The following is a 72,089-nucleotide window of genomic DNA, read 5'->3' as shown; positions in this document are numbered from 1 at the left end:
TTCTGTATTCTCCCTTCCACCCTGCTTTTTTCCTGTGCGTCTATAGACACGTACAGGGAACCTTATGTGCGTGCGTGTGGATGTGTGCGGGTACGTGCATATATAGATGTATGTGCATGCATGCGAGGATATGCGCATATAGATGCATTTTGCCCTTATAGCTTTTTCACACTTTTTATGTATTTTGCTTTTAACCCTGTTTTCTTCTTGAGCATGTGCATATTTTGACGTGTGTATGGACCTTTTTTGCGCGCGTGCGTATGGGTGCGAGCGTGTTGTGCACGCGCCTGTGTGTGTGGGTGTGTATGCGGGTATACCCGTGTATTTTATTAGCTGTCCCAATTAGAATCAGGTCAAAGTTGAGGAAAAATTTCTTAAAAAAAAAAATAGCTGTCACTGATGTTTCAAACTTTCACAACTTCAACAACTGCATAAGCTATACTGACCAATTTTTACTCCCAAAGATGATGCAGTGGTACAAAATAGGAATACAATACTTGCGTTGTAATGGTTGACAACTGGTAGGGAGAAAATAAGAAATCGGAAATTACTCGTTTTGCCTCAGTTACTAATTATGCCCACTTTTATATAGTAATTTCAAGTGTTTGAGAGAACGACGAAGGAAAATATATATAAAAAAAAGGTTCGATTTCATGAAAAACATTTCAACCATGTATACAATATTCTAAAGCAGAAAAAATGCTTTTAACTACTGAGAGATGCAGTTTGATAATTAAACTAAATTAAAAATTTTAATTTTGGAACTTATTCTTTACTTTCATGATTCATAAAAAATGACCAGTTTTCAATGCCTCACAGAAATAACTAAGTTGAGAAGTAGCGCGCACGTGTGTGTGTGTGTGTACTTATGACTGAAAGTAGAAAAGCCAAGGTTATTGCTTAGTCATGCGTTGAAAGAAGGAATTTGACCTAGAGACAATAACTTCTTTCTTCAATCTCTTTATCTTTATATACATTCATATTTTCACACACACACACACACACACAAAAACAAATACACACACAGACACACACACACACAAAACACACACACAACAAACACACTCACACACAGCGATATATATACACACACATGCAGACATCGATATACACATCTATCATTTTATCCTGACCACTAGCTAACACACCTTCTCTCTCTTCACTTGTTTATTGTCTCTCCCCCTCACACTCTTATTTTTCTCTTCTTGTTTTTGATTTGACCTTACAAATATATTCCCAATTTTTAAGTCACTCCAAAAAAAAAAAAAACCCTCGATCAAATAACACCGTTTACAAGACTCTATGCTTGGAACGATCAAATATAAACACCATTGGAACTCACACAAGGCACAGGAAACTTATATATATACACCATTCTGTTTAAATAATGGAACTGCAAATGCAATATTCTTACGTATCTCAATTCAATTTTCATTCCTTCACATCCCTCCGTATTTCATATCTTCTCTACAATAATTATTACTTCAACATTTTCTTGCACCGTCTCTGATGAAGGGATATATAAAATATCCCGGAAACAGTTGTAAGACCTTCTCTTTATAAATGTTCTGAAAACTATTCACAGCCTTTGATTTTTTATTGCATTCTGTTAATTATGTATGTATGTCATCATCATCATCGTTTAACGTCCGCTTTCCATGCTAGCATGGGTTGGACAATTTGATTGAAGACTGGTGAACCAGATGGTTGCACCAGGCTCCAATCTGATCTGACAGAGTTTCTACAGCACGAGGACCAGTCAGGCGGTACTGGCAATGGCCACGCTCAAATGGTGCTTTTTACGTGCCACCTGCACAGGAGTCAGTCCAGCGGCACTTGCAATGACCTCGCTCGAATGTTTTGTTCATGTGCCAAGGTGACGCTGGTAACGATCACGCTCCAATGGTGCTTTCTACGTGCCACCGGCATGGAAGCCAGACAGCTGCTCTGGCAATGATCCCGCTTGGATGGTGCTGTTAGCGCTCCACTGGCACGAGTGCCAGTCATTGAATTTGGTTCAATTTCGATTTCGATTTCACTTGCCCCAACAGGTCTTCGCAAGCAGAATTTAGTGTCGAATGAAGGAAGGTTGGCATAAGTGCCAGTCGTTGAATTTGGTTCGATTTCAATTTCACTTGCCTCAGGAGGTCTTCGCAAGCAGAGTTTAGTGTCCAAAGAAGGAAAGGTTTGCATAAGTGGGCTGGCTACACTCCTGGTAAAGACCACGGGTTATGGTCTCACTTGTTTTGCCGGGTCGTCTCATGAACAGCATATTTCCAAAGGTCTCGTCACTAGTCATTGCCTCGGTGAGGCCTAAAGTTCGAAGGTCGTGCATCACCACCTCATCCCAGGTCTTCCTGGGTCTACCTCTTTCACAGGTTCCCTCAACTGCTAGGGTGTGGCACTTTTTTACACAGCTATCCTCATCCATTCTCGCTAAATGACCATACCAGCGCAATCGTCTGTCTTGCACACCACAACTGATGTTTCTTAGGTCCAACTTTTCTCTCAAAGTACTTACACTCTGTTGAGTATGCACACTGACATTACACATCCATCGGAGCATACTGGCTTCATTCCTTGTGAGCTTACGCATGTCCTCAGCAGTCACGGTCCATGTTTCACTGCCATGTAGCATGGCTGTTCGTACACATGCGTCATACAGGCTGCCTTTTACTCTGAGTGAGAGGCCCTTTGTCACCAGCAGAGGTAAGAGCTCTGTGAACTTTGCCCAGACTATTCTCATTCTAGCAGCTACACTTTCAGCGCACCCTTCCCTACTACTGACTTGGTCACCTTGGTAATGGAAGCTATCAACTACTTCTCGTTTTTCTCCCTGGAATGTGGCAGAGGTTGTTCTTTGCACATCTTCAGTGTTTATTGCTCCTGAGCATCTGCCACATCCAAAAACTATCTTGCTAGTTAGCCTTCCTTTGATATTGCTGCACCTCTTATGTGTCCATAGCTTACACTGGGTACATCTTATAAAGTTTCTACCTACGCCTTTTCTACAGATCGAGCAGGGCCATCTACCTGAAGGGGTTTGTGGTTTGTCTACCTTCCTATTTATTAGGACTGTGGTTTTAACTAGGTTGACTCTAAGGCCTTTCGATTCTAGTCCTTGCTTCCACACCTGAAACTTCTCCTCTAGTTCTGATAGTGACTCAGCAATTAGAGCAAGGTCATCAGCATAGAGGAGCTCCCAGGGGAATCCGTCTTGAATTCTTGTGTTATTGCATGGAGAACTATGATAAATAGGAGGGAGCTGAAGACTGAAACTTGGGGGACTTCTACCTCTACCTGGAATTCTTCACTGTACTCGTTGCCAACCCTCAGCTTACTGACAGCGTCCCTTTACATGGCTCGCACAGCTCTCACTAACCATTCATCTATCTCTAGTTTCCTCATTGACCACCAGATAAGGGATCGGGGGACCAACGTTTTCTTTGAAACATATGTTGGAAGTATAAAGATTCGAGTAACACCTGCATTTAACTCCATTTATATACAGGGGTTGGACAAAATAATGGAAACACCTAGCATCATGATTTTGAAATATCTATAAAACCACCAAAAGCTAGTTTATTTTTATGTTTTTTGATTTATTATTAGTGTTGCTTAAAATGTTTTGCTAAAATTTCTGTTTCTTTTCAGATATCATCAGAAAAAGGTAATTAAAATTCGTTAAAACGACAGATCTATCGGACTTTCAAAGAGGCCAAATTGTTGGTGCTCGTATAGCAGGCATTAGCATAACGAAAACAGTCGAAATGTTTGGTGTATCAAGAAGTACTGTCTCAAAAGTAATGACAGCCTTCAAGAAAGAGGGAAAAACCTCCTCATCAAAACAAAACTCTGGAAGAAAACCAAAACTTTCATATTGGGACCGTTGGATTCTTACGCGAATTGTCAGAAAAGATCACGAAAGTACAGCTCCCAAAATTACTGCAGAGCTTAATGACCACCCCGAAAACCCAGTTTCCACAAAAAACTGTTTGCCAGAAGCAGCACAAAGCCGGATTTCACGGGAGGGCTGCAATGAGAAAACCACTACTTTCAAAAACAAACATTGCAAAGCATTTAGAGTGGAGTAAAAACTTACAGAATTGGTCCCTAGAGCAGTGGAAGAATGTTATTTTCTCGGACGAGTCATCCTTTACCTATACGTGTGGAGACAGCTAAAAGAAGCATTTGACCCAGACTGCTTTCTTCCAACAGTTAAACATGGAGGAGGATCTGTGATGATCTGGGGTGGGGGCTATATTTTGGAAATCCACTGGCTTCATGGCAGAATTAATAGTCAAGACTATGTAAGCATTTTATCTGATCAAAAGCAATTTTTCTGGATGATAATGCACCAATTCACATAACTAACGTTGTTTCTGAATGGCACGAGGAACATTCTAGAGAAGTTGAACATCTTATCTGGTCACCACAGTTCCCAGATGTCAATACTGTTGAACATTTATGGTGCATTTTAGAAAAACAAGTAAGGAGTCGATATCCTCCACCATCATCACTACAAGAACTGGAGACTGATTTAGCTGAAGAATGGACAAAAATTCCTTTGGAAATATTTCAAACTCTGTACCTCGTAGAAATCTGTATATGTGTGTGTGTGTGTGTGTGTGTGTGTGTGTGTGTGTGTGTGTGTGTGTATGTGCATACTATATTGCTAACATTTACCAATGGTTTTTTTCATTGTGTACCATCTTCTATCATTAATAAAACCATTGGCATTTTTGTTGATATGAGTAGTCTAGTTTAAAAAGAAAATATACTGTACTTATATAAAAACGAAAAAGCTCTTCGATAAGCCCATGCAATGTGGGCCCATTGAACAGCGTTTCCTTTTTAGATAGGAATAAACTCATAAAAGGAGATGTGTCAGACAAACAGCAACTTTAAATTCTCCATTATCTTCCAAATTTCTACTTTGTGTTAAGAATTTTTTTCTCTTTTATTCTTTGACAGAAATGTACCTTAAAATATACGCCTCAATCATGTTCTGTACCATGCTGTTTCTATACTGGATATTTAATGGTGAGTTTCTTTCTTAGCTATAACAATGGATAATTGAAGTTCATTGAAAGTTAAATCCAACATTTATTTATTTAGTTAGTTATTTGTTTATTTACAACTTTGAGTGAGCAATTATCAAAATACCATGTGAATTGGTCGAATAGAACTTGATATATTGGAATGATATTAAGACTGCATACTGTCCCACAATAAAATCAACTCCAACGTTATCTATATTTTTACATAAGTGTATAACAATATTTATATAATTATGTAGTGGCTTGCCAATAGTGAATTGTGGCGGACTAGAAGCAAAGTTGTTTCTTGGTACATTAATCACAGAAAAGCTTGGCTTTGCATGAGAGCCGGGAAATATAATCTGTTATTATTTGTGATGTGTTTATGACTAAGGATTGGCTGGCTATTTATCTATTGGTGAGGATAATGTGTTCAAGGTTCATGCATAGAGAAGTGCATTGAAAATGAAGTAACTCTTTTAAACACTGGTCGAACAATGACCAGAAATCCTATTTTCATCAACCTTCTCTGAAATCTTCTCAAACCTCTGCACTGATTCTGGCATGCTTTCTCTTTTATAACCCATCAATACTAGGGAATAACAAGAACAGGATACAAGATTATATAATATGAGGTGATATTTCTGCAAACTGTTTTGTTGCTATTCTGGGCATATCACCAAATCTAAGTGTTGCCTGAGCCTTCTTACTAAAGAGGTAAAGTTTGCTACAACTGAATACTAGTGAAACATTACAAGCTTTGAATTTGAAATTGTTTTGTGAGTCATGCTGCTAGACGAAATTTTCAACAATTCTTAATGTATATACTTTACTTTTGCTTTCCAGATGCTTTTCATTCACCAAATGATCATTCTTTGACTTATTTTAATGAAAGAAGAGAAGCCTTAAAAAATACGGAGATCATTCTTAGATCACAACCGAAAGGATCGAAAGTCAATAAACATTACTATGAAAACCCGCAGCCATATGTATATAACTTTAAAAATCTCATCAATGAACCAGTTCTTTGCAGTCAATATGAAAAAGTATTTCTTCTTTAAATTGTTCGTACAATTTACAGCCATTTGGATCGACGAAAAGTACTTAGAGAAATTTTCCAGAATATTCCATATGATTCTTTCTCAAAAGACATTATTGTCAAACATGTTTTTCTTTTTGCCAAAACAAATAACTCTACAATCGAATCGCTCATTCGTGAGGAGAGTAAAATATACAGAGACATTATCCAGGATGATTTCCCTGAATCTTATGGTAATGTCTACTTAAAGACACTTATGGCATGGAAGTGGAGTTTGGAGTTTTGTGCCAATGTGGAATATGTTATGGTATTAAATGATGAACTTTTTGTTGACCAGTTCAAACTTGTGTCATTTCTTCATTATGATTTGTCTCAAGTTGATTATGATAATCATTTTGCACTTTGTTATTGTCTTGGCGGCAAAAAGTCTGAGCATAATAAATACAAAAGATTCCGTGATCTTGGTCAGAAAATGTTGTACCAAGGGAAGTACTATCCTAAATTTTGTCATGGTGTTGGGTACGTAGCACATATTAGTGTAATCCGCAAACTCTATCTGGCATCATTGCAAAACAAAATGCTTATGCCTGATGATGTTTGGAATGGTGTATTGGCAGAAAAGTTAGGCATTGCCCTAAATTGTCGAAATGAGCTATTTCATGTAACCAGATCTTATCGTTCCCTTTTGAAGACATATCTGCAATCCCCGCTCCTTGTGTCAATATGTGACCAGTTTAGACCTATGCCAACAGCGCCCTGTATGCGGCAAATGTATGACTCAATTTACAAACTGAGAAGTGATAGTAAAGTCCGTTATAGGTTTGAATAACATAAAGAACAAACGGTCTTATCAAGAGATTCTGACGTTTAATTAGGGTCTATTTATTACCAGTATTGTTATGAACGGTATTATTATTATTATTATTATTATTATTATTATTATTATTATTATTTTATGTTTGACTTTTGCTTTGCATTTGTACAAGTTGGATCCAAGTCTCACCCAGAGACCTCAAGAGACAACAAGCTAGAAGTCATGTAGGTGTTATGCCTAGGGTACCATATATTTGGATTTGTACATAGTGTTGTTCTAGAGAATGTTTAAGAAACCATAAGAAAATTATGTGTTTGTTTTAAAATTTGAGATCACATAGACAGTATTTTACGTAGGATATGGGCAGTTCCCATGAGCACTATCTTTTGAACTTCAGCCATTTTGGAGTTTCCTGGTATCTGAGCTAGGTAGTAATCAGCCCATTTCGCTGTCATTCCCAAGGGACCTATGACAATAGGTATTGTTTTAGTCTTCAGGTTCCACATTTTGCTAATTTCTATTTCAAGATCTTTATATTTGCTCAGTTTTTGGTAGGTCTTGACAGATACGTTTATATTGATTGGGACAGTCATATCAATGAGGAGGCATGATTTTTGTCTGAAGTCTTTCAGTATGATGTCTGGCCTATTTGCATCAATCTTTCTGTCAGTTTGAATGGTGAAGTTCCAGAAGAGTGCGATGTGATCATTTTCAAGTACTGGGGGTGGTTTGTGTTCCCACCAGTTTTTATCATGGGGCAAGTCCAGGTTTTTGCTTATTACCCAGTGAATATATTGTGCAGCTCTATCATGCCTGTTGAGATACTCTGTAGGCACAAGCAGACTGCACATGGAGACAACATGATCGATGGTCTCATTTTGTTGTTGGCATATACAACATAATGGGGAGCTGCCGTTCTTTAATATGTTGGCTTGGTAGTTCTTTGTAGGTAGGCATTGATCTTGGGCTAGGGTTAGGGTTATTATTATTATTATTATTATTATTATTATTATTATTATATGAAAACTCACAGCTTATTTTGCTGGGTATGATGGAAAGTGTCACCTGTCCACACCCAGCAGACTAAGGTGACACTTGTTTACTTGTCATGCTTCAAGAACTCTGCGAAGATTTCTTGCAGTTCCGAGCAATGCTGATTTTTGTAGGTGTTCTACCTTCAAACTTGCACCGATCTTTTTCAGCCACGTCGGTAGTTGAGTGCTGATACTTCCACGTGCACCAATTACTATTATGTCTACTCTCTTCATTAACCACAACCTTCGTATTTCCCACTTTAAATCATCGTAGCTGTTTATTTTTTCTTCTTTTTTCACATTGGTCTTATTGTTACCAGGACATGCTATGTCGATCATCATACATGTTCTTTCTTTTTTATTCCCCACAACAATGTCCAGTTTCCAATATCTGATCAGGTGATCACACTGGATCACTGCATCCCACAGGATTTTGCAATTCTCCTTTTCGGTAACTTCTTCTGGAGTTTGCTTATACGATGTCTTTGCTCTCTGTAGACCGTGATTTCTACGGAGATCCCAATGGATCATTCTTGCCATATTGTCATGGCGTCTTTTGGATTCGCATTGTGCCATACCGTTTCACCCCTCTCACTACACATTCTGTATTTGTCACTATTGGTAGTGTTGTCTATTCTGCACTTCACATAATTGGTCCTTAGCGCTTGTTCCTGAGCTGCGCATATGAGTGCTTCTGTCTTTATCTTCAGGTCGCTCCTCATCCATAGCTACCGGTCCTCTGTATCTGCCTTGGTGTTCACATCTCTTGCAAACTGACCATACATTTTCTTTTCCTTCCATGCTTTTTCTCTTTTTTTTTTTTGCTCATTTCTTGTTTAAATTTTTCTTTAGTTGCACAATTTTCAGTTTTGATTGAGACACACCCAGCGTCCTAGGGCGAGTGAAGGATAAGAGATGTTACAGTATGACTGAAAGCTTGGGGTCGGGAAGTGGCAGGGGCAGTAGCGAAATATCTTCCCATAATATAACACAGACATTTAAATTGATAGGGTTTTTCTAAGGATGTGGGTAGTACTTATCAGCACAATCTTTTGGATTTCTCTGAGACATGGTTCTCCTGGGATATTATCTAGATGTTTCTGACATCCCTTTCTTATCATACCAAGGGCACCCACAGTAACAGGAACAGTTCTCCCTTTAAGATGCCACATCTTTTGTATTTCAATTTCCAGATCTTTATTTTGTCAAATTCCTTTACTGATATATTTTTATCAGTGGGAACACTTACATCTATTAGTCTACAAGTATTTTCTTTCCTGTCTTTAATAAATATGTCTGGTCGATTAGCAAGGATCGTTCTGTCGATGTTGATTGGAAAATCCCAGAAGATAGTAACATTCTTACCTTCAACGACTAACTCAGGATGATGTTCATACCAGTAAGCAGGAGTGCTGATTTTGTAGTGTTTACATGTTTCCCAAATTACTACTACTACTACTACTACTACTATTACTACTACTACTATCATTGTCCATCATCATTGTTGTTGTTGTTGCTGATGGTGAGAATGGGGAGTGGCACACATTGCCCCTGAAAAAGAAAAGAAACAAAAGGAGCAAAGAGATAATTGAAAAGGTGGGGAGGTGCAAAGAAGCGGATCTTCCCAACAACAGCAGCAACATGCACACACAACAATCAACAACACCTTCACCCGCACTACCACCTCAAACACCAACACACACAGACCCCCACCAGCACTACAAACATCACAGCCATAAACACAAACCTGGTCACATATCTGAAAGACAACACAGACAGCACAATGGCAGACTTTATCCCAACATACAACACACCACCACCACACATACTAATTTTCAAAATCGCACAACACAATTACAGCATTATTAAAACAAAATTTTCAAAAGATGTTGGGTCGCTTCAAAAATCTTTCTCCAAAAAAATATTTAAAACCTTGTGGAAATACCCACACCAAAGCACAAGGGAGCCACTCTACCAGACAGCAGTGTTAAGTAGAGCTTTTCTCCTTCGTAAAAAAACTTTTGACATGTCTGTGCTCAGAATTGGTAGCATAAATGTCAAGGGCCTTGGGTCAACTTGGAAAAGTATTAAACAACCGGAGGTCTTTCAATGTGGATGTAGCAGCTATTAGTGAAACCAGGCTTTCCGACCCGCGGGACCTCACAGCCCTTTTTGGCGGATACGAAATTTTTCTATCACCGTGTCGGCCGAGAATGGATGGGGGTGGTACTGCAGTGCTTTTCTGGAAAGGCTTGGATCTGAAAATAAAGGCAATCTTCCTGAATCCAGAAAGTAAGTTGGTGGTCTTGGATGTGAACAGCAGTGACGGTGGTGCCTTCAGACTGGTGGCTGCCTATGCTCCGACAGGGGCAGAGGGGTCGGATTATTTTAAGCGTCTGGAGGTTTTCCTGGGAACGTCTCACACTTTAGTGCTTGTAGGAGATTGGAACGCTGTCTTAGACAAACGTTTCGATTGTGTGGGAATGAGAGCATCTGATAGGAGGGGTGCAACAACCTCATCAACCTGCTCAGACGCTTTCAACTATCTGACACATACCGACTAGATAACCCGAATGTGCCAATGTGGACTTGGACAAATCGCATCGGGTTATCTAGATCGTATCTAGATAGAATTTTCTGTAGGCCAGAAGATAAGGACAGCATAGGGTGTCCACAATTTCACATAGCCGGCTACACAGAACACAAATTCGTGATCTGTACAGTCGATTTAGATTGGTTTCATAGAAAGGATCCCGGTTACTGGAAGCTAAACGCATTGTTACCAGTGTGCAAAGCTTAACGAGACTGGATTAGCAAATTAGTTAAGCAGACGTTGACAGGGGCAATCGTCAACAACAACTGGTTGTTTGCTCTTAAGAGGGCAATTAGAGTAGAATCAATTAGGTTTATTAAGGCTTTAGCTGTAGAAAAATATAAAATAGAGGGAGATTTAGTTAGAAAGCCAGACGAAGAGCTAGACAAGCATCGCAACCGACGTGTTGGCAGCGAGGTTGGCCCTCGATCAACACTTTGATGCCAAACACGAAGGCTGCACTGTCAGAGCTAAAGCACGTTCAGTAAGCGGGGAGGCAGACTAAAGCCACTCGATGGGCCTGAGTGGCGGAGGCTGAAAGTAGCAACATAGCCAGCATTCGGTCTTTGGTGGACCATAACGAGCGTGACGTGTTCGAACTGAAGCAGATGTGTGCAGCCTTTCAGCAGCACTTTGCTTGACTGTTTGGGGCGAGCAGAAGGATGGATAATGGGGCAGACTTCGGTGTGTACCTGGACGGCCTGCTGCGATTCTCAGCGAACGAGGTGGAGTGCAGCGAAAGACCAATAACAGCCTGGGAAGTACAGGAAGCAATGAAAAGCTGCACGAGAGGCAGATCGCCAGGTTTGGATGATCTGCTCCATAAACTTTACATTTCAATGCTAGACTTGCTTGCGGGCCTTTTAGCAGACGTCTACTGCAACTGGCAACAAAACGGGAGAAAGGACCCAAACAAGAGTAATGCGATTGGTAGTAGTTCCACTCCAGCGTTTTATAGAGGAAAAGTGCGACGACGTTCTCGGGGGAACTCTAAGCGTCAATGATGATCAACTAACAAGTCTGTTTGAGAGAACTTTTGGGCCGGGGCCTATGGGTGACTTCCAGAAATTCCTCGCCTGGCAGTGTTATCGAGGGGTGCTGCCCATTCGAGATAAACTTTACAGGCACGGAAGTGTCGTCAACCAGGCCTGCCCGAGGTGTGCTCAGAGCGATGAAACCATTCTGCACGCACTCGTCCAGTGCCCGAGCATTGCTGACCTGTGGGTTTATGTCGAACAGCTGCTGTCACATGTAGGAAGGATCCGACTATCAGCTGAACCTATAGAGAAGATTGCTCCTCCTCTAGGAGGGGAAGGCAATTTTCATTTGTCTGGTGGCTGTAGCGAAAGAAGTAGGATGGTGGGCCCATTTGAAATGGCTAAAGTCAGACACTTTCCTCTTTGGCCAAGATCTCATCAACTTTTTCAAGTTCTACTTGAAAAGGAAAGTGAAGGTAGAGAAGGAAGTGCCTTCTAATAAATTTGTTGAAAGGTGGGTGGATGTCAGAAAAATGGCCAGTATGGATGGACCAATTCTGAGAATACACCTGTAAGAAACAAGAAAGTATAAAAGGAGAAGGACTCTTGTCCTGTTGATCAGGTACCCGTGCTTTTATGGGTTTTTCCATGAGTAACCTTTAAAGTGCCTCCCCTATTGGGAGTTTTTTTTTTACTTGTTACATTGTTTTTTTTATTGTTATCAGATGTTTACACGAATGTGTTTTTTTGTTTTTTCTGCAAAGCCCTTTGTATATCGTCTTGTGTTGTCCTTTAAGGTTTTGATTTATATTAGCCCTTGTAGCTAGTAAAAATTTTTTTAATAATAATAATAATAATAATAATAGTAGTAGTAGTAGTAGTAGTAGTAGTAACAACAACAACAACAACAATAACAATAATAATAATAATAATAATAATAATAATAATAATAATAATAATAATGATGATGATGTGACAAGCTGGCAGACTCGTTAGCGCACTGGACGAAATGCTTAGCGGTATTTCACCTGTCGCTACGTTCTGAGTTCAAATTCCGCCGAGGTCGAATTTGCCTTTCATCCTTTCGGGGTCGATAAAATAAGTACCAGTTGAACACAGGGATTGATGTAATCGACTTATCCCCTCCCCCAAAACTGCTACCCTTGTGACAAAATTAGAAATCATCATCATTATTATTATTATCACCATGACCATCATCACCGTTGTTATTAAGGCGGCTAGCTGGCAGAATCGTTAGCACGCCAGGTGAAATGTGGCAAGACTGCCTTTTGTACCCACCACCTAAAAAAAACATCCCACTATTTTTTTTTTGCTTTAGTTTCAGCTCAGAGCTGCGGCCAGGCTGATGCACCGCCGTTAGTGTGTGACGCTTACAGAACCTAGGTTTCCCAAGCGGTCACCCATCTAAGTACTCACTAGGCTCGACGTTGCTTAACTTCGGTGATCGGACGAGAACCGGTGCTCTCAACGTGATATTCTACACAAACCCCTGTTTTCGACTGCAAAAATTTGTTATATTGAATGACTTTCATAAAATACTGAAGGCATTGTCTGAATGGTGTATGTTCTTAAATTCCTCTTCATATTTAAGGAGTTAAATTTCGCAATTTTGGATTCTCACCTCCTTACCTTCCTTACCTTCAAATTAATGACAAATGATCCAAAGAGTAAGAGGAATTTATAATAGTTGATATATCATCATTATCAGCAATTTATATATATACTCTATGAACTATAAGCACGAAATGTAGTTGAAGACGTCATCCTTAATATGAATATTATCTTTTTTATCATTTTCTTTTATTATTGTGAATTGAAAATGTTGGAGCCTGTTGGTGGTTTCAGGAGGTTGCGTGTGGCGTAACAGTATGAATATGAACAATTGTTACCTTGTGATCGTGTGGGATGTACAAACATATGATGTGATGAACTAATAAAGCCTATGAACTTCCGTCCATATGTCATTATTATTATTTCATACATACATACATTTTTGTATTTGGTTTGCAAGATTCTTTATGTGAATTCCTTTGTTGAAGCATATTCTGTTGACTGGGGAGAGTCATTCTGTTTTAATGCCTTACTAATTAATACACTCACCGGTTCGATTTCCACTCATTTACTTATTCATTTTTACTAAAATTTCCGTTGCTTCTTGTAACCTTTTCAATAGTCATTGACTCTGTCTATTATTGGAGCTGCGTTCTTGTAGCGTACTTCTCTCTTTCTGTTATATATACATGGATGCGGACGTAGTGGATAACAGCTAACTTTCAGCCGCACTTTTGGACCCCGTTGTGTCCACCACTCTGATTGGTAGGTATTGGCGCAGTTTATCTCCTGTTCTATTGCGCGCCAAGATGCAACCCAACCAATTGCAGCCTTCAGATAAGGTCGCGAGAGACAGTCTTTTCTGAACCCCAGTTTGTGCCGACAGTATGTTATAAATAGCTAGCTTTTCACCGTCACAGTTCTGTCAGTCCTTTCGGCTCCAGACCTTCTGAGGTCTAGCCGCTGACCACAGATACACAGCCAGTTCCAGCGACGACACAGCAGCACATGGAGACTCGTCAACACTTCGTCCAGCATTCAGGACCTCCAGCTTCTTATCATCTACACAAACTTCTCTGCGTACACACCACCAACAGCACCTGCACAGGTTCTATCACCACACTGTTTGTGAATTGCTTCACCATGGTTAACAGCGAATACATTCTGCGAGACCTCCTGTACCAAGTAACTGGCAGCAACATTGAAACCACAACTTCTTACACATGTGCCTCTCCTCGGTTCTGCATTGCTGCCACAACTTCTTGTTACAGCACCTCAACCACTGTGTACCTTGGATACGAACTGGTATTCCCCATCCTTGTGTCTGAACTTTCTTCTAACGTCCTTATAGACTCTTTTCTACGCTCTGTATTTCTCGCACACACGTTTGTATACACATACACTTTGTTTACATGACGGCCTGTCTATTATTGTGTTTATATGTCGCACTCACAAACACAGACACAGAAGTTGACATATCAATAAAACCTTCTCTTAAACCTTCTACTCCGGTTATGTCTCTCTTTTCCTTTTGGCACTCATACTCATTTATCCTCTTTTCATATTTTCTATTTGTATCGAACGTGCGATGTGCTAAAGGAGCCATTCCTCGTCACCTCACCTGGTTGCATGGTCCTTACATTCTTTTAGTTTGTTTGTTTGTTTGTGCGCATGTGTATGCACATATGTATGTATGCCTGTATGTAGCTAAAAATAGGCTCTGACACATCCTAGACTGGTATAACAGAACCACTGACAAACATAATGAGGGGGAGACCCACCAACTCAGTTCATCTGTTGCCAAAGGCCTACAAAAACTGAAACAGCAAATAGGAACAGGGAATTAGTGTGCCTCCTCCAGGATAGGCAGCCCACAGAACTAAATCCAGACCATGCAACAACACATCAGTAGCATGAGAGAAGTTGCATTACAGGAACATGAGTGGACAAACTTCTCAAAGCACACATGGGAATTGGTGCAACATACTGCAACCCAGGAAACGGGCTGTACAAAATTTCCAACCATTCAACAACGATGTTCCTACTCTATACGAGTTACGTAAGGACCATGAGCCCTACGTAAACCTTGTTATGGGGCTCCCAACCCGGCCTGTCTGCGAAACGAATATCTCCAGCAATTACAGGCTATCCTACTTCTACTAACAGGTGTTACAACCACTTATTGAAATGTCCCCGGATGTCTGTGTGAGCACAGAGGATCTCCTCAGTAGAATCAGTAGTTGCAACCACTCCAACGACTTCACAGGTTGTGTAGTGGGTAGTATGGATGTAGTTTCACTCTACCCATCTATGGATAAAGATTTTGCTGTGGGAAAAATGCATTTAGATTATCTGTGAGAGTGAGGTAGAGTTCTGCGAAGTCAACACGAGGGAACTGGGCCTCCTCCTTAAACTAAGCTATGACTGTAACTACCTAGACAATTATGACCTTAGTAGATTCTACCCCACCGGGTCACAGAGGATAACACCACCTACCAACACCTTAGCAGTGAAGAAAAGTACCACAGAGTGCTGGAGTGGCTGGACCATACCCACCCAGGACGCCGAGAACAACAGTCAGGTGAAAAGAATGATTGCATATGCAATAGGGGCTAGCATAAGAACTACATAGTAAAATTTAACAAGAAACTATACATGCAGGTTCAAGGTGCAGCCATTGATGTCGGTGTGGCTAGTCTCTTCATAACCTGGTGGGACAGAAAACTTAAACAATCCTTGGCTGAACAATCCACAACTGTTTTGTTTTACTGTAGGTATGTAGATGACATTAATATTCTAGCTACGACAAATTCTAGTATTTTACAAACGAAGGCAAAATTGGTTAAGACAATCAACTTACGTACATGTGGATTTACGTGGACTAGTTTTTGCATTGACATTAACATGCCTTAGCTTCTTCAGATTTCTTAGCAGCACAGATTTCAGGAGGAACAGGTTAACGATCACTTCTATGGTGATACATGCTGAAGAAGGTTTGGCATATAAACGCCAATGCAGAAACTAGTCCACGTAAATCCACATACACGTAAGTTGATTGTCTTAACCAATTTTGCCTTCGTTTGATTTCTGTAGTAATTATCAGTGTATTTTTGGCGATTTAATAACGAGTTTTGATTGTTATTTCAAGCAGGTAGACATACTTAGTATGTCCTTTGATTAGTTGTGTATATATATATATATATATATATATATATATATATATATATATATATCAGGAGAATTCACAAAAAAAAACAAAAGACGAAGACAGGTGCTGTAGACAACAAACAGATGTATTAGTATAACGCTCGGGAAGTGAAAAAGTCTTTAATGTTTCGAGCCTACGCTCTTCAACATTATAAAAAAATCACATAGTTTCTCCTTTAAGCTAATGAGAAATGAAAATATTTTATCACAAATTCCTCATTACTGTGATTTCTGTGTTATGCAGCATTATTTAATGAATGCTTTTCTAGACAACTGATCTCCAGTGTGAACCACTTTGGATTTTAAATGAATTCTTTCAATGAGTTTTACTAGCCAAAGTTTTTTCATTGGCATATGCCATTGTCTAAACAAATTCTTTGTGTATTAGAACACTTTGATTTAAATTTCATCTTCATTGATCCTCTCTTTACTATGAATATTTTTTATGGTTCTTCAATTCAATATTACACTGAAAATATTTACCATAAATATCATATTTCTCTCTTGTGTGAGTTAGTGTATGCTTTGTTAAATTACATTTTAAAGAAAATGTTTAGAACAAATATCACAATGGTATGATTTCTTTTCTGTATGAACCAAGATGTGTATTTCTAAGGCAATATTAGACAACAATTCTTTACAACAGATTTCACAATGGTATGGATGTTTGTCTTCATGTGTCAGTTTGTGACTTCTGAAGTTCCAACTTAATGAGAATGCTTCATCACAAATTTCAATGGTATGATTTTATTCCTATATGAACGAGTATGTGTGTCTTTAAGTGACCAGTCCATGAAAAGGCTTTACTACAAATCTCACATTGGCATGGTTTTTCACTTGTGTGGATCATTTCATGTCTCTTTTAGGTGACCACTCAGTAAGAAACCTTCTTCACAAATCCCACATTGATATGGCTTTTCATATGTATGTGATAATTTATACTTCAGTAAATTGCATTTCATTAACAATGTCTTACCATAAATCTTACATTGGAAATGTTTTCCACCAGTGTGAATCATTTTATGTCTTCTTAAACTACAACTACCAGAGACTACCACACATCTCACAATTGTATGATCTTTTACTTTTACAAGCCAGTTCTTCTTTAATATTTTGGTGTATACAGAGGTGCAACATTTTACAATTTTTCTTTGTTATTTACATTGGCATTACATCCAATAGAGTTGACTGTAGGTATGATTGCTTTAAATTCTACAGCTTTTTAAAAATTTCCTTTCCCAAGTAAAAAACAGTTCCTGAAATTAAACAAAACCAATGTTAGAATGGAATTAACAATATGATGTTTAGAAACATAATCAGAGATATTATTTTCAAACGTTCAATAATAATATAATTGCATTTCAGTAAGTTAAATTTTAAAAAGTCATCTGAATGCAACAGAGAGTCATAATCTTTCATATTAATTTACTTAAGAACTAGTTTCAGCAGAAGTGAAAGTACAATGGTAATAATATCTGTGTTCAACTGATAGAGATCAAGTGGATGAGAGCTATAACAAAGGCTCTGTTGTTAATATGATACAGTCAAAGAGATTTTTACATTGCACAAAAATCATCTTCATTTCTGATATATACTCACTATAAAAAGATATTTGCAACAGTTAACTAACTTCCTTCAGTTGGAACTCAAAACCATACCATTCAGTATAATAGCATAATTTTCATTTATAAAAGCAATTTTACTATTATTTCTAGGATGTGAGATAGAATGGATTATCATTATTAATTTTTTTTTAAACTTTGCAGTTGTGCTTCAGAAATTTAGTGTCAGTTACATGCATTCAAGTTTTGCAATAATACAGAGCTACCATAACCCCCTTACATAATATATTCTTAGCTCCCTAAATTGGTGAATTTTTTTACATAACCAACAATGTGCTCAATATCACAGAATTTTTGTAAAATGCCAAAGATAATAAAATATACTGCCTGTCCTACAATATATATTATGAAAATAACAGAATAATAATTATTTTATCCAGTATAACTAAAATAAGGTGACAAGAACGTAAACAAAAATGGTAAACAAATAAAAAAAAAACATGTAAAGATGAAAGTTTTTGAAAAACTGAAAGCTTCTTTGTAAGGTGGACTTTTTTTTCTCTTGCATGATACAAGGGTGTGAACTGCAATACTGGGTGATAGCGAGACATAGGTTGCTAATACCAGAAAAAAATGAAATAAGAATGCCCTACTGGATGTATAATGTTAGTGAGCTAAAAGATAAACTGGATACAAGAGGAATCAGATGGAGTGTGCAAGAAATAAAGCTGCACTGGTATGGGCATGTGATGTACATGAAGGACGACAGCTAAATAAAAAGTGCAAAACAATCAAAGTAGATGGAAACTGTGGAAGGCGGAAACCTAGGAATACATGGGACAAAGTGGTGTAAACTGGCTTCAGGGTGCTGAACCTAACACACAAGATAAAAAAATGACTACAATGATTTATGACACATAGCAAAATGAATGTTGAACTGGTAGTAGTACTGGAAGCTAGGATACATAAGATATCTACTGTTTGTATCCGATTCACCCCATCATTATCTTTCTGTGCTGTCAGTTATCAACTCCTCTTCTCAAAGCTATTTATTTTTCTCAGCCATCATTCTCTTATCATCACTCATTTCTACTCACTTGACCTCTCTCTCACCAGCAAATGTAGTCACCATTACAGTCTCTCTTTCATTACTTCCTACCATTGCTGTCTCTTTTTTCTATTACTCCCTCTTTTACCATCCTCTCACCTCAAAAAAACCATTTCTCCTATCATATTCTTACCCCAATTACTGTTTCTCTCAAATTCATCTTCTGTAATTGTTCTTTCTTCTTACCCTCTTATGTTGCCTTGAGCGAACAGAAGTAAATCTATGTTAAAGAGTTTTTGGTCTTGTAGAGTACAAAGTAATCTCATAAGTGCACTGGCCAAGTCTCAATGACTTCTTTAGCATTTATACAAGGTGTTCGAGCTAAATTTGACAGTTTGCATTAAAAAAAGAAAGGAAACAAAATAACCCATTCAAAAATAAAAATATTAAAAAAAATCAAACTCATTACGGCTGAGAGATAATAATTTACGCAAAGTAGCTGCCATCAGCGTCCACCACAACCTCAATATACCTTGGAACTGGAACATGCATACTTCATTGTGTCCCTAGGAAGATCTTCAAACCCTTTCTTGATTTTAGCCACTGATTTGGTCTCGGTGGTGCAGGCAGAGTGTATGCTGTCTTTTTCAACCACGCTTCATACATAGTATCCATGGGATTACAATCAGGGGAGTTAGGGGCCAGAAATTGAGGCTGGTGAAGTTACAGAAATTCTCTGACAATCACTTCTGACTATTTCTGGAGGTATGGCAAAGAATAGAATCCTGCTGCCACACATATGGCTTTCCAGTCAAGACTTGACCACAGTCTCCAGCAGCTTAACAAAGCCATCTGAATTGAGCTTAAGGCCTGATCACAGATGGATGGCAGACATCTGAAGTGGTGACTTAAATTTGAAAGAATGTTTTTTTATGGATGGTTTGTGTTAATTACACATACTCATTTACTACATTATATATATATATCATCATCAGTTAACATTCGTTTAAATGATGATGATGATTATGATTATATATATATATATATTTTTTTAAGTTTCAGCTTAGAGCTGCGGCCATGCTGAGGTTTCAAAGAGAAAACACATGGTATAATTAAGGGAAAAGTAAAAAGAAAAAATGCACATTGGATATAAAAAATACAGGCTTTTTATGAAAAGTAAGGATATATATATATATATATATCATCATCATCATCATTTAACGTCCGCTTTACATGCTAGTATGGGTTGGACGATTTGACTGAGGATTGGTGAACCAGATGGCTGCAACAGGCTCCAATCTGATTTGGCAGAGTTTCTACAGCTGGATGCCCTTCCTAACGCCAACCACTCTGAGAGTGTAGTGGGTACTTTTACGTACCACCGGCACGAAGGCCAGTCAGGCAGTACTGGCAACGGCCACGCTCAAAATGGTGTATTTTACATGTCACCTGCACAGGAGTCAGTCCAGCGGCACTGGCAACAATCTCGCTCGAATGTCTTTACATGTTCCAGGAAGGCGATGCTGAGCACAGGTGCCATCACGATTTCGCTTTCACTTGCCCCAACAGGTCTTCGCAGAGATTCAAAGTTTATTTTTTATATCCAATGTGCATTTTCTCTTTTTACTTTTCCCCTACATACATATACATATACACACACACACACATATATATACATACATATATGGGAGAATATACAAAAAATAACAACAGACGAGGACAGGTGGTGTAAATAACAAAAGTATATATTAGTATGACGCTCGGGAATACGGAAAGTCTTTGACGTTTCGAGCTACGCTCTTCAACAGCAAGAATACGGAGACAAGGAGAAAAACACGGAGAAAAAAAAATTGAATAGTGTTCAGTCAACGGTCAATCATAATAATGGCCGATCATAACAATGACTGACCGGAAGTTAGAAATTCTTATTTCAGGAGAGCTAAGAAAGGGGGAGATAACAAACGGTGATCGGGAACGAGGGGCTGTGTGTGGGAGGTAGACTGCTGGTGATCTTGACGTATGTAGTGTGAAAATGGGGGAAGGGAGAAAGGGAGAAAGTAGTTGGTCAGTTGTAGTGTGTGCGTGGTGTGATGCGAGGGTATTGGTGTGGTGTGTGTGGTGTGATGCAAGGGTATTGGTGTGGTGTGATGTGAGGGTGTTGGGAGGTGGGGAAGGCATGGGTGGAGTGTGGGGTAGAGGTAGGGGTATGTGGGTAGGGTGGGGTATGTGGGTAGGGGTGGGTGGTGGGTGTAAGGAATTGGATGGGGTGGAGTGGGAAGGTAGAGTAGGAGTGTGTTGGGGTGTGGTGGGATGAGCTTATGAGGGGGTGTTGACGAGGAGGGAGAAGGGGAAGGTGGATGTAAGAGAGGGGGAAGATGGGTATGGGAGGGGAGAGGAAGAGAGGAGAGAGGGTGGGTATAAGAGAGGGAAGGGGGATTGAGAGAGGGGGAAGGTGGGTATGGGGGGAGAAAGAGGGGAAGGTGGGTATGGGGGGAGAAAGAGAGGAAGAGAAAGAGAGGAAGAGAAAGAGAGGAAGAGAAAGAGAGTGAGAGAGAGGGAAGAGGGGTATGGGGGGGAAGAAGAAAGGAAGAGAAAGAGAGTGAGAGAGAGGGGAAGAGAGTGAGAGAGTAAGGGTGAGAGAGTAAGAGAGTAAGAGTGTAGAGAGTAGGAGAGTAAGAGTGTAGAGAGTAAGAGTGAGAGAGAGGGGGGAGTACGGGAGAAGAGAGTGAGAGAGAGTAAGAGAGAGGAGAGAAAGAGTAGGGGTGAAGAGAAGTGGGAGTGGAGAGAAGTATGAAGAGAGGTACAAAGAAGTAGGAGTCGGAGCAGGAGGTGGGGGAGGGGAGAGATGGGTGGTAGGAGGGAGGGTCGGGGAGAGAGACAGGAGGAGGGGGTTAGATGAAGAGTGGAGGGGGGTTGAGCCCATGTGGCGCAAAGGAGCGAAGATAGAAGATTAATCCCTGTTCATGGCGCAAACGGGAGTCCGGATGGCCCCTGTGCATGGACAATCCAAACACAGACAGGTGTTGCCGCAAGGAGTGGCCGGCAGAACGGAAGTGGCGTGACACCGGGGTGTCATTGCCGACGTTGATATCTCGGAGGTGTTCCGCGAATCGGTCGGCCAGGCGCCGCCCCGTTTGTCCGATGTACAGGGATTGGCAGAGAGAGCAGGAGAGGCAATATATGATGTTGGTAGACGTGCAGGTGAAGGAGTCGGTGATGCGATAGGGTCGGTGATGGGTGCTGGTGAGGAGGGTGGTGTTGGAGAGGTAAGGGCAAGTGCGGCAGCGTGGACGGGAGCAGGGGAAAGAGCCAGGTTGGGAGGTTGGGTTGAGGAAGAAGCTGTGGACCAAGAGGTCCCGTAGGTTGTGGGCTCGTTTGAAGGAGGGGAGGGGTCGATTAGGGAAGATGTGGGAGGTGGAGGGGTCGGACTGGAGGCGCCGAAAAGCTCGGAGAATGGAGCGTTGGAGGGGTAGGGTGGTGGGATGGTAGGTGAGGGGAAAAGGGAGGCGGGAAACGGCAGGGCGGGTTCGGGGGGAGAGAGCAGATGCACGGTCCACAGAACGTGCTCTGGCAAGGGCGGTGTGGATGGTGGTGGGTGGATATCCACGCAGGCTAAAGTGGTGAGCCATGAGTTGAGACTGAGTCTCAAAGTCATGGCTGTCGCTACAAAGTCTGCGTAGACGGAGGAATTGGGAATAGGGGATGGAAAGTTTTGTGTGTCTAGGGTGGGAGGAGGAGAAGTTGAGATAGGAGTGTGAGTCTGTGTGTTTGTAGTGGATGGAGGTGCTAAGGGCGGAGTGGAGGATGCTGACCGAAATGTCGAGAAAGGGGACAGAGGTGTCAGAGACAGTACAGGAGAAGTGGAGGGCAGGATGGAAAGATTGAACGAAAGAGAGGAACGAGTCAAGATGTTCGCGGGAGAGAGAGGTGGCACCGATACAGTCGTCGATATACCGACCGTATAGTTCGGGAGTGGGACCAGTGAAACTGGAGAATATTTGGGCCTCAACATAACCAACGAAGAGGTTCGCGTAGTTGGGGCCCATTCTCGTCCCCATGGCCACTCCCGAGAACTGCTGGTAGATATCTCCCGCGAACGAGAAGCATTTGAGAGATAGGACAAGTTCGGCCAGACGAATGAGTGTGGAGGTGTCGGGTTGTGGGTTGGGGCGTTGGTCTAGAAAAAACTTCAGGGCACACAGCCCCTCGTCGTGGGGGATCACTGTATAGAGGCTCTGGATGTCTAGAGTGAAGAGAAGCTTAGAAGGGCCGGGAGGGAAAGAGAAAGAGTTGAATAGACGAAGCGCGTGGTTAGTGTCATGAATGTGGGAAGGGAGAGAAGCCACTAGGGGGGCGAGGACCCGGTCTAGGTATTTTGAGATAAGCTCGGTGGGGCAGTTGCAGGCGGAGACGATGGGGCGGCCAGGGTTGTTCGGTTTATGGATCTTGGGGAGGAAGTAAATGGTGGGGGTGCGTGGGGTGCGAACAATAAGGTTGGAGGCGGTGGCGGGGAGACGGGAGGAGAGGATGAGGTCATGGATAGTGGAGGACACAGTCTGTTGGTAGCTGGGCGTGGGGTCGGAGGGCAGAGGGCGGTAGAATGAGGTATCTCGAAGTTGACGGAGAGCTTCGGCCTCGTAGAGGTCCGCGCGCCATACTACCACGGCTCCACCCTTATCAGCCGGTTTTATGATGATGTCCGTGCGGCGTCGGAGGGATCGAAGGGCCGAGAGTTCGGCTGGGGAGATGTTGAGTCGAGATGGACGCCTGGAAAAGTTAAACCGGCCCACAGCGCGTTGGCAGGCGCCCGCGAAAAGATCAACTGCCTGGAACTGGCCAGGAGCAGGCGTCCACTGGGATGGTCGTCGGCCCAGGTCAGTGAAGCAGTCCTCGTTGGGTGCGGGTGGTGTGTTATGGAAAAGCGCACCCAACCTAACGCGGCGCACAAAGCTGTGGACATCAGCACGGGTTTGAAATTCCTTGCAGGATGGAGTGAGTGGGATGAAGCGCAGACCCCTATTGAGGACGGAGCACTCCGCCTCAGAGAGAGGAAGATCTGGGGGAATGGTAACGACAGGCTGAAGTGGAGAAGGGGTGGGTGGAATAGAAGTAGGAGGGGATGAAGTAGGGTTAGGAGGGGCGGTCGGGATGGTGGAGGGCTGGGAGGGAGGGGGTGGAGTGTGTGTGGGAGAGGCAGGGTGGTTGGGTGTGGGTGGGGAATGCACATCAGGGAGGGAGAAGGGTGGTGGAGGGGTTGGGGTAGTGGCATCGGGTGTAGAGGAATGGAGGAGTGAGTGAAGTTTGCGGAGCTTAGTGTCGGTAAGAAATGCATGAAAGAGATGATTAAGTTGAATGATAAAGCGCAATGTATTGTGAGCATGGGAGGGTGACAGAGAGGAGAAAAATATGGAAAAGGCTGGAGGAAGAAGGCGGTCGATAGTGTGGATTTTAGAGAGATTGGAGCGAATGGTGGCCCGCATAAGGCGGTAGGATGTGGTGCGGAGTATGGGTAGAATGGTGGTAGAGGAGTGGAGAGTGGGGTGGAAATGGAGGCGGAAACCCTTAGGGATGAGGCGGTGATGTAAGCAGCGACTGAGAAACGTAATATGACTAGAGAAACGAGTCTTCTTGAATATGAGTAAGGAGAGTCGTATAGTAGGTTGAAAGTATAGAGAGGGAAGTGTGCGGAGGTATAGTTTTAGGCGGTTGTGGAGAGTGAGTTGGAAAGATTTGTAGTCAGGCATGATGGAACGAGAGAGAAAAGAAAATTAGACGTGGGAAGGAGAATTACAAAAGGTGTGGTGGAAAAAAAAACAAGCGTGATGAGAAAATTGGACGTGGAAAAAAGGAAAAAAAGAAAAAAAGGGGGGAAAAAAACTGGAAAAAAAAACTTTTTTAACAGGTGTGGGGGGAAAAAAATAAAGGCATGAGGAGAAAAAACGAAAAAGGGGTTGTGAGAAGAAAATATATGCTAGGTGGGAGAAAAAAACAAAGCAAAAAGGAAGATGGGACAATAGGGAGAAATTGGGTGACAGGGAGAGAAGAAAAGAAAGGGAGGGAGATGCATATATACCTATGTATATGTACATACATATATATATATATATATATATATACATATGTAGGCACAGGACGTCACGAAACATGTACAACAAAAAAATACGAAGCATAAGTACATACATACATATATATATATATGTATAATACAAAGAATATATATACATGTATACACACATATATGTACATACTTACATCTACATGTGTATATACATGCATATCAGGGTACAGGACGTTAGAACAATAAACTACAGACAACGGAACGAACACATAGGAAAACGGAAATACATACATATATGTATATATATATATATATATTAATACAAATAATTACAGAGGCATCAAGCTGTTAGATCAGGTTATGAAAGTTACAGAGAGGGTCATAGCCCAACTAATTAGGGAGCGAATCAATTTAGATGAGATGCAGTTTGGGTTCGTGCCAGGTAAAAGCACTACTGATGCCTTATTTCTAGTGAGACAGTTGCAGGAGAAATACCTAGCTAAGGATAAACCTCTGTACCTGGCTTTCGTTGACATGGAGAAAGCCTTTGACAGGGTCCCCCGATCCCTTATCTGGTGGTCAATGAGGAAACTTGGGATAGAAGAATGGTTAGTGAGAGCTGTGCGAGCCATGTACAGAGATGCTGCCAGTAAGGTGAGGGTTGGAAATGAGTACAGCAATGAATTCCGGGTAGAGGTAGGGATCCACCAAGGTTCCGTCCTCAGCCCCCTCTTATTTATCATAGTCCTCCAGGCAATCACAGAGGAGTTCAAGACAGGTTGCCCCTGGGAGCTCCTCTATGCTGATGACCTTGCCCTAATTGCGGAGTCACTATCAGAACTAGAGGAGAAGTTTCAGGTGTGGAAGCAAGGTCTAGAATTGAAGGGCCTTAGAGTCAACCAGGCTAAAACCAAAATCCTAATAAGTAGGAAGGTAGATAAAACACAAACCCCTTCAGGTAGATGGCCCTGCTCAGTATGTAGAAAAGGAGTAGGTAGTAACTCTATAAGATGTACCCGGTGCAAGCTATGGACACATAAGAGGTGCAGCAACATCAAAGGCAGGTTAACTAGCAAGTTAGTTTTTGTTTGTGGCAGATGTTCAGGTGCAATAAAGACTGTAAACAAACAGGAAACAACTTCTATATAATTCCAGGGTGAAAAACTAGAGGTAGTCGATAGCTTCCGCTATCTGGGTGACCAAGTTAGTAGTGGGGGTGGGTGCGCTGAAAGTGTAGCTGCTAGAATAAGAATAGCCTGGGCAAAGTTTAGAGAGCTCTTACCCCTGCTGGCGACAAAGGGACTCTCACTCAGAGTAAAAGGCAGACTGTATGACGCATGCGTACGAACAGCCATGCTACATGGCAGTGAAACATGGGCTGTAACTGCTGAGGACATACGTAAGCTCGCAAGGAATGAAGCCAGTATGCTCCGTTGGATGTGTAATGTCAATGTGAATACCCGTCAGAGTGTAAGTATCTTGAGAGAAAAGCTGAACATTAGAAGCATCAGTTGTGGTGTGCAAGAGAGACGAATGCGCTGGTATGGACATGTGGTGAGAATGGATGAGGATAGCTGCGTGAAAAAGTGCTACACCCTAACAGTTGAGGGAACCCGTGGAAGAGGTAGGCCCAGGAAGACCTGGGCTGAGGTGGTGAGGCAAGACCTTCGTACATTGGGGCTCACCGAGGCGATGACTACGGACCGAGACCTTTGGAAATGTGCTGTGTGTGAGAAGACCCGGCAAGCCAAGTAAGATCGTTGCCAGTGCCCCTGGACTGGTTCTTGTGCGGGTGGCACATGAGATGCACCATTTTGAGCGTGGCCGTTGCCAGTACCGCCTGACTGGCTCCCGTAGGATTTTCGAGCGAGATCGTTGCCAGTGCCCCTGGACTGGCTTGTGCGGGTGGCACATAAAAGACACCATTTCGAGCGTGGCCGTTTTCGTGCGGGTGACACGTAAAAGCACCCACTACACTCTCTGAGTGGTTGGCGTTAGGAAGGGCATCCAGCTGTAGAAACTCTGCAAAATTAGACTGGAGCCTGGTGTTGCCATCCGGTTTCACCAGTCCTCAGTCAAATCGTCCAACCCATGCTAGCATGGAAAGCGGACGTTAAACGATGATGATGATATATATATATATATATATAAATACACACACACACAAACTGTTTTCAGTTCCCACCAATCAAATCCACCCTCAAGGTTTTGGGTCAAAGTAGGAAACACTTGCCCAATATGCTGTGCAGTGGGACTGAGCCCCAAATAACATGGCTGCTGACTTCTTAACCACATAGCCATATATGTATGTATAAATACATACAGAGAGACCGAGAAGAGGAAGATAAGAAAACAGCTGCCCTTACTATTTTTCAGGTAATTTCCCCTTTCTGTAGCTGAATTCTGAGACAAGTATCCACCTGGTTCAATATTCTTAAACATTGATAAATTGTTCCAATAACTAAGTGATGAGAGCTTGTTGGAGAGTTAGTGCTGTTGTTTGACTTATTCCAGTAGACTTATGGCATATAGTAGTTAGCTGTTCTTTAGCCCCAAGTCAACTCTAGTCCAGCAGACCTATGCCTTAAAAGTAATCAGATGCTGTTTAGTCTCAGGTCAATCTTCATCAGGAAGCAAGCCATGTAAGACATGGCCCATAATCAGATGAACCACACTATTAAAGAAATTTAGGATAATTTTTCACTGGCATACCATTCAGAAAGATTTGAAAGCTTCAGTTTGCCAACTGATTGGTTCAGACATTGGAAACAAGCTATTGTATACCACAGAGAATGCAGGATTATGAGAATCTACTTATAAATAGCAATTTAATAAAGAATTACATTTTTGGTTAGAATATGCTTGAAAAGTGCCGTATACTAACCCTACCTTCAAGCAAAGTCAGTCTGCCACTTCTCTTCCCTTACCAATTTATACTCTCAATATGTAAGGTGAAATATAACATGCTAAAATGTGTAGTTTTGTCTTTTAATACAGATAGAAGTAGAACACCACAAACACAAGTGGACTGAATTAATGAGCTGGATTCATGTTACTGGATCATTTCTCCACATTGCAGCATCAAATTCTATTAGCATTGACTCTAATCATTCCTATTTTCAAATTAATAAAATAAACACTAAATATTACTCTGATAAATCTGAATATCTCTCCTCTACAAATCGGTAAACTTACCTGTGCCAATCACGAAAAATTACTGTTAAAAATATGAAAATACTTTCACACATTTTCTTTGGTCTTAAATTTTATTTTAAAAATTCCTTCATTATTCTGTCCATTCCATCCAGTTAGTTCACTGCTACACTGAAAATCTTACATTTCATATATATTTCACGATAATTCTCATTGTGATATCATTTATTTAATGTGAATAGCAGAGTGTCTATTTAAGTTACTTTTACACGAGAATGCTTTACCACAAATTACACAAGGGAATGGTTTCTCTCCTGTATGAACCAATTTATGTTTTTTCAAGGTAGAACTTTGTGCAAATGCTTTTCCACAAACATCACAAGGGAATGGTCTTTCTCCAGTATGAACCATTTCATGCTTTAAGAAGTCACAATTATATGAGAATGTTTTGCCACAAAACTCACACTGATATGGTTTCTCTTCTAAATGCGACTGACTATGCTTGCTTAAAACATCAGTAGATGAAAACGTTTTACCACAAATTTCACACTGGTGTGCTTCCTCTCCTGTATGAACTGTTTTATGTATCACAACAAATTCTTTCCTTGAGAATGTTTTATCACAAATATCACATTGATAAACCTTCTGTTCTGTATGTAATATTTCATGCTTCTTTAAGCTTTTATTACACGAAAATATTTTAGCACAAATTTCACACTGGTAGATTTTGGGTTTTTTGTGAATTTTTTTATGATTTCTTAAGTCAATATTAGATGAGAATGATTCACCACAAACATCACATTGAGATGGTTTCTCTGTATGAGTGAGTGAATGCTTCCTCAAGTTACCTTTTAATGAAAATGTTTTACCACAAATCTCACAATAAAATGGTTTTTCTCCAGTATGAACCAATTCATGTGTTTTTAAGTGACCACTACGAGAGAATGCTCGACCACAAATATCACATTGGTATGGTTTCTCCCCCGTGTGGATTAATACATGTTTTGTTAAAGCACTATTAGACGAGAATGCTTTGGCACAGATTTCACACTGGTATGGACGCTCCCCTGTATGAGTCATCTTATGACTCCTTAAATTACAACTCAGTGAGAAGGCTTTACCACAAATATCACACTGGTAAGGTTTCTCTCCGGTATGGATCATTTCATGTCTCTTTAAATGACCACTCAATAAAAAAGCTTTACCACAAATCTCACACTGGTGTGGTTTTTCACCTGTGTGTATTAATTTATGCTTCCATAAATTATAGTTCTGTGAAAATGCTTTACCACAAATATCACAGTGGAAAGGTTTCTCATCTGCATGAATCATTTTATGCCTCTTTAAACTACTATTAGCTGAGAATGTTTTCCCACATATTTCACAATTATATGATCTTTTGTCTTTGTGGACCATTTCTGCTGCCATACTTTGAAATTCACAGAAGTATAATATTAAGCAATATTCTCCAGTTTATATAATCAAAACATCTATTTCATTCAAAAGTGCATGTTTACATATATCCTCAGAGAAACAAAGAACTTAACAGTTGATTTATTATTCCAGAAACACTTGTTTTTGATGTTTTTCTTCTTTTCGAAAACATTTCCTGAAATACAACAAAATCAACATGTGGTTAATGATAAAACTTCAAGGAATATAACATGAAGCATTCACAACGAAACATGCTCCTTATCATCATCCAGGGATATCAATAATAAAACAAAACTCTACAGCGTGACAAGCGCATTTCATCACTGTAACTTTCAAGAAATGCTGTAACTAAAAAACGAGATATGAAACTCATTTTAAACTAAAAGAAAAATATGAACATGGTTAGTATCAGCCACAGAATATTCAGAGTTTCCAAACTTCAAACGATATCACCATAAAAGGGTGGCTACTGTGTTGTACACAATTTCAACGTCTACGTTTCTGAAACGCATATCACAATAAACTCAATAAATTGATGCATCACTGAACAATGTCAATGTTGACACATCACTGAATTATACAAGTCAACAGTAAAACACATGCTATATATATACCAATATTTTAATCTATAGCAACTGTCAAACAAAACAGGCCAACGAAGGTGCTTTATGTGGTCAGTTGGCCTGCTAAAAATATAAACCTGATCTTCCTCAAATAAAACTAGATGTCTTAAAAAGAGAATGACACATTGAATAATGTAGTTCGGGTACACTATTTCTGAAAAAATAAATGGACATGATTGTCATGGCTAGAATACCCTGTTTGGTCAGGACTGGAATGAAACTATTTAATAACAGACAAAAGACATCTTACCTCAACATACTAGTTTCTATTTCTGAAGCTTAAACAAAAACATACCCCTTCTTTATATTTCTTAAATACCCAACATTTGCTGCTATCACACATGTACTTATATTTCAGGATGATGTCTGAAATAACGAAGCAGTAGAAACATGAAGAAGTCCCAATACAGAAATGGTGTGGACGACCGGAAGTACAGAACAAACTAACCGATAAAAAAATTAATAACAATGAGAATTATAGCATATTTCACTTTTCTAGCTTTAACTCCACCAGGGAAATACTCGATTGAGTACCGTATTGGCCAATAAGCACTTTTCTTAAAGTGGTAAATTGTGATTTAACGAAGATTCAGTTGCTATTTCCAACAGATTGAACGACCATATAGATGCTTCTTCTTGTGACGAAACGACTCTGTATCTTTTATCTTTTGCTTTTTTATCATTGGAGTGCGACCACGCTGAGCCACTGCCTCGAAGGGTTTCAGTCAAATTGATCCAAGTCCTCATTTTATTAAAGCCTGATACTCATTCTACCAATCTTACATGCCGAACCGCTTTCACGGGGACGTAAATAAATCAACACCGGTTGTCAAGCGGTGGCGGTAGAGAACAAACACCAAAACACGCACACAATGCTTCTTTGATGTATTGAAAGACATTTATTTCGTACTGCACGAATAACAACCCACGCACTTTGACTCCAAAATAATACAATCCAGTAGAATCCTTTAAAGGAACAGGCAAATTAGACAGTTGACTGGCATGATCTCATTCGTTTATAACTCACAAAACTATTTCCCAAACACACACATAAACATAACAGTAAATGAATTTTCCATCTATTTCAACGATGAGTATTCCCTGTTTTTGATCAACTCAAAATAGTTGCGTATTCCATACATGCACGCGCGCGTAAGTGTGTGTATATATATATATATATATATATATATATATATATATATATATATATATATATATATATATATATATATATATATATATATATATATATATAGATAGCTAGATCGATAGTCCGGAGTCTCCGTGTGCATCGCGAAACCATGGATCTGCTCTAAAAGTTCCTTTGAGAGGTGCAGGCTTGGTCAAAAGCTTTTTCATGGAAAACCAGCAGTCTCCAAGAGATTCGAGTTCGCCTTCTACATGCTACAGAAATTTTTGGAGTTACTCCCCTTGTTGTCCCTTCAGCCGTACCCATTTTATGCTACCTCGAGATTTGGTTTTAAAGAAACCTCAGCTTCGTAAATTATGGTTTCTGCATTGCAAGATTTATTCACTGAATATGCATTGGGTGTTAATTTTTTTTATTGGTATAGCTAAAAGATTTTATGAAAGTTATTAATTAAAATTGACTGAGTGATCATATTTCTCAATATAAAATGCAGCCTTAGTTTTGAAAAAGTTATGGTAATATTGGTTTCAAATTTTGACACAATGCCCGGGTGTGGTTTCGATCCTAAAGGAGTGGTGAGTTGATTATATCGACCCTAAAATGATGAAAGGTAAAGTCAACTTCGGTGGAATTTGAACTCTAAACGAAATGCTGCAAAGCATTTTGCTCGGCGTGCCAACGATTCCACCAGCTCACCACCTTAAGAAGTTGTGGTAATATAAAAAAAAATGTTATTGAACAAAAGAGAAAAAAGGCAAATTTTCAGATTAACACCCGCACGATCTTCACTAGGGTTAGTGTTTTAGGGTCAGGGTTAGGGTTAGGGACGGAATTCCCTAACCGTAACCCTAAAACCCTAGTGAAAATCGTGTGGGTGTTAATCTGAAAAATTACCAGAAAAAATATATACACTCTAATATTCAAAGAAAGTATTGTTTGAAACACATTATCATCATCACCACTTCCACCATCATCATTTAACGTCCGTTTTCATGTTGACATGGGTTGGACAGTTCGTTCAGAGATGGCAAGTAGAAGAGCTGCACCAGGTTCCATTCTTATTTGGCTTGGTTTCTATGGCTGGATGACCTTCCTAACACCAACCATTTTATAATATGTGTGCTGGGAGGTTTTAATGTGGCACTAGCACAAGAGCCAGCACAGGACTCTTTGCAGATTAATCCTCTTTGCCAGTGGGGAGTGGCTTTAACACTTCAGCTGTGGAGAATGGATTTTATCTTTTGAACAGATACGACTGATTTGTTAAACTGACAGATGTAACCATCAATTGTTTTAGTTCATTAGCTTTTTCTCTTTATATTTTCTACCAAGTGAGCTCTAAAGGAATCTTAGAGTAGAGAAACCATTTTAAAAATAAACCTTACTGGATATATCAACAAATTTAAAAAAATATAAATATCCTTTTTATCCATCCTTTCATTCTTTATTGCCCACAAGGGGCTAAACATAGAGGGGACAAACAAGGACAGACGAACGGATTAAGTCTATTACATCGATCCCAGTGCGTAACTGGTACTTAATTTATCGACCCCAAAAGGATGAAAGGCAAAGTCAACCTCGGTGGAATTTGAACTCAGAACGTAACGGCAGACGAAATACTGCTAAGCATTTCGCCCGGCGTGCTAACGATTCTGCCACCACCCTCGACATGCACATAAACCATAGTTTTTATTTTAAAAATTAAAATTTTGTTCTATCAGCACAAATATATACCACTGTATGCATTTTCTTACATCCAGTAATCTTAATAGTAATAGTTTTACTACCTTTTATATATGTAGCTTTATTACATATGCTTTAAGTATGTATTCTCATACATATAGTTACATATCTAGACATGCTCATATATATTTAAATGATAAACTTCTGGAAAGTTTTACAAATTTTTACAGTTCCAGTGATGGGTTGGATCTGTAGCCTTCGAATTAGCTTTCTCCTTTCTGGTTTTGAGAAGCTTAATTTCTCAAGATTGGTATTTAGGCAGTGTTACATATCCATATATATGTATGTATCTATGTATGTATGAAAGAGAAAGAAAGAAATTGTATACAATGCTCAGGTGCACTACAACTAAAAAAAAGAAAGCCACCAGGTGTACTGAAAAAACCCATCATGTGTACGGCTTTCCGGAAGCATGGAAGTTTTGAAGGATGTATGTATGCATGTATGAACCTATTTATGTATTATGTACCTGTGTGTGTGTGACGACTGCATTGTTTTGAAGCTCGATAAAACCATTAAGTCCTTTTATATATAACAGAAACTAAATTAATAGTTGCATAGATGTTAAGCTACGTATCAGGAAAACTTGGGCAGCACTTAAAAGTCTCAGCATGACACGGAAATATTAACTTGATATAAGATAATATTAAATAATATTCCACCTCATTTTTGATAACATTATCCAATCTATTTGGCACATTTTTGATTACACAGGTATAAATTTTTGTGTTTCGAAGCAAAAACAACCTCTTCACAGTTAATAAATTGTTTTCCTTCTAATCGTCGAACTGGTCTGAAAATATGATAGTCAGATTGAGCAAAATCAGAGTAAGAAGGTTGAGGCAAAACTTCCACTTTTAGTGCCATAATCTTTTCTTGAATGACATGGGCAAGAGGTGGTCTGCGTCATCGTGTAAGAACAACACCCTTTTATGACAGACCAATATGGGTGCTTTTTCTGCAAATCTTTGTGCAATGCTTCTATTTGACAACAATGTTTGTCCGCATTAACTATTTCGTTTTAGTTCAACATTTCATACTATAAAGTGTTATACCTTTTTTCACTTGCGGTACACTTATATTCTTTTCAAAATTCGGCGGCATACCTGAACTAAATATATAACTAAAAGTATAGAGAAAAAAAATTATATTCAGATTACACTGCGACGCACCTAGCATCGTCTCGTGTCGCGGCATACCGGTTGCGGAGAACTGTAATAAACGATACCCTTCATATCCCATCAAATACAGAGTATAACTTTGTTTTCTGGTGTAGTCCTGGTTTGGTGATGTATTATCTTGTAGCGTAATTCTCTCTCTCACTCTGTTATATATACATGGATACGGACGTAGTGCTTAACAGCTAGCCTTCGGCCGCACTTTTGGATCCTGTTGGATCCACTCTGATTGGATGGTATTGGCGCATTTTGTCTCCTGTTCTATTGCGTGCCAATATGCAACCCAACCAATCGCAGCCTTCAAATAAGGTCACGTGGGACAGTTTTCTGAACCCCAGTGTGAACCGATAAGATATTATATAAATAGCCAGCTTTTTCACCGTCATAGTTTGTCAGCCTTCTCCGCTCCAGACCTCCTGAGGTCTAGCTGCTGACCACAGAGCAAACAGCCAGTTCTAGCGACGACACGACAGCAGCTTCATGGAGAAAACCAACTCTTCGTCCAGCATTCAGGACCTCCAGCTTCTTTGCGTCTACATCAACTTCTCTACGTATACACCACCAACAACACTCGCACAGGTTCTCTCCACAGTTTGTGAATTACTTCACCGTGGTTAACAGCGAGTACAACCTGCAACGACCGCCTGTACCAAGTAACCGGCCGCAGCATTGAAGCCTCAACTTATTATACATGTCTCTTCCCGGCTCTGCCTTGCCGCCACAACTTCTTGTTACAGCACCTCAACTACTGTGTACCTTGAGTACGAACTGGTATTTACCATCCTTGTGCCTGAACTTTATTCTAACGTCCTAATAGACTCTTTTCTATGCTCTGTATTTCTCGCACACACATACATCTGTTTGTATACACATACACGTTGTATACATGACGGCTTGTCTATTATTGTTTATATGTCGCACACACACACACACACACATACATGTTGACATATCAATAAAACCTGTTAAACCTTCTAACGGTTGTGTCTCTCTTTTCCTTTCGACACTCATACTCATTTATCCTCTATTCGTATATTATTTGTATCGACCGTGCGATGTGCTAAAAGAACCATTCCTCGTTACCTCTCCTGGTCGCACGGTCGTTACAGTCTCTTTTCACCGGGTGCTAACCATTGTCGTTTCCGTTGGATATATTTACAGAAAACCCACATTTCATCACCTGTGGTGATTCTACCTAGGAAAGTTTCGGTAGCAAGTCTACTCTTGAATGACGAGCGAAGAGTAGCATTTTTTCAAAAAGCTGAGAAGCATTCAGGCGATGAAGGGCCCACTGACTACATTTGAACACCTTTCCAAGCTCATGAAGCCATTTTCTGATCGAAGTGGAACTTGGATTCAACTGTTTCGTGCTAATTTTCGTGCAGTCTGCTTTGATTTTCTTTATCTAAAGTTTCAGAAGTTCGATATTGACAGAACTTGGCCGTCCAGACGGAGGGGAAGCTGTAAAAGAAAAACTTCCCAGGCAACACTGGCCAAACCAGGGTTGACATATTCATACACTTAAAGCTTCATTTCCATACAGAACGAATATTTCTTGTCGCTTTTATTGCTGAAGGGCTTCTTTTGAATTCATAAAGCATGCAGTGTCTGATGTCTAAACGCATTTCAACGGGTAAAATCGTTACATATTTAACCACTACGACATACATGCATGCGCACACATACACGATCATACATACATACATACAAATATGTAGACAGACAGATAGATGGATAGGTAGATAATAAATAAACTCTCATGTACACACACATACATATGTGTATGTGTGTGTGCATGTGTAATCAGATTTGGAACGATAAAGAATTTAAAAGTAAATGTTTGTTAAGTATTACAAATATAATTATGATGTCAGCGATAGTTGCGTACATAATAACGATGATGCTGTTAGCCATAGTTATGACCACGGTCTGGATTGATTTCGCTGTGCCTCTCCAGGACAGCTCTGATCTATTTGGCTGTCATATTTATAACGGACGAACATACAGACGCGATCAATTAATCGCTTGAAACATTTCTCTGCGTCGAATTTTGAATAATAGACCAGCATTCTAATCACTTTCAAACCAGTGAAATCCCTTCTCTGTTTTGTGGTACCCATTATTCCTCCAGCTTCTATGCATACATAAGAAAATTTGAAGATTTTGCTGCCACCAAATCTGACTGGTCGAGAGACCGCGTGGAGACTCCTGGACGATGTTGATGATGATAGTTATGATGTTGATGATAATGATGTTGATAAGGAGAAGAAAGAGAAGGAGGGGAAGATGGAAAGGCGTAGTTATTATCAAGTAAGTATTGCTGATGTTAATTATGACCACAATGTTGATGACTATAATCATCGTTGTGATTAGGATTATAATTATGATTTGTTGATGGTGATGATGATGTTGACATGACAACGAGGAGAGTGATTATGAGAAACGACGCGAAACCGATGACATATGATGGTCTTAAAAGTAATCTTAAAATGTTTAATTCTACTATAGTATTGACCCTTTATTTGCAAAAATCTTATCAAAATGGTGTACATCTATTCTCATTTATCGCGAGAGTTTTAGTTTTTTTTTTAAAGACAGTGATAAATGTATCCTCTCCACGCACTTTGTAAATGGAACGAATGATAAATTCATTGGCACCAAACTCACGGCCCACAGCAGCGAAGTTTCCAGTCATATTTTCTTGATCATCTCTTTTCCTGTAGAGAATAGACCCATCTGTCTTCGTCCTTTGTTAGCATCAGGCGCCTTCGTATTTTCTTGTTCACTGGCGGGTGAGTGTTATATAAATCTTTATAAAAGTTATGCAGCCTCGTAAACAAGTCATGTAAACACAAGCGATAATTAGTGCCTTCTGGGCAACTGAGCATTGCGGGTGATTGTCGGGGCACGCTTCAGTGGACCAAGCAGAATCTTCGGTTGATCGCTACTCGTATTATCACAGATCAGTCCGTGATAAGTATAACTTCGTTCACAATTAAGCACATTGTGTTGCATTTATCGAAGAGGAGATTATGTTTCTGAAAAAAATTTCAAAAAATTTTTGTAAGAATTTTTTTTCTTCTTCTAAATATGCGGAAAAATACGGACATTATGATTCGGACAAAACTTTCAAAAACATTTCTGTAGTTACGGTTAGTGTTGGGGAAAAAAGTAAAAATTGAAGAATTTTTTTTGGGGGGGGGGATTTAACAATGCCGATTTTTGGCAATTTTCCGGAACGTCCCTATCCAAAAACGGGGGTTTTTGACAAAAAAAACTAACAAATTTGGGAGAAAATGGTGGGAGGGGGGGGGGGGGGGCGGAAGTCTTTCCAAGAATGTAATGCATGTCTCACATAAGACATAATCGTTTCCATATGTCATTATTTTCTCTATGGTTAACAAATACCAGAATATTCAGCTCAGTATTTCCTTTTCAGTCCTGTGAATACACTAGAGCAATCAGGGGCAAAGTGCAGCCCGTGGGACTTTCTGAATGGCCTGCCTAATTTGATGAGGAAAATAGCATTTATCAAAATTACCCGCTTCTCAAAAAAGTCTACCCATGCCTGCTCTAGATTTATATTTTTTTACGTTTACACCAAAATATTCTCAAATCACACCTTACTTAATATACATTATGTTGCACTAAAACGTAGCTTGTTCTCAGTTAGAACGCTTTAATCTGTTCAATTACGTCTTACCAAGTATTAAACATCACAAAAATTATTTCATAAATTGCTGTTTAACCCCAGATCAGCCTTTATCAAGAAGACTGTGAGCAAAGGCATTCCAGCTATTACCATCCCACCTTTTTCCTGTATGCAAGGGACTCTGGTCTGCATTATCTAGCATGTCCCTTTTAAAGATAATGGGATGATTTGAAGATTTGACTGTTATTTTTGTTGTTGTTGGCACTCCGTCACTTATGACGTCGAGGGTTCCAGTTGATCCGATCAACGGAACAGCCTGCTCGTGAAATTATCGTGCAAGTGGCTGAGCACTCCACAGACATGTGTACCCTTAATGTATTTCTTGGGGATATTCAGTGTGACAAGGCTGACCCTTTGAATTACAGGCACAACAGAAACAGGAAGTAAGAGTGAGAGAAAGTTGTGGTGGAAGAGTACAGCAGGGTTCGCCACCATCCCCTGCCGGAGCCTCGTGGAGCTTTAGGTGTTTTCGCTCAATAAACACTCACAACGCCCGGTCTGGGAATCGAAACCGCGATCCTATGACCACGAGTCCACTGCCCTAACCACTGGGCCATTGCGCCTCCACTGTTATTTTATCAGACTGAATAACCACTAGTCTCTCTTGTTGACTCATGTTTTATTAAGTCAGTCAACAGAAGAAAGACAGTATCCATGATCTACATCAATATCAGAACAATGAAGAATGCCTCAGTGTATCAGCCTGCAAGCTTGTCCCCTACAAACTATAGTCAATCCTTTTTGGTCCCTTACCAAAAAGAATCTCTCCCAATTCAGTGGAATCTGCCTTTTGTTCATTTCACTACCATGTTTCTGTAAGTAGGAATTCCTATAGAAGCTTTCACATTTGCTGCATACTTGATTTCACACTCTGGATAATTCTCCAGCAAAACTATCCTTTTCCACTCCACCAAACTCACCACTGTGCACAAACATACAAGGTGCAAAATTACCACTGATCACTTTAAACCAACAGAGCTACCATTCCTGATAATGTCCCTTTCATTATCTCAAGTAATATATCCCAAAGAGGATAAAGACTAACCTTTATCCTCACTAAACTTTTTAATCTCTCTCTCTCTCTCTCTCCCAATATATCTTGTTCTTTGACATGTCCTGTTCCCAAGAAGGGCAACCCTTCTAACTCTGACAACTATCATCCTATTACATCTCAAAGCTATTGAAGACAGCCATTAACAACAATCATATTCATCACCTTGATTCTGTCTACCATCTAATGACCACCAGTATGACCTCATAAACACATCTACTCTTGTATATATGCCAGAGATCAGTTATGGGCTCTCACTCTAGAAAACCTTGAAATTTGGTGAAAACAGTGTTGTTGCCCTCAACATCAGCTAAGTTTGCTATTTAACTCAAACAATGCCCACTGTTTATTCCTCTCTGACCTTCCACATTCAGGTATTATCTATATGCAACCTAGACACTGCACAGACGCCAACAACAAAGACCTTGAAAATATCCCCCAAAGGAGTCATGTCAATATTCTCCTTCAGCAGTATAAAGACACAATCACACATATCAAAAAATATATTATCACATCCACTCAGCTAGAACTTTCAAGGTCACTACACGTTAGGTTTTACCATCACTGAGAATCTCTATAGTCACTCATCAACAAGCTCTAACACTAACTTCTGGCCCACAGACATGTTGTTTCCTTTTTCTCTCTTGCTCTCTGCATTTCTACTACTACTATAATAGCTTTCTGCTCCTTGGAAATGATATGGTCTTGTACCACATCCAAACACATATTCCTGACTCATTCATCTCTTAGAATCCATTCTGTGTCCAACCTACAGGTACCAAACTAACCAACGCCCAGATTTTCCTTCCTAGAACATTATCTTTCTGGAATTCCCACTCTACAAACTTTTTTCCTGTAATTATCAATTTGCAACAACTCTCAAAAAATATCAACTGTGTTAATCTCATTAATTTTGGAGGGTCTGTGTCAGGCACTACCCCTTCCTTCAAATGAAATGAATAAAAAAAAAAAAGAGAAAAAAGATTTTCTCAGACTGATTAGACTGATGCTCAGTTTGGCTGTGTGGTAAGAAGTTGCTTCCCAACCAAAGTCCCACTGCATGACACCTTAGGCAAGTGTCTGCTACTATAGCCTTGGGTTGACCAAAGCCTTGTGAGTGGATTTGGTAGACAGAAACTGAAAGGTGCCCATAATATATATATATATATATATATATATATTTGTACCCCCACCATTGCTTGACAACTGATGATGGTGTGTTTAAGTGTCCCCTGTAACTTAGCAGTTTGGCAAAAAGTGACTGATAGAATAAGTACTAGGCTTACAAAGAATAAGTCCTGGGGTCGATTTCTTTGACTAAAGGCAGTGCTCCAGCATGGCAGCAGTCAAATGACTGAAACAAATAAAAGAATAGTCAATGGCTACTGGAAAAGAGACACAAGAATGATTTTCTGGTGGTTGCCAGGATTTACAAAGTGCATATTGCAGGATCTAGGAGGTATACAGTAGAGGTCATGTGATGAGTAGTGATGTTCAGCAGGACCTGGTTAAGGGAACTGAAACAACAATGTGATGGAGATTAATTTTATATTAAAATTAGATAAATTTTAATCTTCAAATAGTAAAGAACAATTTATCAAATAAACATTTTCAGGATAAAAATTAGAAGCTCCAAGGAGGTCAGTAAATAATTTTAGGAATTAAAGTCTTTAAAGGAAATACTGATTTATTAATTCATTTTATAAAAAAATATCACAGAAAAGAGAATGTGAAAGACAAAGATGGGTTCTGTTATTGAATTAAGCTATATACGAAGTCTGTTCAAAATAAACCAAACTTTTAAACCAATAGGTACAGTGTCCTTATAACTGCAGTACTCTATATGGCTGGCCTTGACCTTCAATCTAATAATAGCCACAGCATGCCATGTCAGTTACATGTGCCAGAATGAACATGTTTAGCACACCTGGACATTTGTCACAGGTCAAACAATGAAAGATGTGGGAGAGCAGCCTGTTTGCATGAAATTCTGTTTTAAATACAAGCTAAATAAGTACAGATTCTTCTAATGTTATAAAGGGAGCCTATAACGAAATTATTTCAGCCATACACAATAGTACAAGAACTTCAAATTAGGAAGAACTATAGAAGACAATCCTAAACCTGGATGGCCTTCCATGATAACAGATGATGATTGCATTTCAAAAGTGTATGCTGTGATTAATAAAAATTGTCACCTAACTAACTGCATAACTTTTCTAAGAAGTAGGCATCATTAATAGCTTATGTCATATGATTTTTAAAAGAAAAATTGAAGATGCATTATAATGTCATAAAATTTGTGTAGCATCTACAAAGAAAGAGAACTAAATCACAGTATGTCAGAATTTGTATGATTGTTTAGATGCTGATGGAAACTTTCTGAAAAATTTCATAACAAGCAATGAAATGTGTATGTACAGCTACAATGTTGAAAGAAAAAGCCATCATAGTGGGTTGGATTGTCATGGCTACAACCGAAATAAGTACATCAGAGTCGCTCAAATGTGTGAGCGATGTTAATTGCCCTTTATAATTGGAAAAGAGTTGTTCATCATGAGTTTGCTATACATAGACAATCAATACCTCTGAAAATTCATTCCAAAAATAGAAAAAAAAAGTATTGGAAATGGTGTATAAAAAGTGGAAGGAAGTATTTTGAAGGAAAAATAATTAAATTGTTAGAAAAGCAATACGTTTTTTACTAAGCTCGGTTTCTTTTTGGACAGACCTCATGCATCTAAAGAATATCAGCTGAACAACTATCCTGAATAAATTTAAACAAAACAGATAAAACAGAATTCCACATATCTTTACAAACAGATGATAGTCTCAATGTGGTTGGGTGACCTGCTGGAAAAAACAGCCCTTAAATAACACCCTATTGTTTGGTTAATACTAGGTACATTATGCTTTAAAAAAGACAGATTAATCAGAAATATTCTTTTACTATACGTCTGCTTAATTGAGGAATTCTTGTAGTTCAAAATATAGAATTCAAAATGTGGAGTTCAGTTCATGAAGCATATATCACCAAGAACTACATAACTGTTCATTATAAAATGATGAAAGTTAACAACCTCAAAAGAAGTAATCATCGCTGTAGTTTGTGAGTATTAGATATGGAACTTGAGTGACCAGAGTGAATACTTCAACCAGTCATGACATTATTGCAATATACTGGTACAGGAATAGCCAATATGAAGTTGTTTTGTCTAAAATCAGCTCAGATTAAGCAAACCTATAATCAAAAGCATTCCAGCTGTGACTATTTCATAACATCTTTCAGATATCTTATGTGTTTTTCTTTCTTTAAGACAGTAGAGTGTAACAAGAGGGAGTTTATTTCAGAAGGATGAGCAACAGTGTTCCTGTTTCCCTGGAATAAAAAACGTGAAAACAAAACTGTTATATCCCTTGTTAACTTATTTATTCTAACTTTAGTCAACAATCAGGAGTATTTTTCAAAAATGTGTTCGTGAAATAACTGAGTATTTATATAGTATGCAAACAAAAAACAATATATGGAATCACTAACTACTTTCTGGAATGTTTTACATCAAGTTGCTATGATGTATGAAGCTAAGGAGAGAAAACTTTCGATAAGACACCAGATGATAGCAGGCAATTTTAAATGACATTGAACCAGACCTGCAGAGCAACAAAATTATCATCTATTTAATATAGCTACTGTTGATTACAACAGTTAATTTTACTAATCTACATGCAACTTGATGTACTGCACCCATAAAGAGTAAAACATGCTGGCATGGACAAATTGCACCCATCATTGTAGTATACAAACTACTGAACTCTGTGACATTTGTATACATCTAGAGTAAATGTCATATGCTTTGACAATATGCATGAACTATACTGCTTTATCATGTAAATATGTCAGAAAATACAAGATTCTTTTTACTATAAAATGTTGTCTCCTCTTCAGGATTCAATATGCAAACAAATAGTATAAAAATGGATCTGTAAACAACTGAAGAACCACTAGGAAGGGAGGTGGGGACTAGCGTTTGATTAGTAGTAACTCTGAAATTCACAGTACTAGCTAATTCCACTACAGTTCATTATTTTGAGGTAGCAAGACACGTCTGCATTTTTAATTACACATCATTGGTATTTGGCTGCATAAACACAGCCAAATACCAACATAGCATTTGGTACTTGATCAATATGTCTATGGCTAATTAAATATCTAAAACATCACAAAACTTGACAAATATTGGTATTACTTGTCCACGGCATAGAGTGTGTTGAATTTATGAAATAGACTTCTGAGTTCAATGCCAGACCAAACACATATAATACATATTTGTAGAGGCACATGGCTAAGTGATTAAGGTGTTGCACTCTGTAAGGCTGTGGTTTCAATTTCTGAACCAGGTGATGCATTTCACATTGTTCCAGTCCACTCAGTTGGTAAAAATGAGTAATCCTGCTTTTGACTGATGTCCTGTCCAGAGCAGGGAATATATACACCACAGAATCAGGAAACCAGTCTTGTGCGTCTATGGCTCAAGAAGGACTTTTCATCCTTTATGGGGGCGGAGAATAAGGCACCAGAGAGGAAATGGCAACTTCAGCAGGTCAAGGGTTGGTTGATCATATCAATCCCAGTAACTTTTATATATCTTATACTTATTTTATCAATATCTGTTTATCCAATGGCAAGTTTAAAACTTTTGGTGCGAAGGGGCACAACTTGACACACTGTTCCACCTAGACAACTTTTCCAAAGTGATGAACAGTAGCATTGAACCCAAAACTATGTGGATATGAAGTAAATTTCTTAAACAAGTATGCCTGAGCCATATATGTATGTAAATAATATATGTGGACATGAAAATGCAACAAGATTAGTTGTAACAAGTATAGGGAGCCAGAACAGCAAATTGGAATTTGGTATATAAACCAAGGCTTAAGAGTTAAACCTAACCAAAATAGAGAACAGAAATGCTTGAAAATATGTTATCGTGGAAACCTGCCAATCCACATGAGTATTAAAATAATGAATATGCACATGAAGATGACATTTGCACGACATAAATCTTTTTGGAAAAGTTGTTGGCAACATTATCATCATCATCATCATCATCAAACAATTTACTTTCAAACCAAATTATGCTGACTTAAACCCTCTGTATCCAAATGATAGGACACAAATATTGCAGATGTATGGTCTAATTTTAGTGTGTATGATTTCATTCAGCTTTAATAGCACTTATTCACATTTATTGTGTTTCAGTTGTATGAAATATTTCATATCTAGTTAAACTGTTATGAGTTGTAAACACTTTATCACAAATATTACATCATGATGCTGGCTCCATAGAATGTTTCAATTTATGTTTATTGAGCTTCTCCTTACGTGAAAATGCTCTGTTACATGTTTCACATTTGTATTGTTTCTTAATTGTATGGGATATTTCATGTCTAGTTAAACTAGCACGTGATGAAAATGTTTTATCACAAATAGGACATTGGAATGCTGGCTCTGTAGAGTGTGTCAGTTTATGTTCATTTAACTTATCCTTTCGTGAAAATGATTTTTCACAAATTTCACATTGATATGGCTTTTCTCCAGTGTGTATCAATTTATGTCTTGTTAAGTGATTCTTTTCAGTAAATGTCCACCCACATATATTACACTGGAATGGTTTCACTCCCAAGTGACTAAGCATATGATTTTCAAAGCGGCTCTTACGTAAAAATGCCTTTCCACAAATCTCACAAGAAGCAGCATTTCTGTAAGTATGAAGTATTTTATGTCTGTCTAGACTAGACTTTGAGAATTCTTTACCACAGATATTACAACTGTACAATTTATCTCCAGTGTGAATTAGTTTGTGTCTATTCAAGTGACTATTAGTAAAAAATGCTGTTCCACAAATTTCACAATTGTATGGTCTCTCTCCAGTGTGAACCACTTTATGTCGTGTTACATGATGTTTCCTTGAGAATGCTTTACCACAGATTTCACAGATGTGCGAGTGTCTTTTTGTAACAAACTGTTTGTTTTCCATCAATCTGGTACTTTTTTACAGAAATTTTAACATTTACAATACTGTGACATTGATATTTATGTTGCAGAAATAAAGTTATCCAATAAACAAATATCCAAAAATTTTCACTCAAATAGTAATGTCGATATTTTCTTCAATGGACCAGGGAAACTTCACAGTAAGTTCACAGTAGAATAATCATGGCTTCTTTTAAAAATTCTCTTTTCAAGATACAAAGCTGTCCTGAAATACAACAAAACTGATATTAAACTATAATGTAACTTATTGACAAAGGATGTTCTTCTTTCAAATTGTTACTCTTCATATGTCTGATGGGGAAAAAATTGGTCACTCACTTCTTCCCTGAAACAACAACAGAAACTGTTTGATACCTAACTAGGTATTTGCTATTTCAAGAGGGGCAAATACAAAAACTATGGCTACAAACACCAAGTACTCAAACTTCAAGACAAACCATCAATGTCAAATTCAAATAATATGACATCAAAGGAACAGTCTGTCTCATTTAGCATAAGAGAGTCTCTTGAACACTAGTAAAGGAAATGTCTGTCTGCTTCTCCAGATGATTTCTTACACTAGTCTGATCCACCAGATTACTTCAGTCCAGTTTTTACTCCAGATAGTTACAAAGTTGATATACTGCAGGATCTGAACCCAAAATTGACAGCGTTAACCTACCCCACCCCACCACCTTAAAGATGACATCTTGTGAACAAGAGATGCTGGCCTTCATCAACTCATGGTATGTCCTCCACAGTTCATAAATGTTTTCTTCCAAGAATATTCTTCAACACTACATACAGCCCTTGTTGTTTGGTTTCCTTACATGTGATGATGATATTTGGAGTAAAGACTTATATAAGTGTCTTGGCAGTTCAGGTCAGTATAAGCAATCCTCTAATGGAGCAGATGGATGTTTCTTTGTTTTACTAGCGACTTCCACTTCCACTAAGCAATGATGGAAAGATGGACCACTTTTTTGATGTCTTATTTGCTGAGATGTTGGAGACAGAAGGGTACTTGAGGTGCCTCAACATACAACTCACTTGAAAGTGTGCATCTCATCAGTCTTATATCACTTTTCCTCAGAACTCGTACTCATTCAGCTTGGTATTGGTATCAAACTTGTGTATGAAGCAGCTGTCAGTGCTATGGACACATTCATGGGAACCCCTTTCGAGGCTTTAAGGGTGTTCTCAAACTTCAACGAATAAACGTTTTTAATTCAGTCAGGTGTGGTGACATCTCCAGCTCAGTGAAAGAGAACATTCTACTACAATTCAAGCATATCCGGAGCTCTGTGCGCCTACCTCAATTTGTTTCCTCATAACTTTCTGAAAAATAGACATTGTTTTGATAACATTTTCTACAAATACGTTTCAGATAATGTAGATTACGATTATGTTGGAATTTGACTTTGTTTCTTCATGCGTTTTGATGAGGTGGTATGAATTATTCACCCTCAATTTTTTTTTTTTCCCACATCCAAATTCCGATATAATCCGAAGCTACACTATCTGAAACGTATTTGTTGAAGATTTTATTTTAAAATATCCATTTTTCAGAAAGTTATGAAGAAACAAAAGCGGCAGTAGGGGAGAGCACACACGTGTAATAATGCCGGGAGTTGAATCTATCCTTCCTGAAAAAATCAGTGTTTACTTTTCAGAGCCGCTAAATTAATTATCTGCTTATGAAAAAACGCACTGGTAATGTTTACATCACATTTCAATTTTTTTTTCCAAACAACCGTTATGTAGTACACTATTAGGCGGAGTTTTAGACTAGCTTACCCACGTAACTAAGAAGCTCCGCCCACTATTGATTCATGTTGCTGGATTTTCCCTGACCCATGAACTCAGTGAACCTATATTGGTGGTTGCTCGAACTGCTAGAAAAAGCAATTAAATCTCCCTCAATCAAACACTACCATCGTTAAAAAATGAGACACATAATTCTACACAGCTTACATCCGAGAACGGATAATTTCAACAGTGACATATATCACAGCAGTAGTTCTCAGATGTTATTACTTTGCATCTCATACACCCAATACATGAGAAATAGATTGATGACATCCAAGACACAACAGTTTGCCTTAGGAAATATCTGCAAACTCTTCTTTCAACATTTAATGCATTTTTGCTTACGTTATTTACAAATGCAATTGCATAACTATTGATGGATCCGACTAAAAAGGAATTGAAAGACTGAATACGCCGGATAATTCTAGATTTACCGAGACTATTGAAAAAAAGAAAAAGAAATGGGTTTGGTTACAGTTAGAACTCTTTTAATCATAGGACGACAGGATCAGGGATTAAACACTAACAGTCTACATTTAACACTTTAAATAAAAGTTACCTTCATCTTCCATTCGTATCTTGGATGCTTTGTCGGAATATGTTGGGCTTCTTTATTTGTAATTCTGTCCGACATTCAGTTCAATTCCTAATTGTAAGATCTTTAGTGGGAGGGGTTGTATTCTACAGGTCCGAAGTTGTTTTCATTACTTTTCTCTACGTTCCACTGCAAAGTTAATCTCTGTTTCATATATATATATATACAGTGTTGTTTAGTTAAATAGCAACACACTCCGCAAGGACATCTTTCTATGTATCTATATCTGTTGCTATTTGTATACCCTACACTTCACAATACACTATAGACAATCAGCACGTGGTTCAGCCAGAATATTACCGGAAGTAAAGGCCTAACTAACTGATATACAAGACATTCGCAAAGTGGAACAAACTATTTTACCAAGAGGAAGAGAAGGAACTTAACATTTTAGGCTGTACCGTTGGTTAGGTTGAGATTAAATATTTATTGACAGTGCTGAATAAATAATTTAGAAGTAATGAATGAGATGGGGTGTTGCTAGTGAGGGCAGCGATCAAATGGATGGGACATAATCAACAGGGACATTGGTAAAATTTGAAAAGCGCATTGGAGAAAGACAACCAAGAAAGAAGGAATGTAAGCAGGGAAGAGGAAGCATGGTTTCTGTTGCTTCTCAGTTGGTGATTGAGAATAGGGTAGACAGAGGAAAGGTTTACGAGAGCAACGTCAAGATAATGTACGAGAGGTCCCTTAATACTGGTGCGAAAGTAAGTGCTTAGAGCAAAAATGAATCTTTTCTGTTTGCGAGTGAAGGTTGAGCATTCATGTGAGGTAAACTACGCAGACATGATTCATGGAGCGGTTTAGTAATTTGAAGTGACACGTTGATTGTTAAGAGAATGATTGGTTGTTCCAGGCGTCAAGAGTTTCATATAGAGGATCATATCGAGTACCCGAGAGCTGACAGGTGAAAAATAGTAGCTACCAATTAGTAATATTAATCTATGTAGAATCAGATAATGTATTTACATTTCGAACAAAGCTCTTTATAAGATAAGAAACAAAATTAATAAGAGAAAGCAGTGAATAAAAGTAATGGAAACTTGTAGGTATCACTATCCTCGTTTTTACGGTACTAATTTCAAATTGGTCTTTTACGGTCGTTTATAGTATTAAATTCTATGTTGTGTTAAATGGTGCGCAAAATGTCATCTAATTCACAACAGTTGTGCATGAGAACGAAAGAAACGCAGTGGATTCAGTTCTGTAAAATCTATCTGTTAAAATTCGTTTTTTACTCGCTCGTATTTGTTACAATCACTGATAATCATGCATTGTTGGTGCCGATACATTTGACGAGCCTTTTATGACCATTTCATATCAATATCCAGTTCATCCTTTTCTCTTTCGAATAAATTGTGTATTTTGATACACTTTTAAAACATATCCTAAGTTTTGGTGTTCTTAAAGTAATTTTTAACCCCCGCTTTTTCGAGTTAAATTTTAGGACCGTAAAAACGAGGATTCCTTAGGTATCTTATACAAGATAGTGAAGATAGACGGTAAGCAACTATCAGTCATGAAAGTGGGATGGAATGAATAGCGTGTGAGGGTCAATGAGAGTTGTCTTCTCTTACAAATGTATATTTTGTTGGCACTCCGTCGGTTACGACGTCGAGGGTTCCAGTTGATCCGATCAACGAAACAGCCTGCTCGTGAAATTAACGTGCAAGTGTACCCTTAACGTAGTTCTCGGGGGGAGATTCAGCGTGACACAGAGTGTAACAAGGCTGGCCCTTTGAAATACAAGTACAACAGAAACAGGAAGATAGAGTGAGTGAAAGTTGTGGTGAAAGGGTACAGCAGGGATCGCCACCACCCCCTGCCGGAGCCCCGTGGAGCTTTAGGCGCTTTCGCTCAATAAACACTCACAACGCCCGGTCTGGGAATCGAAACCGCGATCCTACGACCGCGAGTCCGCTGCCCTAACCTCTAGGCCATTGCGCCTCCACTTTACAAATGTATATTACAGTAAGCAATTGACTGATAAAATGTATTTGGTCGCTCTCACCTACGGAACTGAGCGAAGCAGAAAGCATGTTGTTTGAATGAATTCTGTATTCTTATGGTAAAGCTATAATACAGCTTCAGAAATTTGATTCAAACACATGCCCACATCTGTCAATGAGATGTGACTGCTGTTTCCATCTTGGGTACTAAACAGAACAGAAGAGTTTAGTATGCTGTTTAATGACGTTTATGAACGACAATAAACATTTACAAAATCAGTAACGTTTCACATATGTATGTATTATAAGGATTTGAAAACTGTCGGTAAATTGAGAGTATCTTAGTAATTACTAGAAAAAAATTTCCCTAGGGTTTTTAGATTCGTTAAAAAAAAAAAAGCTAGTGTGACAATTTCAGTAAGGTCGGTAGATTAGAATTTTTAGACAGAATGATGTAGCTTTAGCCTTTAAAGCTAACCTGTAAATGTAACATATGTTATGGTATTATTAGAACTCCAAAGTGAAATATTCGTGGCTATGTGGAACATAGTTTACTTCCCAACCACATGATTCCGAGATCAGTCCTACTATAACCCCACACCGATCAAAATCATGTGAGTTGATTTCTTCAGTGAAAACAGAAAGAAGCTCGTAATACATACATACATACATACATATATATATATATATATATATATATATATATATATATAAGAAGGTTTGGAGGTAATGTACAGGAATTATATATTAGAAAAAATAATAAGGTACTCAGATATCTAGATGGTTGTACATTTACAGATTTTTATTAATATGTCACGTTTTTATAAATTAGCGCTTGCATCTATTCTTGTAGACTCTCCAAATATGTGTGTGTGTGTATACAGAGAGAGAGAGAGAGAGAGAGAGAGAGAGAGAGAGAGAGAGAGAGTCCTCTAAAAATCTATTAGTCAGAAAAAATATGAACTCATATATTTGTCAATAGCATGGGTGTATTAATCAAAATGTACAGTATTATATGTCCATTACAGCTGATCCTACCAATCGGTTCTACACAGAGTATTAAACCAGATGTTAGATAACAGTGTTGGATACACAAAAAAACAGGCTAGCAAACTAGTAACACTGAACTATCTGATAAGCAGATTTGTATTCTACAGACTTTTTCACAATGAAATCAATTCCTGGAGTGTTCCTAGCTGTGATGATACATTTGTTAGAAGATTTGAAAGGTGTGTTTGTGGTTATGGACAATATACTGCTGTTCTCTGAATCAAAGAATAAACATTAAAAGTGTTTACCAGCTATTTTATAATGATGTAGAAGTCTAAAACTGAGCCCAAGGAAACATAATGAGCAAGTAGAATATGTGAAATAACCAAATAAGGAGTTAAACCAGATTCAGATAAAATATTTATCATCCATGCTTTGCAGTTATCTCCTGCCCCCAGTAGATTTTAATGACACAGAGTGCAGATATCACAGTTATATAGTTTATTTTCAATGTGCATGAGTCCACACTGCTTAAATTTCTCTTTCAAAGAACATACCTTTCCACATATTTCACAATTTTCTTTCTTTTTTTGTTTTTCAGCTGTATATTTCGTGTCTAGGAGAGCAGTAACTTTGAATAAAAACTGAAGCAGTGTGAAGAACACTTTAGTCAAGGCCAACAATTACTATAGTACTGGTGCAAGTCCATACTGTAAAATGGTTGGTGATTGGAAGAGCATCCAGCTTGTAAAAGAAATACTAAAATCATGAAATATTCCAATAAAGTTTAACTGCATATGCAAAACTAATACTTAACCATGATGGTGCTGCACACAATAGTGGAGTGGTTAGGCAGAAACATTTCATCATGTATAATCAGAGATATTCCAGTAGTGATCACCCAATCATATATATGCATAGAAAAGCTGAACATTAGAAGCATCAGTTGTGGTGTGCAAGAGAGACGATTGCGCTGGTATGGACATGTGGTGAGAATGGATGAGGATAGCTGCGTGAAAAAGTGCCACACCCTAACAGTTGAGGGAACCCGTGGAAGAGGTAGGCCCAGGAAGACCTGGGCTGAGGTAGTGAGGCAAGACCTTCGTACATTGGGGCTCACCGAGGCGATGACTACGGACCGAGACCTTTGGAAATGTGCTGTGTGTGAGAAGACCCGGCAAGCCAAGTAAGATCGTTGCCAGTGCCCCTGGACTGGTTCTTGTGCGGGTGGCACATGAGATGCACCATTTTGAGCGTGGCCGTTGCCAGTACCGCCTGACTGGCTCCCGTAGGATTTTCGAGCGAGATCGTTGCCAGTGCCCCCGGACTGGCTCGTGCGGGTGGCACATAAAAGACACCATTTCGAGCGTGGCCGTTTTCGTGCGGGTGACACGTAAAAGCACCCACTACACTCTCTGAGTGGTTGGCGTTAGGAAGGGCATCCAGCTGTAGAAACTCTGCCAAATTAGACTGGAGCCTGGTGTTGCCATCCGGTTTCACCAGTCCTCAGTCAAATCGTCCAACCCATGCTAGCATGGAAAGCGGACGTTAAACGATGATGATGATGATATATATATATAGATTGAGATTGAGATACACACACACACACATATGTATCTACTCTACAGCAGGGCACCTATCCCTGTCCTGTACCTCTAATCTCTCATCAACTGGTACAAAGCCACCAACCAATCCCTCTCCTTTCATACTTTAACTTCTCATTTCTGAGTATAAAGTCCCCTCCTCTCTACTGTAGCCCCATTCATCTGAAAGTGATCTTAGTCTTGCAAGGCACATGATGACCTCACTGTTACTAGTACCATGAAAACAGCACCAAGTACACTCTGTAAAGTGGTTGGCACTAGGAAGGACATCCAGCCATGGAAACTATGGCAAAGTAGACCATACAGAATTTGAACTCAGAATGCAAAGAATAAATACTGCATTGCATTTCAGTCAAAGATCTAACAACTCTGCCAATTTGCTGGTAGTATTTCTCAAAAAAATTTACTGGTGCATCAGCATGGCCGCAGCTCTGAGCTGAAACTTTGAAATGAAATGAAAAATGAAAAAATCTCTGGGGAATCCATACCTTTAAAAGCCAGTTCTACAGTGTTTTCATAAGTATTTAAAGTATTACTTCATGACACTGTCTTTATCACAGATCACAATACAGTGTGGCTATGTGGCTAACATGCTCACTTACCAGCCTTATAGTTTCAGGTTCAGTCTCACCACAGAGCAACTTGGGCAGGTATCTTCTACAATAACTCCAGGCCAACAAAAGCTTTGTGAGTGGATTTAATAGAGAAAAACTGACACACACACATATGTGACTAGGCCAAAACAGCCCTATTGAATACCATCGGTCAAATGACCTTACTTAGATTCCTCAAACCTCTCACTCCCTTATATATTTTTCTTTTTTCCTTCTTTTAATCCTTATTTCTCTCAACATTTTTATTCTCCTCTCCTACTGTGCTGTCCACACATTCTGAGTAAATGTTCCATGTGTTAACATGTACTTCCTTGCGACAATGTAAACTTTCATTTAATCAAGATATCCTTGGCCTGACGAGTAGCCTGCAGTATGCACCTCACTTTTGAGGTTCCACTCGCTGTGAAACATATGTAGCCCAGATCTTATCTTCTCCATTCCTTAACTCTTGTGTATATATATATATATATATATATATACACACACACACACACACACATATGTACATATATTTACATTAATATATATATACATATACACAACATATGGTATAATTTAGCCATTTCTCCGCAGAACTGAAAAAAGAAATGAACAACCTTAATCGATTTTTGAACCTTATTGGGTTCTCATAAGAGGTGGCTACATCATTCTGACAGTCTCCAGAGAAACAAGCAGCCAAACTGTTTATATACTCAACAAATGCAGCAGTTACTCTATGAAGGGGTCCCTAATTTGCATACCGAAAGTGTTTAATACTATAAATACCAGTGGCTTGTCAATGGGGATCTTAATCCACACAGTATAAATATGTATCACACATTTGATCATGTTGAACTGTTAATCCCTATTCCTCTTTTTTCTCTCTTTGTCTTTTTCCCAAATAATCCTTTCTGTCAAAGAGTGTAGGCTCGAAACGTAAAATACTTTTCTATTCTTCCCAAGCATTAAACTAATACACCTGCTTGTTGTTTTTTCACCTGTCTTCATCTTTTGTTTTCTGTAAAGTTGAACTATGTATGTATGTATGTATGTACATGAGTGTGCATTTGTGTCTCCTAGTCTTGACACCACATAATGGTTGTAAAGGAGTGTCACCATCATGCTAGTAGTGTTATTAATTTCCAATCTCCTGTGAAATCATGTCCAGCTACAGGGCTATAATCACCCAGCTTGGAAACTGGTGAGGGCTGGCAACAAGAACAGCATCTAGCCATAAAATATTAGCTTTATTGGTTTCTTTCTGACCTATGCAAGCATGGAAAAGTGATCAATAAAACGATGATGATGATGATATCACAGTGGTATAGTCTCTTCTGTGTGAAGCATTTTATGACGCTTAAAAACACCATTATATGAGAATGTTTCACCACAAATTTCACAGTGGTATCGCTTTTCACCTGTATGGACAATTTTATGATTTATTAAGGTAGAATTATGTGAGAATGTTTTACCACATATATTACAATGATATGGCCTCTCTCCTGTGTGAACTATCATATGTCTCTTTAAGTTTGTAGTACATGTAAAAGTTTTATCACAAATGTCACAGTTGTAGGACCTCTCTGCTGTGTGAACTAGTATATGTCTCTTTAAGTTCATATTACATGTGAATGTTTTATCACAGACATCACACTGGTATGGTCTTTCTCCTGTGTGATCCTCTTTATGCCTTTTTAAATTCGTATTACATGTAAATGATTTATCACAAATATCACACTGATAGGGTCTCTCTCCTGTGTGAACTATTTTATGTCTGATTACATGATCATTTCTAAGGAATGCTTTACCACAGATTTCACAATAGTATGGTCTCTCTCCAGTGTGAACCATTTTATGCCTAGTTACATGATCGATTCTAAGGAAAGCTTTACCACAGGTGTCACAATGAAATCGTCTTTCTCCTGTGTGAACAACCATATGGCTCTCTAAGGTATAGTCATGTAAGAATGTTTTGCTACAAATTTCACAATGGTATCCTTTTTCTTTAGTTTGAACCATTTTATTTCTACTTACTTGATTATTTCTAGAGTGTGGTTTATGAAGAAATTCATGCCGTTTTAGGTTTCCGTTAAATGAGAATGCTTTTCCACAGATTTCACACAGGTATGGTCTCTCTCCTGTATGGATTACCTTGTGGCTCTCTAAACTATAGTTAGTTGAGAATGTTTTATGACATATTTCACAGTAGTTTTGTTTCTTTTCTGTAGCAGTATGTTCATGCTGTAGAAAATTCCAACTATTTAAAAACATTAAACCACAAATTTCACACTTATAAACTTCCTCTTTTACAAGTGCCAATAAAACTGATGTTTAAAGCTTCCAGAGACTGACCTTGGCTTTCATCACTCCAATATTGATATAAAATAAATGCTAATAATATACTGAGGTCAATTCAATTGACTGTAACCTTCCCTTACAAAAGTTGTGTTAAGTAAAAAATAAAATAACCAATTCTAATAATGGATATAATTGGGTATCCGTATTTCACAAAATCATCCTAAACGTAGATTTCACATTAGCTTCCCATTCCCTAACTACACACTACCCCACATTTCTTAAAGGTCCTATTGACACCAACAAAATAGATAGATCAGCTAATACTGTCCAAAGACATCCGCTTTGTAAAATCCTCTTTTCATAATGCCTGAAATACAACAAAACTAACATTAACATGGAATTAACAACAAGACTAAAAAAACAAGAAACAAAAACAGTAGCACTAGCCATTCATAACAATAGTAGATAAAGTGTATATAGTTTACTCATAGAATTAAATGTTCGTACCATACTTAGTATTCATTAGTACTGCCCTTCTACCTTGTATACAACACACTGGACACTCAAGTCTTAATTACAAGTCACTAGATGAATAAGAATGCCCATGCAATATCCACGTTTGCCCACAAAAACTCAAGTAGTAAAGCAATCGGAATCATTAGGAAATGTTTTTGCAACTAAATAAAAATATTTGTGAATATAAAAAGTGGCATACGTATACGAAAGCGCCGGCCAAAAGGAAACGTTTTGTTGCATTTTTAAAAATAAACTGACTGCCTTTGATAAAAGTGAACTGAGATCACAGTGGAGCAACGAGCCAAATTATCATTTTGCAGAGCATCAGCAGTGATGTGAGTAAAAGTACTGAGATGTAAAAAGTTGAAAACTTTCAATCATAAACAAAATACACCGTTGATATTTTATTGGAAATAGTAAAAGAGACCAAAATATATCATTATTTTGTGCAATAACAAAATGTAATTAATTGGTCCACACAATATACCGCGATCCAACTGCGTGGTGTGTTTAAGAAGAGAATAGAGCTATGTGTAAGAATAATGTCCTTTCATTTGACATACCAATGAATGAATGAATGACAGTATGCTAATAACATTAACTTACAATTATTTATCATATATATCTATTAAATTAAATCTATCTTACCTCTACACATACCTCCCTTCTGTATATTTCTCTTCTTAAACACACCAAATAGTTGGAGCCTCTACACGGTCATTTAAGCTACTAAAATAGCAGCCAAAATTCCCTCAAATCATTGTATATTGTCTTAAACGAAGCACGTCACACTGGATATAGTGTTACATATTCCTAAAACTGCATGACGGTCATGTTGGGAATGCCTTTACTCATCGATCAGCTGGGACTAAACAATCACACACTTTTTCTACACCTTCCTTGTCTACTGCTACTACACACTATTTACATGTCCAACACTGACACTACTGTCACTCAGGCAAGATTAAACCAATCGATAAATAATCTCCAGACAGAACTAAATGATAACACATTTAATAAACATGTCAGTTTTAGTTCAAGGGTAACTATTGAATGTGAAATTAATATTATTGTGATATGTAATCTCACATGTCATCGTTATGTGGAAGCTGTTGATCTTTTTCCATTCATTTTCGGTCAGGTTGATTTCCTGTAGGTTTCGTCGTATCATTTCAAATGTATGTCGCAAGCAATCAGGTGGACAGTAAAGTTCGGTTGTAATCAGCAATAACTTTGTTGAATTGATTTTCTTTTTCTTCTCTTGAACTGTAGGAACAGGGTCCGTCATGATCTCATCTGGCCATCCGAGACCAGTTAGCTGGATGACTTTAATGTTCCGTTTAAACTGTTGCAGGCTAACATCTTCAGAAAAGAAAGGGGAGATTCCAGAGAATCGATGTTCCGAGAAGGAAGTACTGGAGTTGGGTGTAGTGGCTTACGGAGCCTGGGGGTGATTGGACTCAACAAGGATGACGAAAGATAGAGAGACTAATGGAAAATCAACCAGCTCCGAGGAACAGAACCCAGTATCGTAAATACAAGAGAAAAATAGCGAGTAGACAGCATACATGACCAGAGGCTATAGCATAAGTGAGTGACTTAATGCCAGCCGGTTGCCTGGTCCATTTTTGGATGCGGTCCGAAGCACAATCTTAGATGCGGGAGAAATACTCCACAGTGACTCTCACTTGAGCTTTGCTGTGTATTAGTAATTGTTTGGAACTGAAATGTTTTCTGGTCCTGAAGTGGTGATCAGGGTTAGTGCAGGTGTTATGAGTTAGTGTTCGTATTGAGGACAATTTTAATGTTCGATTTCAGGTTAGTCAATCCTTTTTATTACGGTTCTAAATTGAGAATAATACACAATACAAACTGAAACTAGTAAAAGACTTACCTTTACAATATTTCTTGCGTCGACGCCGATACAAGAAACACCTGATGAAATCACTACTATAACGGATCAAACACTACTAACCTTGATAATTATCTCTATTTTATACTTTAAAAACATTAACATTATTTACATTATTTACATTTGACGGATATTTGTCCTCATCTTGTTTGTTGTTAACACAACGTTTCGGCTGATATACCCTCCAGCCTTCGTCAGGTGTCTTGGGGAAATTTCGAACCTGGGTTCTCATTCCTAACGATGTTAACAACAAACAAGATGAGGACAAATATCCGTCTAATGTTAATAATTCCTCATCTCTTAAATATAGAACTGTATTAAAAACATATTTACATATTACACTGAAAACATGGGTTCTCATAGGTATGTATGCATGCATGCATACATGTATAAGTTTGTCTTTCGTTGTCTTGACATACAAACGATTTGTCTTATCATACAAACGATTTTCCTCATTTGATGAAACATTATGCTTCACCATCTGACGAGCAATTCGAATTTTTTCAAACTGCAAGCTGTTCTACCTATCGCCACTTGCTTCAGTCCATTAGGCGTGTTTTCGTTAGATCATCAAATCTTTTTTTTTTCTTTTCTCTCTCTCTCTGTATGTATGTATGTATGTGCGCGTGGTGAACTCTTGCCTAAAATCACCAGGGAAAATATTATGACCAACCTATCGCAATGGTACTTGATAAAGCAACCTTTCATACTCAGCTCGCCTTTTTTTTCCAGCACTTCTGTATCGGGTATAAAAGACATTCAACTTATCTCCAATATTCGTCTTACGCACTTCTGGTGACTTTCGAGTTTGTCGATGTGTCGTCATTACGAATCCACTTCTCAGAGTATAGATAGAATGTAATGATTGTAAGCATCATAGATGAAAAGCTTGGCGGACAATTTTAAATCGCTACTTGACCATATTCGTTTTTTCAGCATCCCTAACGCAATTGCTTGATCCATCACTTCAGAATATTTTTAGTATCACAAATTAAAGTAGATGTATCTTTGGAACGGAGAGGAGCAGAAATTGGCAAGGACGAAGTATCTCATTTAACAGACTGTACATTGTATTTGGAGCCTTTTTTTTTTTAACCAAAAGCCAAGTGAATACATGGGGATATGCTTAATCACCATGCATTCTCCATTACCCTCAGTTCCCTTAATACAATTGATTTATGATGCTTTAGGGGTTCATCTATCTTCAAACGTTTTGTTTGTTTGTTTGTTTTTTAAGTAAATTAGTATTGAATAGTTTCTAATGTAATTTGTACTTGATGTCTGTAACCTCAGATACTTCTAAGTTACTTCATCAAACAATGTTTTGCATCTGCGTGTCCTGCAGCTCAAGATATTGGCAACAATGACATAAACTTTTTAGTTTGAAATATGACCCTGAACCAATAGTCGATGAATTTGCTTGACCTTCCCGAAAAGATGCATATTTGAGGGTCTCAGAACTTGTCAACATTAAGCCTTTCAGATCCTCCGTGTTACATGTATATTTTTTCTTAACAACCAACTTCAACTTTGCTCATATAAGGCAGTGGCCTGCCCAATATTTAGTTCCAGACACATCTTTAAGGCTATAGAGAGGATGAATGTCATATTTACGTATTAAGACAAAATAGATAAGATTACTCTGTTTCGACCGAGGATGAATCCAGTTAACTTTTAAACTTGTGTCTTTGATGTATTGCTTATTAGAAGATAGGAACATAGCTGCAACAAGCGTAGACTTTTGCTATTCATTTTACCTATGCCAATATATTTCAAACTAGACTACGTATATCAGTTGCAACTTACCCTGGCACTAAAGTCACCAGATAGGATTAGTTTTTTGCTAGCCAGTGTGGAAAGAACGGTATTTCCAAGATTCTATTACAAAAGCGATAGTGTTTGTTCTGTTAAGAGAAGAGTTGGTACATACACAGGCAAGAAAGTTACATATCATCCACAAGACAGACGTAAGCTCAGTTTAATGACAGAGTCATTTACATTGGATGGTAACTCATTTAGCCTATAAGCTAGGTTGCAAAACCAACCCTGCCCTTTCACTTCTCACCTGTAAACTTGCCAATCCCAAAGAAACTGTAGCTACAACCCATTTCAATTAGCCTTTCTTGATAATTGTGTCTCAGAAAAGGAGGCAAAACCGATCTATTGTCAGTCGAGCTCTTTTGTAATGAGAACAGTACGGTGCGCCGGCCTGCTGCATTTTTCTCTATCCAATAGAGGTGTCTGCTTATTTTGTCTTTTAGTTTTAACATTCTGTATATATGTTTATACATTCGTTATCCTCGCTTAAATGGGCAGTCATCAGTTGAGATGAACTAACCAGCTTGTAGGACAGGCAATGTTTGGAACACTTACCAGTAAGTGGGTGAGCAATGCCTTCTTTAATGTCTACTCTGTAAAAAGGAGTTCCACCTATTTCTTCTGTCAAGATCGAAGATCTGCAGTTGTACATTTCCAACTCAAGTCTGCAAAACGTTGCCACGCGCTATCGCCAAAGGATTTTGAGCGACCAGAAGCGGTTATCTTATTCTTCGTCAAATACTTTGATGTTCGATATTGGATAGTACAAGTTATATCAGGTCATCCCATAAGTTCTGTCCGAATTTCGAATAAAGAAAACAAGTGATCAAATGTTATATTTAATTGAAATTTAATCATTACAGTACTTTCCCTGATTATCTGTGACTTCCTTCCATCTATTTACAAGCTTTTTAATCCCATCAATGTAAAACTCTTTTGGTTTCAAAGCGAAGAACTCTGAAATGTCAGTTTCGACCTCCTCCTGGCTTGCGAAAGTTATGTCCCCCAAATGATTCTATAAACTACGAAACAAATGGTAGTCTGAAGGAGCAAGGTCGGGAGAATAAGGTGGATGAGGAATTATTTCCCAACCAACCTCTTCGATGTTCTGTGATGTAATCTTTGCAGTGTGGGATCGCGCATTGTCCTGATGAAACATCACCCCTTTTCGATTCACTAAAGCGGGTCTTCTTTTCTTCAAAGCTTGGTTCAAACGCTCTAATTGCTGACAGTATACTTGAGCATTGATTGTTGCATTAGATGGTAACAATTCAAAGTGAATAACTCTTTTGCGATCCCACCAGATAGAGAGAAGAACCTTTTTTCCATGAAGTTCCCTTTTCGGTTGTGGTTGAGCTTTTCCCCTTTTACCAAGCCACACGTTTAGCATTTCGATAGAAGATCCATTTTTCGTCACCAGTCACAAGTCTATCCCAAAAGGGTGAAATGAGTTCGCAAGAATGGAGAGAAGAGCAGATGTCAACTCGGAATTTGCGGTTGCTTTCGGACAATTCATGAGGCACCCTTTTCCAAGTTTAGGAACCTTTCCAAGTTGTTGAAGATGACGATGAAAGTTGTATGGTTTGAACTAATCTTTATTGCCGATCCTTTAACTGATAATGCAGGATTTTCTTTAAGTAATGCCTCAAGGAGCTTATCATCAAACTCAACTAGACGTCCTGTTCAATCTTCATCTTCAAGGCTGAAATCTCTACTTCTGAATTTTGCAAACCATCTTCTGCATGTTCTTTCACTCAAGCATTCTTTCCCATAAACTGAGTGTATGTTTCGAGTCGCTTCGGCTGCAGAGTTTCCTTTTTTGCACTCATAAAGCATTATGTGCCTCAAATGCTCTTTGGATACTTCCATGTTAGAAAAGGGTTTTAATCAAAGAAATTTTAATTCTATTATTCTGTAAAATAATATTTAATTAGTATAAATGTACACATATGCATAAAAATAATTTTTAATTCCATTAGACATTCTAAAATACTATTAAATTTCATTCGATTTTAAAAGAGATAAAATCGTACAGAACTTATGGGATGACCTGATAAGAGGCACAATGTTCTGTTGTACTTGTACCTCGTAGAGAATATAGGGGCAGACCTTGTACAGTACGAATACCACTCTCTAAATATCAGCTATCGTGCTCCAGTGCGGTTCTACTTTCATACAATTACAGCAACTGAATAAATAGTGCCGTAGTTAAAAAGGTGATGGAAGGATGGGCGTTAGGAAGATAAATTGCGGGGTAAAGCTTGACAAAGACAGATTAGTGCAGAGGCATAGACACGAACGATATACTTTGAGGACATTCTTTTTTGCCAAAATCAACAGGACTTCTCGAGCCGAGCCACATCGCCAGTCATCTCCTTCATAAGGCTCAATAACATAAGGTCGGTCTTCATAACATCGTCTCATGTCTTCTTGGATCTCTCCCTACCACGGGTTCCACCCAAAGAGATCAGTACTTCTTTAATGCAGCTGTCTTCGTTCATACACATCACATGGCGATATCAGCACAGTTTTCTCTCTTCCACACTACATCTGATTCTTCTTACGTCAAATTTTTCTCTCAACACGCATGCATAAAACTGGCGTTAAGCATACAACTGAGTGTACAAGCTTCATTCCTTTCTAGTTTTTGCATTCATGGCCCACATCACACAAGCATGTGAATCTGCTGTTTGTTCACATGCATCATACAATCTACCTTTTACTCAGAGAAACCATTTGCTACCAACAGAGGTAAAAGCTCTCAAAACTTTTTCCAGCTACTATACTTTCAGAAAATTCTCCGCCGTCACTAGTGAGGTCTCCTACGAAGCAAAGACTATCTATTACTTCTAACGATCCTCCTGGGCATTCAAGAGAATCAACTTTCCATGTGTTCTAAGTGTTTATTGCTCCTGTGCGTCAACCTTTTCTCATAACCTTCCTGTGATCCATTGTATTTTTTGTGTCCATAGTTGACTGGTTATGTACACTCCAAGTTACACTTTTTCTACGTACCGAACAGGTCATTTTCCTGAAGGAAGTAGTGTCTTGCTTGCGCCCGAGTTACTAGTAACTTGGCCTTTGCTAAGTTAACTTTAAAGCTCTTTGATTCCAGGTTTTGCTTCCACACCTGAAATTTCTTTTCTCATTCTACCTCATATTCAACTATAAAAACAAAACCATCAGCATAGAGGAGTTCCCACAGGCAACAGGTCTCAAACTCTTATTGTGGCCTGGAAAACGATGAATAGAAGGGAACTGAGAATTGAGCCCTGAGGAACATCTACATGCACACTAAATACATTACTAACTCTGACCTTATGAACAGCATCCCTGTGCATGGTTTGAACAGCTCTCCCCAGCCACTCTGATGCTTGCTTTTACAGGGCCACCAGATCAGGGAGCAAGGACTGGAGAAAGTCAGAAGTTTCCTCCAGGTTGCCAAATGCCAAGGACAGTAGTTTACTTATGATTAAACACTACACCTCCAGTTGCCCTCTCTCCCTAGTCCCAGGAATACGGACTATAATCTTAAGAAACGTGATTTGTGGAAACACATGTAGCAATGCATTAAAATATTTATAAATTCCATCCAAGGATCATTATTGTTACTACTATACATCTTTTATTCTTTGCTTGTTTCAGTCGTTAGATTGCAGCCATGGTACTAATTGTATTGGTCCATTTTTCCAAACTGCTAAATTATGGACACATAAACACACCAACAGCTGTTGCCTAGTGATGGTGGGAGACAAACACAGACACAAAGACATGAGCACACACACGTGTGTGTGTGTGTGTGAGACAGGCGCCTTTCAGTGTCTATCTACCAAATCCACTCACAAGGCTTTGGTTGGTCTGAAGCTATAGTATAAGACACTTGCCCAAGATGCCATACAGTGGGACTGAACCCAGAACTATACATACATGCATACATACATAAATACATACATCAAGGATTGACTAAATCAACAAGAAAGCAACAAAGAGGTCTTGACTCATGCCTAAATATCCAGCTTCCTCATGCTACTTCAACTACAACACTTTCACTACTTAGGCCAATTACACCTCATGTCAGAAGGAAGGATACCAAAAGACCTGGAGTATTAACTCTATCTTTGCATCAAAAGTCTCTGCAAAAGAGACACAAAGTCTTTTTACATAATCATTGAAAGATGACAGGATATTGCTGATTATTCTAGGAGAGGCTGAGGTTTGCAGATGAAGATAAGTAAAATCAAACAGTGTAGGGCAAGACTAACAGACTGTACCTTCAAATGTAATCACTTATATGTAGGTCTCTGCGTTCACAGCAAGACCAAAGCAAGACTTTCCAGGTGTAAATCTTTAGTCAGATGAAACTAACAGAAGCCAGCAATACATATACATTATTGGTTTGACTTGAAGGAAGAGATTGTCTCTAACACAATGTCTGACAAAGAGGTAACTGTAAGCAGAAGATATGGCACAGTTAGAGCAAGTAGTGGCTGTATGTGGGACAAATGACAATATCACTATGATTATATAATGTTGAATCTCATATAATGAGTGAAAATGATGGTTAATTGTACAAGGTATCTGTGGTATAAATAAATGATGAGATGGCAAACATTAAAATGAATATAAACATTGTCACACAAAGCAAAAACTGATGCAGGACAGATATTGCACATATGTTGATATATTAAACTAATGCTTACAAGACCAATCATACATGCATTGACAATCCAAAACAAAAATGTCTAAAATTTACTGAAACAACTTTTAAATGATTGTATAACAGTTTTAAACAAGTCTTTATTAAACTGAAACTGCTCCAGGTTACTTTGGAAAGAGCAGAGATGAATTTTTCCAATATATTTCACCACAAATTTCACCCTTTTTTAAAATCTTTGTGAACTTGTGTTTTCCATAAATAACCTCAGAAGAAAGCATAGTTCCTTAAACATTCCTATTACTACTAATTCCATATTTAGTTACAGGACTTATTATGTCTAGTCACATGACTTTTTCTTGAAAATGACTTACCACAGATTTCACAGTTAAAAGGTCTCTCTCCAGTATGAACCATTACATGGATGCTTAAATTATAATTGGAAGAAAATGCCTTATCACATATTTCACACTGGAAAGGTTTCTCTCCTGTGTGAACAACATTGTGTCTTGTTACATGACATCTTCTCGAGAAGGCTTTACCACAAATTTCACAGTTAAATGGTTTCTCTCCTGTATGTACAGTCATATGTTTGTTTAAATTATAATTAGATGAGAATGATTTACTACAAATTTCACACTGAAATGGACTGTCTCCAGAATGAAGCATTTTATGCATTTTGAAGTTACTACTAGACATAAATGATTTACCACAAATTTCACAATTAAATGGTCGTTCACCTGTGTGAACCATTACATGCTTTGTTAAGTTACTATTAGATGTACAGGTCTTGCCACAAATTTCACACTGATGGGGACTCATACCAGCATGAGTCATTATATGGTTCTTTAAGTTACTACTAAATGAGAACGTCTTACTACAAATTTTACACTGGTATGGCCTTTCTCCTGTATGAACTGTTCTATGTCTCCTTAAGCTACTATTACAGGAAAATGCTTTTCTACAAATTCCACAGTGGTACGGCTTCTCTCCTGTATGAGTTCGTAAATGTTCACTTAATTGCCAACTTCTTTTGAACTGTTTATCACAGATTTCACAATGAAATGATTTCTTTTCTCTTTGGACCATTTTGCTTTCCATCAGACTATGACACATTCATACTAATTGACCACAAATTAGTATGGTATTCGTTTTGTCTTTGAAAATTAAGAAAATAAAATTTCATATCTTTTATAAAGAATCAGCTGAAATCCTCTACATTGGTATTTTAGCAAATACGTTTCTATGATGTCATCTTTCATTAGCAATCCACTAAGGTACAAACATTTCCTGAAATACAACAAAAGTGAATATTAACATAGAATTAATAATGGGTGGGGTTTGTACAAAGTCACACACCAGTGGCAGTAACTATGTCATATTTAAGTGTGTTTGTATGTTTGTGTGCATCAATGTGTATGTATATATATATATATATATGACGATGATGATGATGATATATATATATATATCATCATCATCATCGTTTAATGTCTGCTTTCCATGCTGGCATGGGCTGCACGATTTGATTGAGGACTGACTGGCGAACTATATGGCTGCACAAGGCTCCAATCTGATCTGGCAGAGTTATATATATATATATATATACATACATGCATATATGTATATACATATATGCATGTATATATATATATATATATATATATATATATATATATATATATATAAATATATATATATATAAATATATATATATATATATATATATATATATATATATATATATATATATATATATATATACATATATATATATATACATGCATATATATGTGTGTGTATTCGGTCAGTAGTCCACAAGTCAGAAAAGGCATATTCTAAGAGAAAATTTGAGCTATAATACTTTTATATTGTCAAGTAGTATATTCCTGTATGTATAGTATAAAAAAAGATATGTAAATATAAATGCATTTTATTGCTTTATGGCCACTAGGAATAACTGTTTTAACAGTCCTAACATTTGTCTTGAAAAATGCACTAGAGCAGTCATTATAAAGCTAGCAGAAGTTTATACTGAGGAATCCACTAAATATTTACAGTAACACACACACTCATTCAGAGGTATTAGCTTCAAAATGGAAACTGAAAAGTATCTAGGGGATCTTACAGTCAACTTAGCCTTTTATCCTTCTCTTTGAGGAATTATCTTAAGGACACCACTTGTTAGCTCGCCAATCTTCAATAAAAGCTAAAGAAAAACAATACTTCAGGTCAAATCAAACTGCATACAGATCAGAACTTTATTAATCTGACATTACAAGTCTGCATACAACAGCTTTTATGTTTATTGGTGCACTGACATCATTTGCTAGACTAATCACCATGCAGTATCTAGCTATAGCCCTTTATATTATATTATATGCTTCCTAGGGCTATAAAATATAGTATCGGTTGAGGATTGAAGTCAATTTCATAGTCTGATAAATCATCATTGTCATTTTACATCTGCTTTCTTTACTGAAGAGGTCATTTCTGCTTTCTCAGATAGACCCAAGGACCACATTTCACTCATAAGTTTTATTTTGAGCTTGGTTTCTACAGCTGAATGACCTTTCAAGCAATAACCACCTTACAGAGTGTGACTGGTGCATCTTATTTGTGGCACCAGCACTGGAGAGATTGTTATGTCTGTGACAGTCTAAAGAGTAGTCACAACCCTACACTTAACAAGATATATAGAGTGCACTCTTATGTGAATGCAATTATAATAGAAGTTTCTGTATGGTTTGATTTGAATGATAACATCCATGCTTCTCTTCACAAAGAAATAATAGATTTAACCTTTTAGCATTTAGATAATTCTATCAAATGTAATGTTTATTCATTCACATTGTTTTAAATTAATTGTGCATTATTTCATAGCTTTGCAATTCCAATGATGATTGTTTAATTTTTAGAATGACACTGGGATATTCGTGAGATGATAGCTGTGACTAGTTTGAACATAAAAACAGATAGAATATTTAGGCCAAATATGGTCGATTAAAAATACTAAAGGGTTAAACCCATAACGTTTTTATCAAGAAGCACTTACAGAAGTGGTAAATAGAAATATATCAACTGAAGTTCTGATTAATGCAACATTCATTCAGCATTGTAGCCTTTTAGTAAATATTTTTTTTTGTCACTGATCATTTCAGATCTGGCAATTGTCAATCTTTGCTTATTTGCCAGCATAAAATGCTTTACTTCCCTCAACCAATTATTTTATTTTTATTTTTTATAATTATCAGATTAAAAAAATAAAGGAAGGAAGGACCGTGATTTTCAGGACCTTCATGACTGGGAGAAAGAAGTTATCTGAAGATTTGGCTCAAATGCTTGTAATAGGTTAGAACTCTGCTAAAGATAGCCATGGACCAGGTAATTGAGTTTAAACAGGAAGGGCCAAGTAGTTATGTTAAAACAGATGACTGATGAAGTTTATGACCCAAGAACAGGAGAGACTCCATTTAAATTTCACTCATAAGGCACTTGCCCAAAGTATCATGTAGTGGGATCGTAAAACGTCAAACCAGCTCCCAACTGAGAACATACGCAACAGTTTACAGGAAAAATTTATCAAAGGCGCAGGAGTGGCTGTGTGATAAGTAGCTTGCTTACCAACCACATGGTTCCGGGTTCATTCCCACTGCGTGGCACATTGGGCAAGTGTCTACTACTATAGCCTCGGGCTGACCAAAGCCTTGTGAGTGGATTTGGTAGACGGAAGCTGAAAGAAGCCCGTCGTATATATGTATGTGTGTGTCTGTGTTTGTCCCCCCAACATCGCTTGACAACCGATGCTGGTGTGTTTTCGTCCCCGTAACTTAGCGGTTTGGCAAAAGAGACTGATAGAATAAGTACTAGGCATCCAAAGAATAAGTCCTGGGGTCGATTTGCTCGACTAAAGGCGGTGCTCCAGCATGGCCACAGTCAAATGACTGAAACAAGTAAAAGAGTAAAATTACGGTGCATGATTTCAAACTTGAAAATAAATTTTCGAAAGTGTGTATCCGTGTGTGCGCGCGTTTGTTTCAGGCAAACCTTGAATAAGTAGACATAAAAGGCATTCTAGCTATGACTATCCTGTCTCTCTTTTTTTGTTTTTAAGATAGTAGGGTAGATGCGGGTGTGGCTGTGTAGTAAGAAGCTTGCTTCCCAACCAAATGGGTTTGGGTTCAGCCCCACTGCATGACACCTTGGGCAAGTGTCTTCTATAACCTCGGGCCGACCAAAGCCTTGAGTAGATTTGCTAGACGGAAACTAAAAAAAGCCCGTCGTATGTGTGTGAGTGTGTCTCACCACCGCTTGACAACCGATGCTGGTATGTTTACGTCTCCATAACTTAGCGGTTCGGCAAAAGTAACCGATAGAATAAGAACCAGGCTTTAAAAAAAGTACTGGGGTCGATTTGTCCAACTAAAACCCTTCACGAGGTGCTCCAGCATGACAGTAGTCAAATGAGTGAAACAAGTAAAAGAATATTCGGTGGGCTTTTCTACCAGCTCGAGCGACCACGCAGAAGCTTCCTAGTTGTGTATATAACCCTATTAAGGAAGATGACAAGAGCAAAACCTAAATGTAACTTTGAGGCATGATACATGTGAACAGTAAAACCCGAAAAAACTAGTCATGTTCTACGGTTGTTGTTGGCACTCCGTCGAGGGTTCCAGTTGATCCGATCAACGGAACAGCCTGCTCGTAAAATTAACGTGCAACGTGTAACCTTAACGTAGTTCTCGGGGATATTCAGCGTGACACAGTGTGACAAGGCTGACCCTTTGAATTACAGGCACAACAGAAACAGGAAGTAAGAGAAAGTTGTGGTGAAAGAGTACAGCAGGGTTCGCCACCATCCCCTGCTGGAGCCTCGTGGAACTTTAGGTGTTTTCGCTCAATAAACACTCACAACGCCGGGTCTGGGAATCGAAACCGCGAGTCCGCTGCCCTAACCACTGGGCCATTTACGGTAGTAAACAGCGAATTCAAAACTTCACAATGAGGAATTTTGCCGAGGAGACGAAAAAAAAAAACCAAACGTTTTGGACAGTAGCTTTCGTCGTAGATAGAACCATATATGACAAAAGTCTATCTCATTCACTCACAACGAAATTCCACAAACAAGTTGATTACACTTTGGGCCAAGGTGCTGGACAGTTGTTTTAGAATACTAAATAATTTATTTCTTTATTGTCCATAGGGGCTAAACATAGAGGGGACAAACAAGGACAGACAAAGGGATTAAGTCGATTACATCGACCCAGTACGTAACTGGTACTTATTTAATCGACCCCAAAAGGATGAAAGCAAAGTCGACCTCGGCGGAATTTGAACTCAGAAAGTAACGGTAGACGAAATACTGCTAAGCATTTCGCCCGGCGCCGGTTGTTTGAAGTCTATTTGGGATATTATTTATACCGTTAGATGATTATATTTATAGTATTTCGGGCGAGACTAAATTTACTGGCGGATTTGCGTAAAATTAGCGAACATAGTTGTTCGAAGACTTGACATAAAAAAGGGCAAATAATTAATAAAAATAAATAAGAGCAAGTTTAACGGAATGGTGTAAAGAAACTAGGAGCACATGTCACACAACACCATACGTTTTAGTTTATTTCTTCAACTAACTCACTATTAAAACACAAATTAACGAAGACAGTGTAATATAAACCAGCCAACACATTCAGTGAAACAAGATATCAACGGTAAAATGTTACATGTGTAAACATTAACTGTCCAAAGCTATCTTACCTCAATACAACCGCTCTTTAAACATCCTACACAGTTTAACAACACATTCCCTACTATATACTCCTTAAAAGTCCCTTGCCTACTGATAAACCACTATTATATATAACACACACACACACACACATATATATATATATATATATATATATATATATATATATAAGTTGCACGCACATACACCCACCTCTGACTTCAAAACATCAACCTCGAGAGAGAAAGTATTACGGCTGAGAGGAAGTCCAGACCAAACTAACCAAGACTCAAACATATACATATATATATATATACACACACACACATATATATATATATATATATATATATATATATATATATATATATATAGATATATATATATATATATATATATAGAGAGAGAGAGAGAGAGAGAATTTGTGTATCGGTATGTGTGTCCTCTCTCTGTCCCTTTCCCCTTCTCTCTCTATTAGCGGAAGAGAGAAAGATATTCAGACTCCAAAAAGGGATTGAGGGGAAATAGAATAATTTCATTTACATACTTACACTCCAAACATTCCTACTCCTTGTTCTCACCTATAAATGTAATTAGAGCACAGTTCCTGCCCAATTCTTTTTAGTGCCTAATCTTTTGTTATGTTCATTTGTTTTAAATGTTATTTAAATTTAACAGTGTGCATTAGAATAGAATATATATAAGAATAAACAACGTACATTAGAAGATTTTTCTTCTAATGATTTGGTTTTGAGGAAGGTTATGCTCATATGCTTTGGAGTCCCTCTAAGGCTGATGCAAGAATGATATGGTGAGAAGGAATTCCATTGAAGTGATGTCCTGGAAAAGAATGGTTGAGCGTAGTGGTCAGAGTGGTTTCTAAGGCGTGGACACAACATGAAGGACAAGACGAGAAAGGATGAGTTAGCAGGGCTTGAGTAGTGGTCTGGAACCTATCAGCTCCGTGTAGCAAAGACATCTAGCAGTTATAAAAGGCAGAGTGAGGAGATAGCATATCTATGAAACAAAAATTGGTATGTGATGTCGTGCATCAGGTGGTCCTTTTTGGAAACAGCAATTTCGCCTTCAACAAATTGCTTCTTTCGATAGAATAATTTTATTTTGTTTTATTTATTTTGTTGTATATCTTAAGAAAAATTTCTTACAGCCTCATCAAACAAAATGGAAAAGATGTTGCTCGGGAGGATGGTAAGGGAGGTGTACTGGAACAGTCACAAGAGAACATAATGGTAATTTACTTAAAGCTGCCACATGAACATTTGTTCAGAGAAATATCAAACTCAGTTCTGTCTCTTATTACAACTCTTACTCCCTCCAGTCAACACATTTCTCAATGTTTTTACTTTTTTTGTTTTGTTTGCTCAACCAAAGGAGTTAAGGTAGAGGTAATGCCCCCCCCCATCCCTTTTCTGTCTGGACCATCATGACAGGTGGGAGAAAGGGAAGAATTTGTTCTTATTCATCTAAATACCTCTAACAGCATGGATTCCACTGTAGTCAAGTAGTGATGATAAACCTGGGGACAGATTAAAACTACTTACATGACTGAATGCTGTGATGTTATTATTTTATCACAGAGTAACTTGCTCCAGCAAATTTATGATTTAAACCATTCCAGCTGTGACCATCCTGCCTTCTTTCATGTCAGGAACTACACTGTCCAATGAATCCTTTTCCTTTTTATCTAAGGTGGTTAATTTGTGATTTGAGTAATATTTGTTAACTATTTTTAGCAGGTCAAACAATTGTTGTATAGAGGTTCTCCTTCACAATATAATCATTAGCCATTTTGTTACTAGATATTTTTTTTGAACTTCACAGCCTTTGTTTCAATTCCCTCTCTCACTCTCTGGGAGAGAGAGGCACAAGCACATACACAGATATATACACGCACGGCAGTAACTTCCGCCTACCAAATTCAATGACAAAGCTTCGGTCGGCTCGGAGCTATAGCAGAAGACACTTGCCCAAGGTGCCACGCGGTGGGACTGAACCCGAAACCATGTAGCTGGGAAGTAAGAATTAAGGTTGAAAATTGTAAAGAATTACGAAAATATCTTCACCATTATTAAGCTGTTGTTTGTAACATGAATTAGCATGAAATTTTGATGGAAGATTTTTAGACCATTTTAAAACAGGAAGTCTGTATTATGGAACCAAGGGCAGTTTCAAGCAGGTTAATATCAAAAGAATTAAAGATGCTTGCTAATGCATGTCAATACCCCATACTCAAAAATTCTTTACTTCTAATATCTTTGTAGTAGGATGGGTTTACCTTTCATATTATTCACTTTAAGTACAATTCCATTTTAAAGCACACACATTATCAAAAATGCCATCAGAATCAGACATGGTTGTGACACAACAAATGATTCTTAAAAAAATTGTTTATGAGCAAATGAGAGTACCACTAGAAATAACTGCCAAATCTCTATCAAAGCATACTTTTGTATCTGAAAATAGGAAGCACACATTGATCATAGGTCTGACTTATGGTTAATATTGTCATTCGCCAAATATTTTAGTTTATCTTCAATCCCAATATGTCTACAGTTGTCTATTAATACAGTTTCTTATG

The 72,089-nt window shown here is 38.4% G+C and overlaps 4 protein-coding genes, 1 long non-coding RNA gene and 2 pseudogenes across 15 annotated transcripts in view; 2 read left to right on the top strand and 5 right to left on the bottom strand.

Moving 5' to 3' along the window:
* The window catches only part of LOC106879547 (beta-1,3-galactosyltransferase 1-like), a 28,256-nt pseudogene extending 13,684 nt beyond the window's left edge, over nt 1-14,572 (top strand). The window contains exons 2-3 of the transcript XR_016242185.1: nt 4,975-5,043; nt 5,886-14,572. The product of XR_016242185.1 is annotated as a beta-1,3-galactosyltransferase 1-like (transcript). The remainder of the gene's footprint in view (nt 1-4,974; nt 5,044-5,885) is intronic.
* LOC128248190 (5S ribosomal RNA) lies at nt 12,885-13,004 on the bottom strand (annotated as a pseudogene).
* Nucleotides 14,573-16,342: 1,770 nt separating the features above from the next.
* Nucleotides 16,343-30,966, bottom strand: LOC106879975 (uncharacterized). 3 transcript variants are annotated; one of them, XM_052968998.2, is made up of 3 exons: nt 30,449-30,966; nt 28,139-29,705; nt 16,343-17,531 (listed from the first exon to the last, which is right to left on the bottom strand). In XM_052968998.2, exon 2 carries the CDS (start codon nt 29,522-29,524, stop codon nt 28,322-28,324), a length of 1,203 nt encoding a protein of 400 aa, XP_052824958.2. In that variant the 5' UTR covers nt 29,525-29,705; nt 30,449-30,966; the 3' UTR covers nt 16,343-17,531; nt 28,139-28,321. The 3 variants fall into 3 exon arrangements, 2 of the variants coding, with proteins under 2 accessions (XP_052824958.2, XP_052824957.2); XM_052968997.2 differs by having other exon boundaries at nt 30,404-30,951; XR_001410690.3 differs by lacking the exon at nt 28,139-29,705 and having other exon boundaries at nt 30,404-30,576.
* A 5,427-nt stretch (nt 30,967-36,393) lies between these two features.
* On the top strand, nt 36,394-51,165 carry LOC106879973 (uncharacterized). Its single transcript, XR_001410688.3, has 3 exons — nt 36,394-36,534; nt 44,613-44,749; nt 50,969-51,165. It is a non-coding gene; the product is annotated as an uncharacterized LOC106879973 (long non-coding RNA).
* On the bottom strand, nt 36,722-49,001 carry LOC106879971 (uncharacterized). Of its 3 annotated transcripts, XM_089353551.1 has the most exons (4): nt 47,390-48,998; nt 44,314-45,247; nt 40,274-40,341; nt 36,722-37,262 (listed from the first exon to the last, which is right to left on the bottom strand). In XM_089353551.1, the coding sequence occupies exon 2, from the start codon at nt 45,023-45,025 to the stop codon at nt 44,315-44,317; it is 711 nt and encodes a 236-aa protein (XP_089209677.1). In that variant the 5' UTR covers nt 45,026-45,247; nt 47,390-48,998; the 3' UTR covers nt 36,722-37,262; nt 40,274-40,341; nt 44,314. The 3 variants fall into 3 exon arrangements, with proteins under 3 accessions (XP_089209677.1, XP_089209678.1, XP_089209676.1); XM_089353552.1 differs by lacking the exon at nt 44,314-45,247 and having other exon boundaries at nt 47,390-49,001; XM_089353550.1 differs by lacking the exons at nt 36,722-37,262; nt 40,274-40,341 and having other exon boundaries at nt 40,657-45,247; nt 47,390-48,992.
* On the bottom strand, nt 50,159-58,855 carry LOC149134971 (uncharacterized). Of its 3 annotated transcripts, none has more exons than XM_014929736.3 (2): nt 57,273-58,855; nt 50,159-55,229 (listed from the first exon to the last, which is right to left on the bottom strand). In XM_014929736.3, exon 2 carries the CDS (start codon nt 54,833-54,835, stop codon nt 53,879-53,881), a length of 957 nt encoding a protein of 318 aa, XP_014785222.1. In that variant the 5' UTR covers nt 54,836-55,229; nt 57,273-58,855; the 3' UTR covers nt 50,159-53,878. The 3 variants fall into 3 exon arrangements, with proteins under 3 accessions (XP_014785222.1, XP_052824960.1, XP_014785223.1); XM_052969000.2 differs by lacking the exon at nt 57,273-58,855 and adding an exon at nt 56,027-57,248; XM_014929737.3 differs by lacking the exon at nt 57,273-58,855 and adding an exon at nt 56,468-57,248.
* Nucleotides 58,856-62,933: 4,078 nt separating this feature from the next.
* On the bottom strand, nt 62,934-71,230 carry LOC106879970 (uncharacterized). Of its 4 annotated transcripts, none has more exons than XM_014929733.3 (2): nt 70,210-71,230; nt 62,934-65,052 (listed from the first exon to the last, which is right to left on the bottom strand). In XM_014929733.3, exon 2 carries the CDS (start codon nt 64,876-64,878, stop codon nt 64,081-64,083), a length of 798 nt encoding a protein of 265 aa, XP_014785219.1. In that variant the 5' UTR covers nt 64,879-65,052; nt 70,210-71,230; the 3' UTR covers nt 62,934-64,080. The 4 variants fall into 4 exon arrangements, with proteins under 4 accessions (XP_014785219.1, XP_014785220.1, XP_089209668.1 ...); XM_014929734.3 differs by lacking the exon at nt 70,210-71,230 and adding an exon at nt 70,042-70,193; XM_089353542.1 differs by lacking the exon at nt 70,210-71,230 and adding an exon at nt 69,704-69,770.
* Nucleotides 71,231-72,089: the final 859 nt, after the last annotated feature.

This window comes from Octopus bimaculoides, chromosome 6, assembly GCF_046866305.1.
Source record: "Octopus bimaculoides isolate indiv1 chromosome 6, ASM4686630v1, whole genome shotgun sequence".
In the NCBI taxonomy this organism is placed as follows: domain Eukaryota; kingdom Metazoa; phylum Mollusca; class Cephalopoda; order Octopoda; family Octopodidae; genus Octopus; species Octopus bimaculoides.
Note: the sequence above shows the minus strand (reverse complement) of the source record. Positions and strands in the feature narration are given on the sequence as shown.

What these genes read in the sequence shown, in the direction of transcription:
- LOC149134971 (XM_014929736.3), bottom strand. Translation starts at nt 54,835, where the DNA reads ATGTTTTTAAATAGTTGGAATTTTCTACAGCATGAACATACTGCTACA.
- LOC106879975 (XM_052968998.2), bottom strand. Translation starts at nt 29,524, where the DNA reads ATGGCAGCAGAAATGGTCCACAAAGACAAAAGATCATATAATTGTGAA.
- LOC106879971 (XM_089353551.1), bottom strand. Translation starts at nt 45,025, where the DNA reads ATGGAAAACAAACAGTTTGTTACAAAAAGACACTCGCACATCTGTGAA.
- LOC106879970 (XM_014929733.3), bottom strand. Translation starts at nt 64,878, where the DNA reads ATGTGTCATAGTCTGATGGAAAGCAAAATGGTCCAAAGAGAAAAGAAA.